Source organism: Terrapene carolina, unplaced genomic scaffold, assembly GCF_002925995.2.
Source record: "Terrapene carolina triunguis isolate 2854851 unplaced genomic scaffold, T_m_triunguis-2.0 Scaffold30, whole genome shotgun sequence".
Classification (NCBI taxonomy): Eukaryota; Metazoa; Chordata; order Testudines; family Emydidae; genus Terrapene; species Terrapene triunguis.
In genome coordinates this window covers 765,261-825,907 of record NW_020664381.1, presented here as the reverse complement: position 1 = coordinate 825,907, position 60,647 = coordinate 765,261, and the positions used below count along the sequence as shown (strand labels likewise).

Sequence of the window (60,647 nt, the reverse complement as noted above, 5' to 3'; positions counted from 1 at the left end):
TGAAATCACATGTGCTATGTAATGTGAATAGTGTTGTTCACCGTGAAAGAGTATCAGCATTGTTCTGTAAAATGTATCTTTTTAAAAACTTCTCTCCTTTTTTCCATCCCTCCAGCAGCTGCAAATTTTTCAAGCCTCCCTGCTCCGTCCTGAAGGCTATCTTAGATAAGGCGGCAGAGGAAGAGGACGCGAGACGAGGTGTTCTCGGAAATAATGGAATGCACCCGCAATGAAAGAGCTCATTTGAATGAGTGGAAGGACACAGTATCTAAGTACAGGAAAGATGCCAGTGAATGTGAGGTCATGGGGGATGCTCGAGATGAGAGGTGGCAGGCTGCAACGCTGGGGCTGCTGCGTGATCAAACGGACATGCTCCGATGTCTGGTGGAGCTTGAGGAACGGCAGCAGGATAACAGAGTGCCGCTGCAGCCGGTGTATAACCTCTCTCCCCCCTCACCATGTTCCATAGCCTCCTCACCCAGACGTGTAAGAACGCGGGGGGGGGGAGGAGGGGAGGCTCCGTGCACCCTCCCACTCCACCCCAGTGGACAGCACAACCAAAAGGTTGTCATTATATTGAATTTTTTCAGTGGCCTTTTACTTCCCTCCTATCCTCCTCCCAAACCTCACCCGGGTTATCTTGTCGGTTCTCTCCCTATGTTTATAATCAATTAATAAAGAATACATGATTTTTAAACGATAGTGACGTTATTTCCTTTAAAAGCAAGCGGTGATTTAAGGGGGAAGGATGGTTTGCTTACAGGGAATGAGTCAATCAAGGGGGCGGGTTTTCAACAAACAGAACTTTCACACCGTAGCCTGGCCAGTCATGAAACTGGTTTTCAAAGCTTCTCTGATGCGCAGCGCTTCCTGGTGTGCTCTTCTAATCGCCCTGGTGTCTGGCTGCGCATAATCAGCAGCCAGGTGATTTGCCTCAGCCTCCCACCCCACCATAAAGATCTCCCCCTTACTTTCACAGAGATTGTGGAGCACACAGCAAGCAGCAATAACAATGGGGATATTGGTTTGGCTGAGGTCTGACCGAGTCAGTAACGAGCGCCAGCAACCTTCTAATTGGCCAAATGTACATTCCATCACCATTCTGCACTTGCTCAGCCTGTAGTTGAACAGCTCCTGACTCCTGTCCAGGCTGCCTGTGTATGGCTTCATGAGCCATGGCATTAAGGGGTAGGCTGGGTCCCCAAGGATAACTATAGGCATTTCAACATCCCCAACGGTATTTTCTGGTCCGGGAAGTAAGTCCCTTGCTGCAGCCGTTTAAACAGAGTAGCGTTCCTGAAGACGCGAGCGTCATGAACCCTTCCCGGCCAGCCCACATTGATGTTGGTGAAACGTCCCTTGTGATCCACAAGTGCTTGCAGCACCATTGAAAAGTAATCCTTGTGGTTTATTTACTGGGTACCCTGGTGCTCCGGTGCCAAGATAGGGATATGGGTTCCATCTATCGCCCCACCACAGTTAGGGAATCCCATTGCAGCAAAGCCATCCACTATGACATGCACATTTCCCAGAGTCACTACCTTTCGTAGCAGCAGCTCAGTGATTGCTTTGGATAATTGCATCACAGCAGCCCCCACAGTAGATTTGCCCACTCCAAATTGATTCCCGACTGACCGGTAGCTGTCTGGCGTTGCAAGCTTCCACAAGGCTATCGCCACTCGCTTCTCAACTGTGAGGGCTGCTCTCATCTTGGTATTCTTGCGCTTCAGGGCAGGGGAAAGCAAGTCACAAAGTTCCATGAAAGTGCCCTTATGCATGCAAAAGTTTCGCAGCCACTGGGAATCGTCCCACACCTGCAACACTATGCGGTCCCACCAGTCTGTACTTGTTTCCCGGGCCCAGAATCGGCGTTCCACGGATAGAACCTGCCCCATTAACAACATGATCTCCAAAGCACCGGGGCCCACGGTTTGAGAGAATTCTGTGTCCATGTCCATGTCCTCATCACTCTTGTCGCTGCGCTGCTGTCGCTGCCTCCTCCTCTCCTCATTTTTCTGGTCCTGGCTCAGCATAAACTGCACGAGAACACGCAAGGTGTTTACAATGTTCATGACTGCTGTCTTGAGTTAAGCGGGCTCCATGCTTGTCGTGGTATGGAGTCTGCAGTGTTCACCCAGGAAAAAAGGCGCGAAATGGTTGTCTGCCGTTGCTTTCATGGAGGGAGGGGTGAGGCTGTACCCAGAACCACCTGCGACAATGTTTTTTGCCCCATCAGGCACTGGGATCTCAACCCAGAATTCCAATGGGCGGGGGAGACTGCGGGAACTATGGGATAGCTATGGGATAACTACCCACAGTGCAACGCTAGCCCCGGTACATGGATGCACACTGCCGAATTAATGTGCTTAGTGTGGCTGCATACATTCGACTTTATACAATCTGTTTCCAAAATTCGAATTATATAAATTCGGATTAATCCCGTAGTGTAGACGTACCCTAAGGGTACGTCTACACTTACCTCCGGGTCCGACGGCAGGCAATCGATGTTCCGGGATCGATTTATCGTGTCTTGTCTAGACGCGATAAATTGATCCCGGATCGATCCCGGAAGTGCTCGCCGTCGACGCCGGTACTCCAGCTCAGCGAGAGGAGTACGCGGCATCGACGGGGGAGCCTTCCTGCCGCGTCTGGACCCGCGGTAAGTTCGGACTAAGGTACTTCGAATTCAGCTACGTTATTAACGTAGCTGAATTTGCGTACCTTAGTCCGAAGTGGGGGGGTAGTGTGGACCAGGCCTTAGTAATAAACAGACTGCTTTCTTAATGGTGCTTTCCCTCCCCGGGGCTTTGCAAAGGGGTGCTCATCAATAACAGTCACAGGACAGCTGAAACAGAACAAGTAGCACAAAGAGAAAGAAGAGGTAAAAAAGAGTGAGTCTGAGGATGTTTGGCATCCTGTGTCCCATGCTCAACCAAAGCTCCCTTCTGATAAATATAAAGAAAGCAATAGGAAAACCACTATATTCATATGTTCTAAAGGATTTTTTTTAAACTATCAGGACATACTATTCCTAGACATACTGTAAGAACACTGAATATTTTAAAATTAATCAAAAAATGCAAATTGACAGTGTCCCTTAAACATTGACTAATACCCCAGATTTTGCAGACACTTTAAATTTATGCACGAGTAGTTTGACTGAAGTTAATGAGATAATTCATGTCTGTAAAATTATTCATACATGGATGTTTGTAGAAATGGGGCCCAAGAATCAAAGGTATTTTCCCTCAAATCAGCAAATAAGTCTGTTCTACTTTTGGTCTGTGTAAATTATAACTTTCATAGGGCAAAGCTTTATAGAAAGTCAAGATTTTATTAAAAAGCAGGAAGCTTTAATTAATATTATCAGTACAAATTATACTATGAATATATAAACTAGAAGTGATTCAATCTAAATTTGCTACACTTTAGTCCCTAGATTTTTCTTTTTAATAAAAGTCCCTGCAAGTAACAGTTTATTTAAGTCTAGTTTCAGAAGGCAGTGTAGTTTAGTGGTATGAACTAAGGCAGTTTTCCTGAGTTCTAAATCCTACATCTGTCACATACTTGCCATAGGTCCTAGGCCAAGTAATTTAGGCTCTGATCCTACAAAGAGCTCTGCGTGCAGGAACCTGGATGGAAGTAAATTGTCAAACTATGCTGAGAACTTTGAGACAGAATTTATGTCCTTGATTGTTCAGTTTCCCCATTTGTAAAATATGGATAACAATGTGTACTTACTTGACATGTACTCTGATAATTATTAGTTAATGTTTGAACATTGTTTTGAAAAAGGAGTCCTAGTGTATGTTCTATAAATGTTAGAAATTATCATTCTAGATAGTAACACTGGATACTTCAGGGGGTTGATTCTGTGCATACAGTCCTAAAACGTAATTGATAATACTTATTTCATTTAGCACTCTGTTTAAAAGTGTTTTTCTAATATCACTATAACTAGTTAAGGTATTTTTAAAATGTCACTGCACCTTCACCTGTTATTGCAAGCTATTTAGACTTTGTTATGCATTGTGTTCATATTTCCAAGCAAAAATTTAATTATATGACATGCTCCTTGCTAATATACTGGTTCCCTGCAAAATTAAGATCTAATCTTGCACAACACTTAATACTGGAGGTAGTAAGCCCTCTGTTTAGTAGTTGGTGTTCTGCAGGATTGAGGCCTTAGAAAACTACACTGAAAAGAGCGAACAATGTCTTGTTGGAAAATCTTTGTCTTTACAAACGATCATAGCCAACCTTCTCTCCCGTTCTTTGGATGCTTTAGGACTGGCACTTAGTCTATACATGGGGCCGGATAGTCCTGTGCTGTGGCTGAAGCACAAGGATGTGAAGTCATGACCGCAGTATCAGGACATAAGTCCTCTTATCCCTCTGCCACCAGGCTGGAGGGAGTATGCACTTCCCAGTACCCAATAGGACCCCAGCGCTTCTCCTGTTTCGCTGGACGTGCTCTTGGGCAGCTCCCCCCGCTGTGAGAGGGGTCCGGTCCCCTCACAGGGAGTGGGGGCTCCTCACTTAGGTGGGGCTGTCACGCGCATGCTGCCAGCAGCACCAGCGCGCGCGGCGGTGGGGCGGGGACGAGGGGCTGGCTCCTGTGGCGGTGGGCGGGGCAGATGGAACGCGGCCTGCCGGGGGAGGGAGGCTCTACACCGAGGCCCCGCCCACGCCGCGGGGACACGCAGAACGAGGCCCCCGAGAGGTGGGTACGTCTGCTGCTGGTGCCGCGTTTCCCCGAGGCGTTGGGGGACCGGTTCGGAGGACACAGACATGGCGGCCTCCTCGCTGCTGGGCTGCGGCCGGGCCGTGACTCGCAAGGTAAGCGGCGGGGAAGATGCTCTCCCGTGGGCGGGGGTAGGAGAGGCGCAAGCACCTGTCCCCACTTGGCCGGCTCGCGTTAGCGGCGCTTCCCGTTCAACTCAACACAGGGCTGTGGCTCCTGTCTGGGGCGCATGCGCCAGAACTCAGCCACGCCCTCTCCCCGCGCGCACTGTCTCAAGGGGCCACTGACTTCTTGGGTAGGGGCGCAAGGACAGTAGCCATTGCGCATGCGTCCGGGCTCAGCCGCCACTCCACTGCCCCGGGGTCAGTTTTCCTGGCCGGGGGAAGAGGCGGGGTGGGGCTAGTGCGCATGCGTCATGTTGTCAATGCTTCACCTTCCCAGAGGGAGCCTGTACACAACGGGGGGGGTGGGGGTGTACCATAGGTGCTGCGCATGCGTCTTTGGGCGTGGGGTGGGTGCGGCTGGGCGGGGCTCAGCCTTTTGCTCACCCCGAGAAAGGAGCCAGAGTCTGAGGCTGCTGCCCCTTATGCTGGGCAGGCGGGGCAGTGAGGCCTCTCCGCTCTGGGGCCCAGGGTGGCCAACTTTCCACTAGCACAAAACAGAACACTCTGCCCCACCCCTCCATCTCCTCACCCCCCTTGCTCATTTTCATGGGGGGGCTGGGGATGAGAGGTTGGGGGTGCAGCAGGGTGCTCTGGGCTGGGATCAAGGAGCTTGGAGGCCAGGAGGGGGATCAGGGCTGGGGGAGGGGGTTGGGTGCAGGCTCTGGGTGGCACTTACCTCAGGCAGCTCCTGGAAGCAGCGGCTTGTCCCCCCTCTGGCTCCTATGCAGAGCTATGGCCAGGCGGCTCTGCGCACTGCCCCCCCCAAACTCCCATTGGCCACGGTTCCCAGCCACCCAAACCAGACACCTGGCAACCCTACATGGAGACCTGCCTGCATGCAGCAGTGCTGTGGCTAGGAGCATGGAGCTGCCCTGTCCCTTTGTGGCCCCAGCCAGAGTGGTGTGGCTCAGTGCCCTGCTGTAGACAGGCTCCAGTGCAGAGGGAGGCCTATCTGGAAAATGTGTCACTGCAAATTTTCAAAACATTCCAGCTTGTTTGCCTGGCAGCATGCCTCAATATCCAGGACTGCTGTTGTCCCTCCTACCAGAGCCCAGGCTTCATATCTGGTCATGCCCACACCACAGGAGAAAGGTGTGTCTAATACAGAGGTGGGCAAACTACGGCCTGTGGGCCACTTCCGGCCTGCGGGACCCTCTTGCCTGGTCCTTGAGCTCCCGGCTGGGGAGGCTAGACCCCAGCTCTTCCCCTGCTGTTTCCCCTCCCCCACAGCCTCAGCTCAGTGCACACCGGCACAGTGCCCTGGGCAGCAGGGCTGTGAGCTCTTGCTGGGCAGCGCAGATGCCGGGCAGTGGCCTGATCCAGTGTTCTGTGCTGTGCGGTGGCGTGGCTGGCTCCAGCCGGTCGGCATGGCTTCCTGTCCCAGTGCTCTGGGAGGCGCGGCTGTAGCTCCGCCAGCCACTGGTGCTCCAGGCAGCGCTGTAAGGGGGCAGGGAGCGGGGGGGTTGGATAGAGGGCAGGGGAGTTTGGGGGGTGGTCAGAGGTCGGGGCGGTCAGAGGGTGGGGAGCAGGGGGGTTAAATGGGGGCAGTGGTCCCGGGGGGGGGGGACAGTCAGGAAGGAGGGGGGTTGGATGGGGCGGCGGGGCGCAGTCAGGTGCGGGGGTTTCAGAGGCAGTCAGGGGATGGGGGGGTGGATGGGGTAGAGGTCCCGGGGGGGGCCGTCAAGGGACAGGCCGGGGTTGGATGGGGCAGGAGTCCTGGGGGGAGGGGTGTGGCGTCAGGGAGCAAAAAGCAGGGGGAGGTCGGATAGGGGGCGGGGGACGGGCCAAACCTGGCTGTTTGGGGAGGCACAGCCTCCCCTAACTGGCCCTCCATACAATTTTGGAAACCCGATGTGGCCCTCAGGCCAAAAAGTTTGCCCGCCCCAGTCTAATACTTATTAGCCTTCCTCGTGAAGACGAGGCTCAGGCAGACTGGGCTTCGTTTGATGCAATCTGTTAGAATGGTGCTTGAAAATTGTTTCAAACATGGCTATAAGCAGACTTGGAAGGATTAGATTTTTACCAATAAATGTCAATATCACTGTCCATACACAAACAGATGAAAAATATTCCATCGATAATAATCAAAATTTATAGATAGGGAAAGTAGGAAAAACGCTGCCTGAGAACTTATTATAGTCAAAAATCCAGTGATTTAGACTTTTAAGTTAGGCTTGTTACAAATGGACTAGTGAATGAATAATAACAACAGGTCTGAGTTGTTGATTTAAAGATATCGCTTCTCAGCTTTTTTTGGCTAAGATCAATTATAGTTCTTGACGTGATGTTGACAATTTGTGTTTTAATTGTTATAAAACTTTAAATTTTTAAGCTCAATATCTGCTGTTATTAAATAATTATTGTTTGACTCCACCCCAGTTTCCTGCAACTGTGAAAATTTAAATCAATTAATATAAAAATTAATACAAATAAAAAATGCTTAAAAATAAACATCAATATTATCTGTTAAAATTATATATATAAAAAAAAGAATTCTGCCAATCCTAGTTATAAGCTCTAATATGCAAGGGCTTCTCTGCAACGAGTCTTAAATGTTTCTACACAATAATGCAAGAAACAGCTCGAGGTGAAAACAAAACTCATGCTTCAAAAAGTAAACTGACTAAAATTGGCATCAGGAAGAAAATCCTACACACACATACTGTACCTCATTTTACATTTGACTGTGTGTGTTTATATTGATTTTTGCCTTTCTTTAACAGGTAGTGGCTACTGTCTGACACTGGGCTAAATACGTAGGTAGATAGTCCATGACCAGATCTCAAATTCTGTTCCATGTGCCTCAGAGATGGACCTGGTCTACACTGCGGGGGGGATCGATCTAAATTGCGCAACTTCAGCTACATAAATAACGTAGCTGAAGTCGACATACTTAGATCTACTTACCGCGGTGTCTTCACAGCGGTAAGTCGACGGCTGACGTTCTCCTGTCGACTCCACCTGCACCTCTCGCCCTGCTGGAGTACCAGGCCTGGTCTACACTTACCCCCCAATTCGAACTAAGGTACACAACTTCATCTACGTGAATAACGTAGCTGAAGTCGAAGTACCTTAATTCGAACTTACCTCGGTCCACACGCGGCAGGCAGGCTCCCCCGTCGACGCCGCGGTACTCCTCTCGTATAGCTGGAGTACCGCAGTCGACGGCGATCACTTCCTGGTTCGACTTATCGCGTCCAGACAAGACGCGATAAGTCGAACCCAGAACTTCGATTCCCAGCCGCCGAACTAGCGGCTGGGTGTAGACATACCCCCAGAGTCAACGGGAGAGCGCTCGGCGGTCAATTTATCGCATCTAGACGTGATAAATCGACCCCCGCTGGATCGATCGCTGCCCGTCAATCCAGCGGGTAATGTAGACAAGCCCATAGAGTTGGCAAAAAAGTACTGTGTATCTTTAGGCTTGGAAGGATTAGATTTTTATCAGTAAATGTCAATTTCAGTGTACACGCACAAACTGACAAAAATATTTCTATTGATGATAATAGAAATGTACAGATAGGCAAAGTACGAAATTATTTATTAAAGTAAGAATTTATTAGTTAGATTTCAGGATATACTTTGTATATTTTGATGTGTGTTGTTGACAATTTGTGTTTTAACAGTTATAATGCTTTAACTTTTTGAATCTCAACATTTACTGTCATTAAATAATTATTGTCCGACATCCCTCAGAATTTCCCACTATTGTGAAAATTTAAATAGATAAAAATGTTTTAAAATAAACATTACTATTATCTGCCAAAATTACTGTTTTTTAAATTGATTTCTGCCAAACCTATGTATCTTTTTCTACCAAAACAGGATTGTTCACTACTGCATACTTTAAGAGTGTAGCCCACAGTGTCAACAAATATTTGAACTTTACTTGCTGTTTGCTTTTTCTGTGTTTTTCCTTTTAGTGCAACATAATATAAACCAGGACACAGTATGGCAGAATGTAAAACATGATCCAATATGGCCAAAAATGTCATTCTGGAAGGAAACAGTGTAAACAACAAATAATTGCTCTACAGAATAAGACTATAATTCTTGAATGCATACTGGGCAGCATTACCTTGACCCTTCTGGGAAAATGGTTAATTGGTTGCAGGGGGGAAGCCCTTGAAACCTTTCGAGCAGAGATGGTTCAGTTTTGTCTAAACTAGAAAAAAATGAGTACCTGTATTACAGCGGCTGCACGAAACAGCTTCAGCTTTGGCCTCGAGGGGCATTTTTATAATTGTATCATGAAATTTGGGTCTAAGCATTGTTATTGGCTGGCTGCTGCAGTACGGGTACTATTATTTTTTTCTAATATAGATGCTCTCCAGAAGTGTAAGTGCAAAAGGTTGTGTTTTGTGAAATTTCTTCTTGAACAGAAAAGGAGTAAAACTCAAAGGTATTTTCTTTGGACTCAAAATTTGGATAATGCCAATAATGTTAGTTTTGGAAGAGCATTTTGGCCCTTTCTGTGCTACATAAATAACTGAGTCAGAGGTTCTGGTAACAAAATAGTTGTCCCCTGACCTGGTTTTACAGTACGGTTTAAAATTTGCAGAGTGAGCTATGGAAAGCCATGAACATGTGAAATTTTTAAACTTGTAAGTGCTCCATAGCTGTTTTCTTTTAAATGAACATGAAATTTGCTACTGTGTAAGTTAAGGAACACTAACAGGTTTTTTAAATTTTTAGTCTTTCCCCCCTCTTTCCCCCCAGCCGTCCTAAAATTCCTAAACATTTTAAAAGCAAGGATATAAATAGTGAAGGGTAGGTAAATAAATACTTAACTGTATTCACAGTTCATAGAATCTTACAGATGCATGTGTAAAATCACATTGTCCTGGCTCAGAACAGTCCTAACTGCCTGCATCCAGCTTCGATATACGTATTTCATAATCACAACTTTTGAGAAATTTTTGCAATAGTTGTCTGCAAATGAAAATGTGGTACATTTTATAGACACATTGGAAACACTCTTCTATTCTGGCCGTAGTAGTCGGGGTTGATGGTTGGGGTGTTTGTGTAGAATTGACTGGATGTAGGTAGATATGTGGTCTGTATATGAGTGGTAGGTGTTGGTCTCCAATTCAAAATGGGGAAGGTGTAATGGGATTTCTAATCCATATAAGACGCATGGATAAATTAGATTGGATTTTTTTGCCCCTCCAATCTTCCCCCCCCTTCAAATTCCATCTAATATTCCATAAGGTGTTTTTGGAATGTGTATTGCGAATAGACAATGAAATGTGGTTGTGATGGAGGAATGTTGTCTGGCCTATATACGAGAGAGTAAAAAGCACAATTTTGGTGTATCAGGCTAATAATGTTGAGGGGACTGAAGGGGACTCCAGACCATATGAAGCAGGAGAGTCGTGACTTAATAGAGTTTGTAGCCTGGACTGGAACTGCATAAGGGGGAGCTGGTAGAAACCCCTATATTTAGGTTGCCTTAGGGTCACCAGATTACATGAACAAAATATCAGGACACATAGGGGGGCAGGTCCGGAGCGCCACCAAAGCGCAATTAAAAAAAAAAAAGCCCCGAGCCAGAATACGTCCGTCAGAATGCGGGACAAACAACTGAATATCGGGACGGTCCCGATTTTATTTGGACGTCTGGTCACCCTAGGTTGCCTAATGCTTTCCATTTTAGAGAATGTAATGGATCCTTTTTGCAGCTTACCAGAAACCCTGACCATTACAAAGAACCTGGCCTGAGTTCTGAACAAGCAGCAGATACTCTGCTGCCAGAGCAGCTGTTATGAGAGTAACCAGGGCAGTGGAGAGAGACTGGAGCTGGATTCCCTCCATAACTTCTCTCCAGACCCAGCTTGTGGTTCCAGTGTCTCATGCCACATACCCTCCTAGGGGCACCTTTATTGTAGGAGCCCTTCCACCTCCCAGGTGGGAAAAAGAGAGCCAGACTGGGCGCCATCCAAACCATGACCTGGATGCAGCAGTGCTTCTGTGAAGAGCTCTGTATAGCTTGAAAGCATGTCTCTCTCACCAACAGAAGTTGGACCAATAAAAGATATTACCTCACCTACCTTGTCTCTCTAAAATCCTGGAACCAACACTGCTTCAACAACACTGCATACAGATTGATGGTTGTTCATGCAACCTTGACTTGGCTTCCTTGTGCATGTGCATTAGGATCTTGCAGTTACATGTTAGCTCCTCTTCAGTGCACAGCTTGGATGTGCAAGGAGGACAGATAACGGTATTTCTAGCAGTTCCCAAAGTGTGAGTGCTTGGCTTTGCAACCTAACTAATGTTCTTTTAACATTTTTGTATTTAATATAATGTAGGGTGAGTGGGCGTCATGAGGGTTTCTGGTCTATAAAATCATACTGTAAGAGATTCTATGAGCAGAGTGTGTTTAACTATCTAGCTTTACCTGTTTCCTTCCATACTTTTAAATATTTGCTTAGTTTAACTGTATTATTCCTTGGTGTAAGTGGTATACACAAATAGCATCAGTATTTTATCTGTATAATTTAGGAACAAGAATTTCTGATTATAGTCTCTGCTGTTTCACAGAAAGCAAATCTGTGAGAGGAATCCCAATGAGATAACCGTTCCACCATCACCTTTGTACTGCATCCAGGGAATTCACGTCAGTCATCCCTCTTTGCATCTTACGCAAAACAGTAGTTAACAGTAAATCAGAAGAACACTGCAGGTGAAAAATCAAAGTTTTATCTAATTAAAAAAAATAAGAGATTTGTTTGATTTTAATTTTGCAGACTCTAAAGCTAGAAGCATGGGGACTCCGAAGCCTCTCTCCATCTCTTTCTCTCTGCACCAAATCAGAGGGCTCTAAAAAAGGGCAAGAAAAGAGTAAGATATTTATTTTTCTTAAATTGATGGTTGTGTACATTTGTCATGTATATGAGCACATTAAAATTGGTGCACAGCTAATAGAAACTTCATTTTTCATTTGGTATTTAACAAGAAGCAATTTGAATGGTTTTTTAGTCTGTGGAATGTCCACATTACAAATTTTGATTTTTTCTTCTATGTCATGTAACTATTTATACATCTTAAGGGGAGGGGCAATTTTATCGATTTTGATTTTCATCTTAAACATAATCCATATCAAAGGACTCCCAGACTCTGGACACCTGTGACATACATTTAATACTCCTGGGGGAATTCTGCACCACTGTGCAATGCAGAATTTTGCAGAAATTAACATACGCACAGAATTTCCTTTTCCCCACAGAAATGGGCTGCATTGCTGCTAGCCGCAACTAAGGACCACTGGACCCAGCAGAACCCAGCCTGCACATAGAAGACATTGCTGGCGGGAGGGAGAGGGAGCTAGAGGGTTCCTGGCAGCTGCAGTTCCCAGCATGCCCTGAGGGAAGGAGAGAGTGGCGCAGAGGAAACTCTGTGCAAGCCTGGGACTGAGCATCAGGCTTTCGCTGTCTCTGGGGGGGGGGGGGGGGGGGGGCCGGGGGGGGGGGGGGGGGGGGGTTGGGCTGGGGGGGCCCCGGGACGGGGCTTGGGGAGGAAGGGGTTGTGGGTGTCTGGCCCCCTGGCTGGGCTTGGAGGGGCAGGAAAGAGGGCAGAAAAACAGGAACTGGGTTGTCATAGGGGTTTCTTTAACTCTCTACTCCTGAGGGAATTTTTGTGTGTCTGTATTGTTATAGACATACTTGCGGACAGGTATTTTGAAATACATTACCAAAATAATTGAAACTGGTGCGATTATGTAGTGTTATTTTGACAAATAAAATTTGCAGAATTTTAAAATATTGTGCACCGAATTTTTAATTTTTTGGCACAGAATGAACCCAGAAGTAATTTAAAAAAAAAAAAATACCATAGGACCATATGAAATAGACTGTCCAAAACAACAGCTTCTCACCACACTTCATCTTATTGTCAATCAGCAAACCAATAAAACTTAAACCCCTCACCACATGGAAATTCCACCCTCAACTGCCTCCACCTGCACTAGTGCTTATCAAACAGATGGGCTTTGCCACATGCCCATGTTAGCAAAGGACTAGTAGCAACTGGTTTGTATCAGGCAAAATGTAGACCTATGTATTGTAAGCCAGGGGTTTTGACCCTTTTTCTTTCTGAGGCCCCCCCTGACATGTTATAAAAACTCCATGGCCCACCTGTTTCACAACATCTGGTTTTCTGCATATAAACAGCAGGGCTGGCATTAAGGGGTAGCAAGCAGGACAATTGCCCGGGGCCCCAAACCACAGGGGCACCATGAAGCTAAGTTTCTAAGGCTTCTGCTTCAGCCCCAGGTGGCAGGGCTCCGGGCTTCAGCCCCATGCTGTGGGGCTTTGGCTTTCTGCCCTGGGCCCCAGCGAGTCTAACGCTGGTCCTGTTTGGCGGCCCCTCTGAATCCTGCTCATGGCCCCCTGGTTAAGAACCACTGTTGTAAGCCAAACATTTCTTTCCTGCCCACCCCAGTGCAGCCAATACACCTCAGATCTTACCTGCAACAGCTAAGCTATTGGATTTTTTGGCCTCAGTTTAGCAGATTGCTGGGATCCCAGTATGAAGTGGCTTTGGCATGTGGACAAAAGTGACTGCAATGAGTCTCCAAAATTCACTTTTCACCTGTAACTAGAGATGGGTATAAACTGTAAAACTTGGCTCTGGACTTCAAACATTCCCCTCAGAGCCTGGGACATTGGCCTCTGGTGGGTTGGGGTGTAGCCCATTATAAAGAAAGGTACTATTTGCAAGATAATGTTGGTATTGCACTAGCACCTAGGGACCCCAGTTATGGATCAGGGCCTATTGTGCTGGATGCTGTACAAACATGGAACAAAAAGCAGTCCTTCCCCCGAGGAGCTTGCAAACTAAGTAGAATACAGATCTGGGTTGGAACTTCGAAACACTCAGAAAGCTCAGGGGTATTTGGATCATCTCTGCCTGTGACCTAAGTCAGAATCTGGATGTAAATTTCAAAAGGAGAGAACAGGATAGATTGATTTTTAAATCATGGACTTTAATCATGATTCAAATCCGTAACCAGAAAACCTTAATTTAAATCTTGGATTTTAATCTTGTTTTGCATTTATACTTTTTTAGTTATTTTCCTAAAGAAAGTGATTCTCATTGGTTGGTAACTATTAAAACATGTTAATTTGCATTTAAATATAGCCATTACACTAAATTTAGTGCTTTTTGCAAACCAGGAGGATACACTATTTCTATACATGTTTATTTAATCAATTATGTAGCTTAATTTATATTTATTTGGATTATTAATCTTTTATCTTTCGTTAGAAAAAGTTTAATGATGCATTTCTTCTTAGATTATGATTAATTTTTCATTTGGGATTTGTATCAGGCTTTATTTGGATGGAAATTAAAATTCAATTAAATGCACAAACATTTTTAAATAGTTATTATTAGTTAAATAAAACTACCTTTTATGTGCTAGAGATGTAAGAAAAAAATATTTATCAAAACATGTTTTGCATATAAAACTAACTTCCTTATTAAACAAAGGAAGCATTATCTGTAGTTAGTGTATTCAACTGATTGTTTCTAGGTTACCAGTCCTTCAAGATTTTAGAACTAGTAGCTCTCATCCTCTCACATCTTGTTTTAGGATTGGAAGAGGAAAACAAGCCTTCCTGTTTTACTAATTACAGAAATTGGTTTCTTAACTTTGAATGAACTAACCATTGAACTGAACTAGTTGAATAAACTGAAATAAAGAGTGCTCTCTGCACTTGGAGAAGAGGCCACTGCTGTCAAAAGCAGGTTCAGCACTTCAGACTCTCATTCCAATTGCTTAGCCAGTAACTTCCACAAATTCAGTGATTTGACTTTCTTTAAAACTTGGCAGCAAATGCACTGCTTACTATTATTTAAATGATTGTATAGATTCTAGAAAGTTTAGATTTTAATATAGGTGGTCACAATTTCAAATTTAATTTTAAATAGTTTTTTTTAAATAAACCTGTATTTAATTTAAATTTTAAAAATGGATTTTTTTAAAATCAACCGATTCTTATCCACCCTGAAATAGAGACTTTATAAAATGCTGTAATATCTAGATCCTGTCACTTTTTTATCACTTAAAGTGAGTAAAAGTTGAGCAACAATTTCAGCTACATGTTTCTAAATAGAAATTGACCAGACTAAAGATCAAGGCCTAATACTACAAAAATAATTCACAATTGTGGACTTTTATTCCTGAGCATAGTCCCATGGACTTCAAGAGCATGTGCTTGTGGATCCCTTCAGAGAGTTCGGGCCAATGACCTGTATTTTTAATGTTATCATAAAAAATGGAAACAGTTGCTTAAATGCCCTCAATCTCAGTTTAGCATTATTTTATGAAAATACTGAATGGGATTTTATGAAGAAGTGGAAAATGGTAGTATCTGATCCATAACAATCATGTTGGTTGCTTGTAATTTAAGCTTTATACATGCACATGTATTTTAGACCCAAACTTTCCAATAGGAGGCTAGGACTGAGCATATCTTGTTAGAAAATAACATATAGTTAGAACCCTATTTTTATTTGTTCAGACTTGTACATTGCATCTCTAAGTTATTTTCTAGACATATGCAAAATTTAAATAACTTAATAATCAAACATGTCAAAGACAGATTAAAAAGAACCTGCTTGAAAAGATTTCTCCAAAACAAACTCTCCCAATCCCTAACTTTGATCTCTGAAAAAGCTTGGGAAATAAAAGCTTGGATATCCTACCTGAGGGCCTTTGCTGCCTTCCAGTCATTATTGATAATGCTCCAAGAAGTGCAAACTTAAAATATTTTAAATCAATAGCTGCTGCCAGTTACTGGTTTTATAGTATCTTTGTTTTGAAGCATGGTTTTGGTAAAAATATACATAAAACAATAATTATATATGGTACTTTTAGGGTTGTCATCACTGTAGTATCATAGCATCAATTTCTGGAATCTAACTCTTGTAAGTCTCTGGATAGTGTAGAAAAAGACCAATTAGGACATCTTCCTTTGAGTACATGATTATTCCATCCAGTGTATTTTATTGGTAATAAAAATACATGGAACATAGCCTGATTTTTGAGATCCCAGCTTGAGGAGGCTGTGAAAATCTTCTTTGTCTTGTGTGGCAAACCCAGGGCAAACAGCTACAAAGGGGGTAGTAATCAGTCCCAGGGGGTTAAAAAGGCCTCTCCCAAGCCACTGAGGAGAGAGAACCATGGGGAAATAAGGTTCAGCTGGGCAAGGGGTTACTAGGGAACTAATTAGGTTCAGCTGGCTCCAACTGCTTGGGACCTTTTTAAACCCTCCCTGGCGTGGAAGGGGGGGGGAAGAGAGAGTGAGAGAACCAGGGAAGCTGCCAGGAAGTTAGGAGCAGCAAGGCTCTGAACCCTTCCTGCAAGGAAGGCTGCACTCTGTCCCCAGAAGGGAAGATAAACAAGCACAAGGGGCTGACTGAGAAAAGGAATAGCCAAACCCTGTGCTACCTGCAAGGATTTGCCTTGCCCAAGCCTGTGTCTCCAAGGCTAAAAAGGACTGAGCCTGCTGAGGAGAAGAAGGTACTTTGCCACACTTGATAAAATGAACACATTTGTTGTGGAAATCACTGAAAGGGAACAAAAAGGACATTTCCATATTCTACTTTTCTGACAATGAACACATTTTAAACTGGTTCTACTCGTCCTACTGGCTGCTGTTTTCTATCATTTAGAGCCTCTGCTAGTGATACCACTGTTATCTTTATCCTCTAAGTCACTCATGAGGATAATATGTCCATGCCAGCCACTGACAGGGACATGTTATTGGTTCCAACAGAGCCAGTTCAGTTCAATATTAGTTGAGTGCATCCTGTGGTACAAAGCTTGAAGCACCTTAATATTGCTAGTCAAAAAGCTTGTTAATATAGCCACTGACTTTGCGAAAATGCTCTTCTGCTCAGTGCCTAACTAAACTTCTATACCATTAATAATTTGATCGCATGGTTAATGATATATGCTGACAAATATAATATTTCACTCTTCACTGAATTTTAAATCATATTCTTTTTTTCCAGTCTTTAATGATGCCCAGTATTAATGCTCCATTTCAGTATTGCTGCTGCCTTCTTTTGTTCAGTTTCTAAAGACTTCCAGCATGAACACAGCTCCAGCTTTTGCTCTGTTGATACTTCCCCCCCCCCCCGACTCTTGTGTTTACCTTGCCACTTCCTGTGTATTTAGTACAAGATCTTTTTATATTTGAATAAAATTTCTCAAATATCGGTGACAATGTCTGTAGACCATGGTGTCTGGGTTGATGACCCAGTATTTGATTTCGCTGTGCCTTACATACATTTTGTGTCTCTGAAATTATTTTTAAGTAAATAATATCTATATAATAAATTAGTATTTACCTTAAACTACTGTATTTGAAATATAAATAAAATTACCATATTTCTCTTCATGAAATGTTTTTAATTCCATGCATCTGTGACTTTACTGATGTCTTAACTCGCATGTTGCTGAAGGCTTAACTGTACTCGGAATCGCTTATTTCTCATACATCCCAATTAATCTCCATAACTGTAAAACTGGTGGAAAAAGTACGTGTAGAAATAATCAATACCCTGTGATCTATGTGGTACGTTAGATCCAAGTTACGCAGCATGGACTTCCAAGTTATGTGGCAGAGCCACACTAAACTACACACCAAAGTGGGAATCATACAGCTATTTGTGGGAGTAGTGGGACAGGTTAGTAGTGCTGCATGGCAGCTGCCAGCTTTTCCTGAAGCTCTCCCTGTCCTCACAAGAATAGTCTCTGTCACTGGTCTTCCACTCCTCCAGCAGGCCACACAATCTGCCTTGAGTACCTAAGGCCCATGGGTGGGTAACAGTTTAGAAGTTACTGCTTTCTTTCCAGCATCCCCAATCTGGACAGTAAAATTTAGTGGCGGTACCCACCTCTACTCCGAGAAAGAGTGGCGGGCTGGCAATTTCTCTTAGCTTGCTACTGTCCCCAATATGGAATAATCAGAGAGCTGATGACAGGATCAGGAAATCCACTGAAATGTCCATGTGGAGAAATCCCAGCACAGAGAAACAGACAGAGAGGAAGAAGGCAGGAAGGCAAAATAGTAAGTGGAAAAGCTCAAGAAGAGGAAGGGGCAGCATTTTGTGGTTTTATGTAACAATTCAGCAGGTAAATTATAGGGACATTTTTATAACCAGTTACTTTATACTTTATATGAGGTCTTGAACAAGGGAGAGACATGTAGCCATCTAAGCAACATTCATGAGTTATCCCTCTGTTGCTTATGAAGATAGCTATTCTGTTGTGATGGTTATCAAATTGATCACTCAGTAATTATTGTTCTTTGTTGTCTTGTTCTTAGGTTTATATATAATATTTATCACTGTAGTATCTGAGTACCTCACATGCGGTAATGAATTTCTTCTAACACCCTTGTAAAATAGGAAGATATTTTTGTCCCCTCTTTACTGATGGGGAACTGAGGCACAGAGAAAGAAAGTGACATTGCAGAGCTCTCACAAGAATTCAGACACAGCAAGGAACAAAAGCCAGATCTCATGAGAGTTCCAGTTCTAGCAGTAAAGAATGTCTGATGCTAAGTAGAGTTCTTATTTTTACCACTTCAGATTTATGCACAATATAGAAAATGTAGCTGTCTGTTCCAGGGTTGTGCAATTAATGAAATAACACTTTCAAATTTGATTTTTATACCAGAGCAGTTCAGAAACTTAACGTTGGATGTTTAGGATCTCCAAATTAACAGGAGTGTCAGAAATGATAATAATCCTCTTTATGCCATTTCCTAGATGTGGTGGCACCTCAGGAGAGCACCAAACTGCTGGCCACCAAAACAACAGTTGAATTCCCTAAAAAGTTGTTTACTAGTTCTCACCCACCATCTGCAAATAAAGGTGAGACCAAGACCATAACTAGTACTAGCACTGATGAAGCTTTAAAGCTAACGGATGAAGAGGTGAGGAAATTCTTGTCAAGAAAAACTTTGGTAGCATTTCCAGAGAGAGTAACACTTTCCTCACTTGAGGGAAAGGCTTCTATCACAACAAGAGGAGGCTTGAGCAAGAAGTTGGCTGAGGAAGAGTCTTCATCCAGCTCTGAATCAGATTCTAGCTCTGATTCTGATGAAGAAGATAGCGCCGCAGGAGTTTCCACTAAAACCAGAGTAGAGTTTCCAAGACGAGATCCCTTCTTTTTTGAGAACAGAACAGTGAAGGTAATGACATTGGCAAAAGAGAGCTTGTCCCAGAAAGGAGACCGAGAATATATACCTAAGAAGAAGCCCAGACCGGAAATTGAGGTGCCTCACATCAAGCAGATGGAGTCTGGTAAAACAGCAACAGTCAAGAGTAAAATATTAAAGTCAGAAACAAGAGAACCTTCCGTGAAACAAAGCCCAGAAGGGACAGATTTGCAGAAGTCAATCTCAAAAACACAGGCTAAAGACAGCCAAAAGCCAACAGCCGTCAGACTTAAGGAATCTAGGCACTTGGCGGAGCCTCCCATTGGAGCCCCACCAGCAGCAGCACAGCTAAAGGTTCCGCCAGGGCCTCAGCAAGAAGTGGAACAAAAGCTGACTTTATTGAGATGGGAAGAAACCAAGACAAGGGAGGTACAGGAGACTGAGACAAAAGAAAAAGCTTCTCCTAAACTACAAGAGGAGTTTTTGAAGGAGACACCCTTCATGGTAAACACTACAACAGAGGAGGAGATCATTCAAGAAGCTGGAGCTCAGACTGAAGAGCAAGGCACTATACAGGGTACAGCTTTAAATTGTTTGAACTATATTGGTTCTTCTGGGGCTGGGGCTTGAAATAACATTTTTAATTATATCTACAATATCAACTCTTTGATCTGGATTCTCCATATTCTGTTATAAAGCTAGCTGATATAGCACATTGTGGAGGAGATAGTCACACCTTGGTGATAAATTCTTGCTATCATGTACTTATGTTGAAAAACTTTCTCTCTTCTTTTTAATATGCAGCTTCTAGTTATGATGGTGGAAGGAAACATATTTTTTTTTTCATTGTACTTATTTTTTTCTTAAATCAACATTATACTTGTTAACAGATAAGGTAACCGAGCTTGTTCCAGTTTCGAGGGACTGTTCTAGTCGTAGTCTGTTGTCATAAAATCAGGATTTTGTTGCACTTTCAGTAGAACCACATTGAAGACAGCCAGCGACCTGTGCCCAACCTCTGGATTCTCCCCCTTTTCTTCCTGTCTAACTTCTGCATACAAACCCAGTAGCTGCCTTTCTGCTGAGCTGAATGTGCCACCATCCCATTTGCTCAAATGCTGCCACTGTCTCCCCCAGTTTTGCCATACCACAGATTGCAACAGATTTGGGTAGCATAGGAAGATCACAGGAACAGGAGTTAGCTGTGAGACAGGCGGACTTGTAAGGTGAGTAATATGTCAGGCCAGCAAAGGACCCAACAAAATCAATAAGATAGCCTGGGGAGAAAGGGGCACTGATGTCTTTCTCTATCACACATCATGCCTTCCCCAAATCATCTCCCAGCCATATATCTGTATCTTGCATAACCTTCTTGGTTATAACTGATCTCCTTAAACAATTCAGTTTCCCACCCACAAGTTGCATGAATCCCACACCCTCAGCCCCATTGCCAGATACTTCCTGTATTCCCCATAGTCCAATAAAAGGAAAAATTTCTCCATCCCAACTTGTTCAACACCTCCTCCAGCCCATCAGAATGCTAGGTGTCCTGTTTTTGATGTTCAAAAATCTGGCTACCATTTTGCTAGCACACTTAATTTAAAGAACCTGCCTACTTGCAAGGATGAAAGCACAAATAAGGCCTATTTGCAAGATCAGAATTATTTGCAAGAGGCTTAGATGACAAGTAATGCTTTTTGCATGTCAATTTTCAAGAGACAGTGCTGGGCAAAAGGGGTGCAGGTTTTATTTAAAGGAAAAGTCAACCACTAATTTGACCTACCTTCAGAGTTAGAATCCAAGGATATTTCCTCAATATTTTTAAAATACAATCACTGTTATGATTAACCTTGCCAACTTTTTGCTCTTCTTCACAGCCAACGGAAGGCGCTTATGAAAGCTGTAAAACACCATTCCCTACGGTTGTCTATATTTGATGCTTCTCCTCTTTCCCCACAATACTATCTTTAGAGAGCCAAGCCCTGTAGCTTCAGTCACTCCCTTCAGTAGTTAAAACCTAGAAAGTTACTAGAAAATTAAAGGAATGGGTCTAGTTAACCTCTGGTGAGTTGGAGAAAGGCTTTATTCTAAAATGCACTGCTGCATCAAAGTCAAGTATGCACCATTTTCTTAACTAGTTCATATTTTAAACAGTGGCCTGGGTTCTGCTTTCACTCATTAGAGTAAATCTAGAGTCACTTCATTAAAGTAAATGGAGGAGCTACTTCTGGTTTAAATAGGTGTAACTGAGCAAAATCTGGTTTTCATTTAACAATTTTTAAATTGTTGCTGGTCTTTTGCTGGTCTTTTTTATAAACAGAAGAGCAATAGTTAACAGCACTGGTCACAGATTTTGTGTAACCTACATTTCCTTCCTGTTTCTGTATTCTTTCATTTATCTGCAAACACAGCAGCCAGACCAACTTGCAAGACATATTGTACATTTTTCCTACTTAGAAATCTGTACTTTAAATCTGCTTCATCCCACAAAGTGGAATAGGAATGCTAACCATCCATCAAAACAAATGTGCCATTAGCTGTTGGTAAGTAAAATTACCAGCTAAGTAACTCAGAAGTGTACCTCCGACTCACTTAACAAGAACATCATGTGAAAAGCTCATTCTGCTTGAGAGAGAGTGCATATGAAGATTGAAGTATGGGGGAAGAACTCAGGAATAAAGTCTTCTTTTGAGGAACCAAGTGCAGTGCATCGTGGGCAGGAAAAAATGAGATTGTTCTTTCCTGAGCATCTGTCTCTTGACTTAGAAGGACCCTGTCTTGCAGGTTGACTGTACTATTTCCTAAGCTTGCTTATTCTTTGGGCTCTTTCCAGCAAAGATTGCAACACCTGGTTCAAATGTGTATGTAGTGGTTTCTGTTGTTTGTTACACTTGCAAGAGTCTCAGTTATAAAATGCAACAGATACATGTGTTGAAACATATGGTATCACTGCACCAATATAGAAGGATTAAGGAGAAAACACAATGTTCTATTTCTTGCTTGTTTATTTTTCTGGGAGACTGTCCCATTACCAAAAAAACAAATAACTGTAGAAGGTAAAGTTTTTGATATAAAATAAACAAATGCAAACCACTGCATACAAGTGGCACAAACTTTTATTGCTAGATCGCACTAAACTTTCTTTCTGACTGTCAACCCTTTTTATATAAAAGTACAGGCTAGCATAGGGAATACTGTTTTGCTTTTCTTCTTGCTCTGGAAAAGATTTTCTCACAATTTCCCTGTGTGGTAAAGTGAATTGAACAGTAATGTTGTTATAAAAGATCTTATTTAAACTAGTGTAATCTTTCTAAAGTACAAAAATTAATATCAGCTTTAGTATATGTGATATCAGAAATTTAAGCTTTTTATTATTCATTCAGAATTATCTCTTTAGAAAAGAAAGCCAGTGTGAGTGTGAAAAGAATAAAGAGTATACAAGGAATTTCATAATGCGGGAGTAGGAGGATTGAAATATAAAGTCCTTGATATATTTTCTGATACAGCCACAGTTGAAATAATTTGTGGAAATCCTTTTTGTAACTAAGTTTTTATTAGAAAAGATCATCAGCTTAATTTGTTTTAATGTCCTTATTTTGTGGTCTGACATGATAGATATAAGTGTGTAATTAATGCTCTTTTGCATCTCTTGGCTTGTCACCTAATGTTCTGGCTGTGGGGAGAACCAGTAAAGCTAAGTGACATTAAGTATATACTAGGCAGCATTCAAGAGAGACAGGCTCATTTCCATCAACAGTAAATTGTTTGTGTGTTGAAATAAAAGTACTGTTGCTAATGTTTTCCACTGTAAGGGAGTCATATGTTTGGAATCCTGTGTTAGTTGATTCAAGTAATCTGTTGTTCTGTCTTTTCATATAAAGACGTGTGATGTGCTTCCTTGGTATCTTATAAGATACAAACAGAAGTTTAGCAACTTTAGCCTTACACTGTAGCTGCTGACTTTTTTGTTTTTTTCTTCTTAAATGAATGAGGAGTCTCCAACTGTATGGAACTGATGCAGTCAGAAAGAGTGTTATCTCTGTTCTGGCATCACTAGGTTCACTAGTCTTATTTTTGTTCCACAGAGACCAAAACAGCTGCTGCATCTGCACAGGAAGAATTTGATAATTCTACCTACAAGAACCTCCAGCATCATGAGTATAATATGTATACCTTTGTGGATTTTGATGTGGAGCTCTCACAATTCAGACAGCCTCAGCCATCTTCTGGAAGGCTGTCACCAAGGCACTAAAAGAGCCAAGATAAAAACAAATGTTGAAGCCTATTTGAATGAATTGCTCTGACACTGCTGCACTGTCCATATTGTAAAAAATAAATAAACTTGCAGTAACTTACGCTGATGGTTTTGATGAGGTCTTCTTGTCTATCAGAGTCACTTTGTGTTAAAGTCCATTAGCGAGTTACAAATTAGTCACCTTGACTTCTTCATAATTAGCTTTTCTAGATCCTAGTGCATATTGACACAAGATGTAGTCTAAGCTAGGGGTGGCCAAGCCACATGCAGCTTTTTTACAGTTTAAAGTGCAGCTCATGGAGGAGGTCCCCCATTCTCTGCCTATCAGACTGGGGGGAGGAGGTTGGGGCTTCTGCCCTGGGGTGGGGAGATGGGGGTGGGGGCTTCTGTCCTGTGGAGAGGGAGGTCTTGGGACTTCAACCCTATGGGAGGCATCTGTTGGGGCTCAGGGCTTCAGCAGGAGCAGGGCTGAAGCCCCAAGCCCCCCCTCCCGACTGGGCTGAAGCCCCAAGACCCTCCCTCCCCACGAGGCAGAAGCCTTAGCCGCACCACCATGCCGCAGGGCTGAAGCCCTGCTCTGCCTGGCACGCCCTGGCTCTTGAACTTCTGAAGATTGTCGTATGCAGCTCAGAGGGTCAGTAAGTTTGGCCACCCCTGGTCTAAGCTGACTACATATCAAATGTTAGGTATCTGATTCTAAACTTTGGCCTTGATCCTACCCTCTGATTCACAGCAGTGTTTATTTTGAAGGAAATCAATGAATGTGCATCTGTTTGTCCATTATATGCCTCTTTGTATTATTGTTATTTATTATTTATTTTATTACTTTTATTCTGCTAGTGTCCACATTGTGATGTTCTCTTCATACAAGAAGACAATCACTGCTTTAAAGAGTTTATGCATGCTGCATGAAGTGAGGACTAAAGCCTTTGGTTGAAGATGGGGCTATGGTAAAGAATATCCTTGTTGGTAGAAGCATGTGAATATAGATTTTCCTTATCTCCTTACATAACATACAGAGACACTCCTAGAACTTGTAATAGAGCAAATGAGGGGGCACCCATAAAACTGAAAAAAATCAAGCTATTTAATATTTAAGGGAACAACAGTTGGGCAATTCTTAATCCATTACAGTACATCAATTCAACTTTTAGGAGTATTATCTCCAGATGTATGAGAATTGAATATTTAATAATTAAAGCAACAGTGATCGTGTAAATCAATAACTCCTTGTGCTGATAGGCTAGGAGCTTTGGTGCATAGCATTGGGACCATATTTAAATTTCTACTGTTCTTTCAGAATAAAAGTAAAAGTAGCTGTTGGGTCTCACTTCATCTATGAAAAATGTGCTATGATGGGAGAAGAGTAGTCTTCAATTCATAAATCCTGTGTTAATTTATATTGGTCCTAGTAAATTTATATTTTTATCCTATTAGTAATCCCCTTCCATTCACTGGGAAACTACTTCGATGGTTGCCAGCTTATGTGTGTTTAGTTCCACTCTGGTTTTCTTGTTCTTTCTCTTTTAAAAATTAATTGGCCTTCAAGCAATGTGCTTTGCAGCAAACCCAGAATTTTCCATTACCTGCTTTTACTTTTACAAACACTAGAACAAGTTTGGTCAAAGGGAAAATGAAGTCAGCCAGTGGACAATCTGGATATTGGCCACAAATCCCTGGGTGCCATTAATAGAGCAGTTATTTATATCTTCACCCACCAAAACAAATTTTAAAAGCATTTTATAACTGTAGTAAAAATGAGCAAGAGGCCCACATGAATCTGTTGCTCAGCGTTTTAAGTTAGGAACCAAGAGAACTGTTTTCTTTGCTAATAAAATGAATGTAAGATGCACATTAATCCTCCATTAACTACACAGAGCTGTGAAATTTAAAAAGCAGCAAATGGAAAATACAGATCAATGTGTTTACTCTTCATGCACATTTATACTAATAATGTTGACACTAACATTAATGAAACATCAGGGTTCACTGGGACAGCAAGTCCTATTGTGAAACCATATATACTGTACCTGTAAGATGGAAAGGACTGTGCTGTTACTAACAAACATAAACATGAAAAGTGTGTTTTCAAAAGTAGCCTTGTGAGTTTTCCTGCTGAAGAGCCTAGTCTTACATCAGTGAAGTCAGTGGGCGTTTTGTCATTGACTGAAATGGAAGCAGATTCGAGTCCTAAATGCACTGCATGTCAGGCCTATAATACAGAACTATACCAGTGCTAAAATACCTGCAAATCATGGTTTTCGTTTTGTAATTACATATGGAGTCTGTAGATCATGTCAGATATTATTTGTATAGAGTAAAAGTAAGAAGTACAGTCTAATAATAATGTGGGTCATAGATTTTCTAAATACAATCACAATGTTGTAGATAAGGGGTTCTCAAACTGGGGGTCGGGACCCCGCATGGGGTCATGAAGTTATTACATGGGGGGTCACGAGCTGTCAGCCTCCACCCAAAACCCCGCTTTGCCTCCAGCATTTATAATGGTGTTAAATGTATGCAAGTGTTTTTAATTTATAAGAGGGGGCGCACTCAGAGGCTTGCAATGTGAAAGGGTTCACCAGTACAAAACTTTGAGAACCACTGTTGTAGATGGTAAGCTCTTTGGGGCCAAGACTGTTCATTTTGTGTGCTCCTCCTTATTAAGTACACAGTCAGCCTCAGAAATGGGTAAATTATACATAGTTTAGTGGATCTGCTAAAAATAAATGGATTCTAGTAGAGCAGAAACTCCTTTAGGTCCTAGTCTGTACTTGAAATTAATAGGAATTTGCCACATAAATCAGTGTGCACAGGATTAGCCTTTTGTAGTTGTAAAAGAAGGGTAGCAGAGACAACACACACAGAATGTTCTTTTGGACTGTATGACACAGTTCAAGTAACTATCAGATGGTGACCCTTTTCTCCACATCTTTTCATAGATTCCAAAGCCAGAAGGGACCATTGTGGTCATCTAGTCTGACCTCCTGTAGAACACAGGCCATAAAGGTCAACATTGGAATAACTTCACAATTCTATCAATACATGCCCTAATACTATGTTGTCTTATAGTCAGTATTGTATTCTACAATGAAGAGAAGAGACCTTAACTGCTCTATGCTTCCTACCATCACCATAGAAATATAACTTCCTGGATTTTTGTAGAAAAGAGTGTCAGTACAGATTGGATTTCTTGTAGTTGCTTGTTATAGAAGGACTAGTTGCATTTCTTTTCTGGATGCAGTTTAATTTCAAAGCACTTCTTGCTCTGAAAACAGAATGTGATATAATGATCAAAAGATTTACAAATTTCTAACCTATCATTTTTTTATCATTTGTTTATAATATATGATATGTAATATATGATGACATCATCCAGGTCAGGATTGTGTCCCATTGTTCTAGACATTTGTCAGAGGTAGACATGCGTCCTGCACCAAAAATCTTTCAGCCTATGATGTTTATACAGTTCTGTTACACCTCCAAACGTAAAACAAATTAGGCCCAAAACAAATTCTACAAAACCCAGCAGAAAATTCTTAATACAAATTTAAAAGCAGTGTTTGCAATCCAAATAATGTAGCATTGTGCAAGTAGATGAGAATGTAAGAGAAACTCACTAGAATCTAACTAAAAGTGAAACTGGTTTATTTTTGTTTATTAAGATGCAGAAACAGCAGAAATCGATAAGAAATAAGATTTTTTTGAATTCAGATGCAATTATTGAAGTTATGAATAACAGAAATGTAAAGACTTTTTGTTTTGAAATCCAGATCAAACCCAGTAAACAGGTTTAGCAGTAGAGAAGTCAGTAGTCTTTTTTCAGACCTGTTTTAAATAGGTGAAAAGTCTTTTAACTTGTTGGTGTTTAAGATAATTTCTTCCGAAGTGTGTTCCATGTTTTGAACAGCTGAGCAGAAAAACAATCACTGCTGTTCAAAGTAAATGGTTTTCTGAACAGTTGCGTTAGCCCTAGCACGTGAGTCTTGAGCCCTGTCTTGTCATTGACCAAGCTGCTTTTAAATGTGCATTAAGGTGACTCTTTCTTGTCTGCAGTAAAAAGATAATGAAAATACCAGGACCTTTTCCAAGCATTTAGGAAGGTCTGAGGAAGATGGGTAACTCTTCAAATAGCTCATGTTCTCTCTTCCATTAGTACTGGCAGATGAGAGCCAAAACTGACTGAGCCTGCTGGAGAGGTGTGGCAGAGTGGGAATGCCAGTTCTGTGGAATGTTCTGTCCACTTGGAACTACACGCTTGAAGAGGTCATGCTGGCTCAGGCAATTGTGCAGAGGGACTGTATCTTCACGCTGTCCCAAGTGTGCTGCTTGTAAGGGACCTGTTTTAAGAGCCTTACCAGTTCTTTGTTCTGAAATCCTCCCCAATAGGCTAGAAGTGAACTCAGGGAGTTGAAGTTGAATTATTTGTATTACCAGAACACCTAGAGGCCCCAACCAAGATTAGGGTCCCATTGTGCTAGGTGCCGTACAAATACATAGTAAAGGACAGTCTCTGACTCAAAGAATTTACAGTCTAAGGTCCCTATCCTACATTGTGTAGCATACAATTGTGTAATTTAAGACTCTATCATATCCATGTGCACAAGGGAGGCAAATTAAGTTTACACAGGCCACCTTGACTCGATGTTTCCTAACTTCTGAGAGCTTAACTTTGCTACCTTAATGTTCTTTTAATATTTTGGTTAGGTTTTGCAGGGGTGGTGGTGGAGTGTTTATATATAATTTCCTTTCTCCTCTTTTAGATGACAATCGTCTGTGGGGATTAGGATTTTAAATAAATATCCCATCAACATCCTTTCCAGATTTTTCCCATTTCTAATTCTACTCTGCCTAAATAGTTTTGTTTTGTTTTTTTTAACAATAGCATACACTTCATGGTTTTGGAGATGTAGCCTAAATTTTTATTTCAGGAAGATAGAGTTCCCAGTGTACTTTTTCAGATCTGTTGCTGTTACCCCTTGATAGACAGCGTACATTCAGTTATTTTTGGAAATCAAACCCTTACCCAGTGCTGTGAAGCACTTTTACAATATGTAATAGTGGGGAAAGCCACATTATATGGCAGTGATGGTGGTGGTGAGAAATATGGCACAATGACACCCATTTGATGCATGTGTTGGTCTACAGCATCCGACTGTACACTATACATAGTGTATTGTATACTGTACTTGTATCATATAGGTCCAGTAAGATTGATACTTAGGTTTTTAGCAGACAACATTTTTCTGTCCCCACAAACCACTGTGCAGTTTGCTGAGCACCAGCTGGTGCCAACCCTCCCTCCCAAATGTGACTATTTCAGTAGCACTGGATGGATAGTTTTTAAAGCACTTAAAATCCTGTCACATAAAAGTTACTTAATGGTAACATTTGTATTTTTATTCAAATTATTTTCTGATTGCCTGCTACCTTTTTTGGAGAATTTCAGGTGTTTCAGTTCTGTATGCTAGTTCTACAGTGGAAGTGATCTGTGCCCTAAATCTATGCAATATTCCACAGGAGAACATGTGAGGCTTGGTAAAGACAGTTGAGCCACAGCACGTACCATATTAGGCAGATGCTAGTACCCCAGGTAAATCAGTGGACCGTGATTGTGATGGCTTTTCCTTGAAGCTCCAGAAGGGGGCTAACGGAGGTTAGCCCACCACACTTTCATTTCCCATTCTCATACATTCCCTCCCCTGAAAGTATCCCCCACACTTAACAGTTTAAATTCAAATTCAGCAATTCAAGCTATGTTTAAGTTACCCAAACTCTCTTTGGGGCTCATGTGAAACTATGAGCCAAATTCTCCAGTCTTTAGAGGGAAAAGTAGTCTTTGGAAAATGCATGTAGGATGTGAGAAGTGAGAGGAACCATGATCTTGTGGCTCAGGCACTGGACTGGGACTGGATTAATTGCCTAAGGTGCCATAGATTCCCTGTGAGACATTGGGCAAATCACTTAGGCCCAGATCCATACAGGTATTTAGGCTCCTAACTTTCAGTGATTTCAATGGGATTTAGGAGCCTAAATATCTTTGTAGATCTGGACCTTAATTTCTCTGGACTTCAGCTCCCCTTTAGTAAAATGGGGTAATAGTACTTACTTTCTCCCATCCTTTGTACATCTTGTTTATTTTCAGTGCCAACTGGAGTAAAAAGAAAAGCATTTTTTAAATATATCTTCTATAAGTGATCATATAATCCAGAAACTTTGAGCTGCTGCTAGTTCTAGTTCTCCCCAGGACACACATTATACACATTAACACCATCAGAAAAATATACTACAACTGCTCTGTTTATAAATTCCAGCAATTCTGAAATTACAGTCAAGCAATGGTAAAGACATTCAGATACAAAAGGGCTGTACAAATGTTCCAGATACTTACTAGCCAGAGGCCTACTAGTGAAGACAGGGAAAAAGGGGATTCCTACTAGATTATTGGATCCTGCCCTGTGAGTTTCATATCAACCTCTTCTTAGCAGGTATCTGATAAAATTGAAGCCTTATTTCCAACCTCTCCTTCCCCTCAGCTGCTGGAAGCGAGAAAGAGCTTTTTCTCCCAACTCCTCATCACAGTCTCTTGCCTTGCTGTTTGGGATGAGGGGGAAGCAACATCTGCACTACTCTAAACTTCCCCAGCATCCTCATGGATACCAATGGGCAGAGAGGGATCTGCTAGGCTACACTTCCCAAAGCCTCCTGGTTGCTGCTGTAAGTAGGCTTGCCAACTTTCTAATTCCAGAAAACCAAACACCCTAGCCCCTCCCACTGTCCTGCCCACTGCCCCTCCCATTCCCAGAGGCCCTGCCCGGCCCCTTCCTGAGGCCCTGCCCCCGCTCACACCATCCCCCCCCCCATCGCTTGCTCTCCCCCACCCTTGCTCATGCTCATTTTCACTGCAAGGCCCAAACAGGCATATTTATTGTTCTGACAGATATATTATGCTAATTTCAGGTTTTATTTGTTACAGGATGCTAGAACTGGCAGCAAAATAGTCAAAAAGGGTAATTTTTAAAAAAAATTCACAAAGGTTTTTATGATTCTTTCCCTCCCCTCTTCCCATTTTTCATAACCAGATCTATGATTTTTGTTCACTAAAGTTATTATAATTTTATGAGTGGAATTTGGACCACACATTATCACAGCTTCAGTGGATCCATTAAAGGCCCACTCCTGAAGCCCAAATACAAATCCATAGAGCACAACCACAGAAATGCATACCTGTTCATATACCTATATAAATAAATCTGTAGAAACTGACTCCGACACCTATATGCAGATACACACGTGTATTCATGTGTACACATCTAGCATGCACTAACACATATACTTCCATGTTATTTATTATTACAATTGTTTAGTGCCTAGAGACCCCAACTAAGATCAGGGCTCCAGGACGGTAGGTGCTGAACATACACATAAAAAGAGAGAGTCTGCAACAAAGAGTGTATAATGTAGCTAGACTGAGGGAGGGAGAAATGTATGATACATTGGCTCTTCTGCAATTACTAGTCAACAACATTCACTTTTTAAGAAATAATACATTTCTTTTAGAGTTCCCTTCTCTTTTAAAAACTTGTTATGAAATGCATACACGCATATTTTATGTCATCAATTTTTTGTGTGTGCAAGCCAGCAAAAGGAATAAAAGTCTAAGAGTTAGGCTGCAAATGTTATTCACACAGATATACACACATGCGGCAAATATGCACCTCCCTACACAAAGAGAGACAGTCTCTTACACACATACAATGCATTCATGCACACACTTGCCTACACAGAGACACCCAGACAGGAAGGGAGAAGGGTGGGCTGGAGGGGAAAAGAATGAGAATGGGGGTAGAGGAGAGAGGATGGGGAGGGAAAGAGGCCAAGGATGAGAGCAGGGTGGGGGTGAGAAGGGGCAGTGAAGGAGAGAGGAGGGGGTATGGGGGGTGGATGGGGATGCAGGGGGAGGCAGAAGGCTACAGGTGCATGAGGATGTGGGGGGCACAGGTGTATAGGGACATAGTGGGAGTGCAGCAGTGTATGGAGGTGAATGGGGTGCAGGGCTGTGGGGGGTAAGGGACATGAGGGTGGCAGCTCTGGGAGGTGGAGAGGATGGGTGAGAGAGCGCTGTAAGGGGTACAGGGCTGAGATGAGTAGGTGTGGGGGGCAGGGCAGGATGGGACGGGGAGGGATGCAGTGAAGGAGGTAGGGGTTGGGGCAGGGAGGGACGCAGTGAGGGGGATGGGGGTGTAGCCCCATTTCCAGCACTCGGAGATGAGGATCCATACCTCCAACTCCGGGGTCCGGCAATGGGGCAACAGACCGCGGTCCACCGCAGGGCATGCGCCACAGCTTGAGCCCAGCCACAGGAGGAGCACAAGGAGAAGAGGGCCAGCAGCAGTGGGAGAGGCACGCGCCACGACCCCTCAACAGCCGCTTGCTAGGCGCGCTAGTTCGTCCCCTGCCATGCCCCAGCCAATGGGAGCTGCGCCTGCAGTTGTGGGGCAGGGCAGCATGCGCACCCCCCTGGCTGCCCGTAAGCCTAGGAGCCGGACATGCCAGCTGCTTCCCAGGCACCACATGGTGGCTAGCAGAGAGCCTGCCAGTCCCGCTCCAAGGCGCTGCCAACTGGACAGTCAACGACCTGGTCAGCGGTGCTGACCAGAGCCACCACGATCTCTGGTCGAAAACCAGACACCTGGTCACCCTATCTGTAAGCTGTGAGGGTCTTAATCACCATACCCTAGGCTCCTTATCCTTGGGTATCCCTCCTCCACAAATAACTTCAGTACTTGCTTCTGCTATCACTTAGTGCTTTCCCAAGCATGGTATTGCCAACTCAGAGTGTTTGAAAATCATGAGGTGTTCCCAAAAAATCATTAGATGGACTTAAAAATCATGACAGTTAAACATTAATAAAGGTTGTGTTCTGTTTATTTACCTTTTGCTCTTGGAGCCTTAAGTGTTCACATTTTCAAGTTTTTCCTTGCAACCATGAGGGATGCAGAAACTGGGTTTTTTTCAAATGGAAGTTGAGTTTCTCAGGTAATAACATGATTCTAGCAGCTGGAGCCTTAAATAAAACATCAAATATCATGAGACTTATGATAAAATTCAAAGAGTTGGCAACACTGCATGAAGCAGCAAAGTGAAAACAATCTGTTTATTGTCAGTTTCATGTTTGTTCAGGTATTCTGTGATCTTGACCATTCTGATCTGTTTTACTCTGCTGTATCTTAGGAAAGCTGTGAGCAGCAAAGGCAGTGATGCTGTCTGCTCTGAAAGCACCACTAGAGGGGTGAAAGTAACTTAAAGGCCTTACCGGTACTCCGGAGTCCTTAGGAGGGGGCGGTTTCAGCCCCGGATCCTTTAAATAGCCGTCAGAGTCCTGCCGCCGCTACCCCAGGGCTCCGGAGATGATTTAAAGGGCTCTGGGCGGTAGCTGCGGCAGGTGTCCCGCGCCCTTTAAATCACCGCCCGAGCCCTGCCGCCGCTTCCCCAGGGCTCCGGCATCAGGGATCTGGCAGCAATTTAAAGGGCCCGGGGCTCCAGCCGCTGCTGGGAGCCCCGGGCCCTTTAAATTGCTGCCAGGGGAAGCCGTACTGGGGCGTACCGGCTTACTTTCACCTCTGACCACTAGTGATGTTTCCCAGGGTTGTGAGGCACCTAACTACCACTTACCCTGAGCATGAAGAAGTCTTGTCTGTGTGGATCAGCTCCCTCATTCTGCCAACCTCTGGCAACACAAACACTGCCTTCCAGGCCTCTGCTAGCTTTGCTGTCTCTGTACAGGTTAGTCCTCCAAGCGTCTGTCTGGAGTGCCCAGCTCCTGATCCACTGAACGCTCGTGGAACTCTCTGATTCATTACTCACAAAGGAACAGGACAGACTAGCTTACTAGTTTTAACTCAGGATCACAACTCTGGTTAACAAACAGCACTTAGATATATTTATAGTGAAAACAAGAATAAGTTTATTATCAAAGAACAGAAATTCAAATGACAGTAAGTAAGAGTATTGGAAACAAATGGTTACATAAAAACCAAAAACATAACATGCTTTCTAGAGCCTAAACTAAACTCACAAAACATTCCTGTTTCCTGCTGAATAACTTACCCTAAGTCCTTTTCCTAGCATTTTCAACCAGGATTACTGAGATCCTCTGTTCATAAGATCATGCCTGCTGGCAATGTGTCTTCATAGATTGAAGGATGCCAGGGCATGTCTCTGCACCCCAGATTTACTAAACCAGACCTTTGATCTTCACCTGAAAACAGGGTTCCCTCCCCACCCTTGTTTACCTTTTCCTGTTAATTTCCTTCTGAAGTCTCCACAAGCTCTTCATTAACATTTCACTCAGTATGCTAATAGATTTCTATTGTAAAACACACAGTACACAATGGTCCACCGAGGAAATAAGTATCTCCCACTTCAAGTCTGGAGAAGTTTTTTCTCAATTTGAATGACTTGCATTTAACTACAAGGCCTAGAGCAGGTAATTTTCAGCATATATACATAAATCCTCACATTTTCTGTGCATACATCTCACAGTGATTAGGATGACCAGTGTGACACAGACTTTCATTAGAGACCTTGCATGACATTCTTTTGGTGAACCCAGGGGATCCCTGCACTGCCATGTATCCCTGTGCCCTCTGCCAGTTGGCATAAAGAGGTGCTTGGGCCATCCCATTGGCAAGAGGATTTTACAGCCCTGAAATACAACACATTATAAGATTTAAAAACATATATCAGTCTAAGAATCCACCAGGATCCTGTCCAAGATGAGCCATTCATAGTGTTAACAGATTTTTCATTTTTACAGTATGTATTTTCTCAGTTGGTTTAGATCATAAAACAGATATATGTTGTCTTTTTTTATATGCAACCAATAAAAACTTATTGTCAGTAAAGTAAGCAGTTCAGGCTCTGAATGCACATAAGAAGCAGATCTGTTGAGGAAGAAAGCATTTTCACATAGTCACTTTTCTAACCATACCATTTTAAAAACTATTTGTTTATATAGACACTAAAATATGGTGTGATCTGCTGTTGCATGGATAGCCACCTCACTGTGGAAGTGCAAGTTGATTCCCTGTTTCCCGAGCCGTAGTGATATTATGAAAGATACTGTACTGATACACAAAAATACAGAGTAAAACAAATGGGAAAGGACAAAACTTACTTTTGAGCTTGTAAAAGGAGTTTTCAAACAATAGATAATGAAAGATTAAGTAAAATGAAATACTCTTTAAACATTTTTGAGACTATGGGTGAAATTCTGGCCCCGTTGAAGTTAATGGCTTCAGTGGTGCCAGGATTTTGCCTTGTCACTACATAGTTTTTATGGTGAAAGTGTTTCTTGTCTGATTCATTTTTACTGTTTAGATAAATACAGAATAACATTTTCTGGTGTTTTTCAGCCCACGTAGGGCCCAATCCTGCAAGATGCTGAGTTGTTGAGCAACTTGAACTCCTAAGTTAAGGGTTTTCAGCACCTTGTATGAGGAATTTAGCATCCTGCAGGACTGAGCTCATAATTGGTGGACATGTATACATTTCCTTCCATGGATTGTGTTTACACTTGTTGATCCCTTTTTATTATTTTCTAAAATCTTCATAGTTACTCATAGCTTCCCTTTCTCTACCCTAACCTGCCCCACCCATTTCATTATTATACTGAGTTTTTATTTTTCAAATCTTGGCTGTGTTATCGGGTATCAGATTGCAGGCTTGGGGCATTGGGATCCCTGGAGATCTTAACAAAACCTCGTAACTGTATATTTAAAGTCCATATTTTTCATTGTTTCTCAATAGTCACCTTATTTTTTCACTATATTATTCACTCAGTCTCATGCTGTTAATAGTTCACTTTTGCATCATGAATTTTTATAGCTTTCTATTCCCCTTCTCTTTTTTCAACATCCTATCTTTTGTTTAAAATAGGTAGAATAGGTTAGGTATTATTATTGCTACACCATATAGTAAATTTTAGGTGTCATACTGCAGCTAGGGAGGTTTATAGTATACAAAGGGGAGCGGGTTACTGTAAGTGTAACTGAATAGGAAGTAGGGTTCATATATAATGTATACATCTGTGTGATGGATAACTTTTTATTCATTATGAAATTTTAAAATGACTTGCAGATGTATTACTGCTGCAGCTGTTACAGATCTTATAATGGCATTAAGCTCTGACTCAGAGAGTAATTTTGAGCCAATGGATTCTGGCAGTGACTACAGTTGTGATATTCCCACTAAGAAAACCATTATCAGCAATAGGGATGATGAGGAGAGACTGGACAGTGGAAAAGCCTGGACCAAAGCATGGATTTTGAAACCTTTCTCTCTTTTAACTACCCCAATAATGTCCCACCACAATACTTCCCACTAGGGGAGTATCTGGAACTTATGTAGTCATTACATGTTTTCACCCACAGGATATTTTCAGTTTCTAAATATCTTCTAACCAGATTATTTATACTAAATACATGTTAAATAAATGGTAAAATGTTATTGGTGAACTTTTTAAACCAAAAATGTACAGTTGTTATGGTTTCTATAGCAGCTATAATTGGGCACCATTGTGCACCTGTGGTGTCTTGTGTACACTTTCATGTTATAAAATTGTGGTACTTTGTGCCTCTGGAGACTGTATATAATAATATATTTATTTGGTTGGCAGTGTGAACCATGCCATTGTTCTAAGGATTAACATATAAAATAAACAATATGGTCAAATTACAGTTGACTTTTACCTTTTACATTGAACTTCCTGACTCTTATGGGCTTAAAAATGTCCACCATAATACAGAATTAATGTGACTTTTTGCATTTAATTTTCTAGTTTTTTTTAATTAAAGAAAGAAAATGTTGAGAATTGATTGAACTTTCAAATAGGCATACAGAGTACATTTATCTGAAGGATATCACACTGAAATAGACAATAAGTGGGTTTGTTTCAATCTTCTGATATCAAAAATATATGGGAAATACAAGCATGCTCATTTTTGTGAGCAGACATTTTAATTTGCAGGGGGCAGCATGGCAAAAAGTGAATAAGTCTGACAGTGTTCAGTGGTATTGCTCATAAAGCAGGAATATGTGAAACAGACCCTTGAGACAGAAAGCTGAATTGGACATGTGAAATCTTTACTGTGGATAACATCAGAAAGCACATATGAAGAGGGTATTTCATTGGTGTAACTTCTGATATTTCAGAATGTTTTATAGGGTGTGCCCAGTTACAGTTCTGAAAAGTTAATTTATGGTAGCTCAGAGGGCTCTTGTAGTCTATGTAAAGGCAATAAAGTCACATATAATAGTATTCCTAACACTCATTGAAAGTACTTCAGGTGATGACACCAATATTTGAATTCTGGACACAGCTCAGTGTGATATTTAAGTGTATAGTTAAGTATATTGAGATTTATAAAAGGCACACAATCAACATAAAAGTACGCTGTATTAAAATATCCTTATCACTGGTACTAACAACACTTTACTTTATTAAAAGAGAATTTTTAAAATATTGTTTACTTTTTACTATTCCTGGAATTCTCAAATATTTTGATAGTATAGACCATATCTTAATGGAGATTCCTCGTAATAAAACTCCTCATGCATTTTTAGTCACATAATATCACTCTGGGAACTACAGCAGTTGCTTGTATTGAGCAGTATTATCAGGAAAATATGTATGTATTTTAACTGCCTTAATGCAATGCATTGTGTCTTTTTTTAAAAGTTAATATATTCTCTTCTTTTCCTCTTCCTTTCATTTTTCCCCTCCCATTTGTTCTGTTTCTCTCTGTTCATGCTTCTCTACTGTCTTGCCATCTTTTACGTTTCTTTCACTGCACATGCTTGCTTGTTATGTAGACCTCCTGTTCCTCTGCATACATTTTCCCACAGCTTGATTCTCTTTTCTCCTGGACATTATCTCCAGCAGCTACCTGGTCTTTTGGACATACCACCCAGCTGCCTTGTTTTCTTTTCTTCTGCTCCCCTGGTCACTCCGCTCCCATTTTTTATTCTAGATGCTAAGCGTAACTCTTGGTTCCTCTCCTGTTCCATTTATACAGCAGAGGTGGGGTGGCTGGCTGGCTGGCTCCTTCACCTCATTCCCAGCTGCTTTTGGAAAGCCTCCCAGTTCTTCTCTGCTATAAAAACCCTGGAGACCTGTAAAAGCAGCTGGAAATGAAGAGTAAAGACAGGTCTCCATGGACCATAAGCAAGTGTTCTGTGGACCTTAGTTTGAGAACCTCTGATGTTTGTTTTCTTTTTGCTTTGCATTGCATTTCACTTGGGACCCAATCCATCTCCCGTTGAAGCCAACAGGAGTCTTTCCACTGACTTTAGATTTGGGAGATAGATCTGGCCCATTTATTGGAAAGTGAAAGTAGACTGGTTTTATTTTTATTTCTAGTCAGTTTCATTCTCAGGTTCTCATGCACTGACTAGAACAGGGGTCAGCAACCTTTCAGAAGTGGTGTGCCGAGTCTTCATTTATTCACTCTAATTTAAGGTTTCGCGTGCCAGTAATACATTTTAACGTTTTTAGAAGGTCTCTTTCTATAAGTCTTTAATATATAACTAAAATATTGTTGTATGTAAAGTAAATAAGGTTTTTAAAATGTTTAAGAAGCTTCATTTAAAATTAAATTAAAATGCAGAGCTCCCCGGACTGGTGGCCAGGACCCGGGCAGTGTGAGTGCCACTGAAAATCAGCTCGCGTGCCACCTTCGGCAAACGTACCATAGGTTGCCTACCCCTGGACTAGAACAATGTTGTTTGCATTTGAAACACTACAGGGTAACAGTTAAATAAAATGTTCTCATTTAATTTTTATATTTAAATCAAAAAAGTGTTTTGATACATATAAGGGCCCCCTTCCTTCCCTGCCTCCCTTTCAAAAAAAAAAAAAGATAAAATTTAGGTTTAAAATTTACTGTGTCTTTTCAAACAGTTTATATTTTGGAAGAAAGTTTGCAATCAAGTGACCAAATAGCCACAATTCCTTGGCACCAATAAAAAACAGATAATTTCTCCTCAAACTCTGTCTACATAATTTGTTTATGATATCTCAAATGGAAATTAAATGTACTGAGTTATGAAATAATTTAGCTCCACTACCATTAAATTCCTGCAGCAAAGAGTGTTGCAGGTAGGAAGGCAATATAGCATTGTTTTGGGGTATTTTTGTAATACTGTTCACTCTGCTGTATTTGTTGTGCTGGTACTATCAGCTAACTTTTCAGCCATTTGTTAAAATGTTAAAACGGGAGTGAAAGGTGTCAAAGTATTGGAGAACATATAGAATGGAATATATATATATATATATATATATATATGCCTTTTATACTCAAGATAGCCTAACATTCTTTCCAAATAACGCATTTGATACCAGGTAATGCAATGACTCAACTGTATAAACAGATGGAATAACTATTATGCAGCCAGTGATTCAGCTAACGTACAGCCCTGGAAATTAGAACTTGTTTTAATGAGAGAAGGAATGCCAAACAGGAGATAGGATTTATTCCTTTCTCTTTTTGGGAAATGCCTTGAGGTCTTTACTTTTTCTCTGAACAGAGATGGGTAAATGAAACCACTGTGTGATATCTCATCCAAAGAATTACATCTTGATCAGTGTGCAGAATTCCCTTTGAGCCGTACTGCACTGCAGTGCCAGCATTTGATATGAGCCCAAAGCCTGCTGTGGAACATGATCTCTTAACATTTTTGCCTAGAGGGAATGTTATCAACTGAGTTATACTGTATTCATGGACTTAATATCTACTTAGACTCAGTTAAATCATTAATATTAACTTAAATAGATTATTATTAGTATTAACATGAGTCCCACATCTATTGTACAATGAGTCCCACAAGTTTTTTTCACTACTGTTACTATGTCATGTAAAACTCTAGTAGACTATATGAATGTTCAGCATACATGGACAGACATACAAGGGCTGCTTTTCTGGATGCACTCCAAATAGCCATAGGACATCAAAATGGTTAACATAGATCTCTTATTATTTAACTGTTTTTTTCCCATTAGTAACAAAAGAGAGCAGCAGTTGAACCCTTCCTTTGTTAAAGCTCAGCACTTAAAGAAACTGACATCATTGTAATGGAAACCTGTGCAAAAGACTATTATGCCAATGTTATGCCAACCTGATCATTGGAACTAAAGTTTTTATTCAGTATAATGTTATGCACATTAGTGATTTCCACATACACATCCCAATACCACTTTAAAAACATAGCTTTTAATGCTTAAATATCAAAAAGCTTCAAAGTACATAATAAAGACTATTGTCAAATGAAATGTTTCCTTTTTTCTGTTTGAATATGTTAGGTACAAAACTTACATCAATATGATACTATGCATACACTTTTAACTATCAGAACTTAGGAATTGCAAAAGTTAAGGATGTCACAGTAACCTTAACAGGTGTACTGTGTATATACAGGATCCTGTTTTGCCCTCAGATACAACTGTACAAGTCCTATTTCAGAAAATTGTAGTTGTATGTATATCTCTGAGAACAGAATTGGGCTTGTTATCTATTAAGGCTACCTTTAATAACTTGAGTCCTGAGCCTGCAAACACTTATGCAGATGCCTGACTTTACAATCATGAGGAGTCTCATTAAAATCCTTAGGGTTGCTCATGGTAGTAAAATTAAGCATATGCATAAGTGTTTACAGTACTGGGGCTTAAGTTATTAAAGGTAGCCTTAATAGATAATAAGCCCAATTCTGTTCTCAGAACTACACATACAGTTTGTACTCAATATGTGCAGTATGAAAAAAAGTTAAAATTAGTATGAGAACCTTGGTATTTAATTACTTATAACTGCAAGACTTTCGTATTGCCAGTCATTTGAAGCTTTTTACAAATTGTAATTGCAAGCATTAAACACTGTGACAGCTAGGACAATATCTTGGGCAAACCTTATTGAATTAAATTAAACCTTATCAAATTAAGTTTAAGTATTTTAACAGTTCATTGGATTAAAAATGCAAAAGTTTATGCACTCTTAAGGGATTGTATGTATTTCTGTGGGGGGAAGGGGACCACAGCCCTCCAGGAACTAAGAACAGTGGGAGTTCGGGGGTGGGGTGGGGGGACGTGATTGGGCAAATTAACTCATTTTGTAACACCTTCAGAGAGCTACCACCACCTGGAGAGAGACTTGCCTATACTAGTTCAAACTGAATTATCCAGGGAATTGTCCAACAAAGAAAAGATTTTTGGTTAAATAGCCTGAGCTAAAGTGACTCAAGTGCTTCATTCTGATCCAGCAAACGGACAGACCTCTGCTCCAAGTGGGGCCCCAATCCTTAGGGAAGCGTTGGAAAGTCTTTGGTCCACTGAGGCCCTTTTAGATATGGGAGCAAGTTCTGAGAGAAAACTGTTATGAACTGGAGGGGTTTGAAGGACTAATCACCAGTCAGAGCCTTGTTGGGGCAGGGTGATCTCTGGTAAGCTTACTAGCATGAGTGTAGGTTCTTTTATTGTTTTTAATATGATTTGACTGTAGTGCTTTTAGCCTAAGAATAAAAGTGCTTGCTTAGAAAGAGCTGTGTGGTAACTTATAACTGTGGGTAATTACACTGTCTACTGTCTCTGAGCAGAGCAGCAAAGCAGGCCTGCCAAGGCAGTCTATCTTTTGGGGTATAACACAGTGGAGGCAGGCAACTGTTCAGCCTGGAAATACCCCAGTCAGAAGGGAGAGAGACACAGGTCTCTACCCAAAAGAATTGGCAACTGCGGAGCCTGGAGCTGAGAGCCTAGAATGGGTTCCCTTGCTGGACCAAGGAGGGAGAATACAGGTGCAGTTGCCCTGAACTGTGACAACCATTTTATTCAAAAAAGTTTTTGTATTCACTTTGTATGTTTTCTAAGTCAAAAAAGGAGATTTGCACATCAATATCACCATTGGTTTATATTATGTACTCTCACAGCTATGGAACTCTACAGAGTGCAAGAGCACTCCACCCACCCCCCTCATTGTGGCTTTCCTCTACCCTTTGTTATATCGTTCCCCCTGTCCTGGACTCTTTGTGGTGCTGGGAAGGGGGAGCACATGATTGTTTGGCAGCTAGGTGTGGAGAGAGAAAAGAATGCATATTCTTTCCTCTAATTCATTTTCTACGTTTTTCTTTTTCCTTGTTTTCTCCTTTCACTGTTGCCCACCCTTGAAATTTTAATGCAAGTCTCTTGATATTTTGGTGGTTTTCTTAAAGCTTTATCTTGTGGAGTCAGCTTTCATTTTAAAAAGAGGAAGTTTCTAGCCCCACTGGTTGCAGAGTAAAGCTTGCCGTGAACCCTAAAGGCTCAAAAGCCAGAAGGCAAATAAAAAATACAAAATGTATTATTATTATTATTATTATTAAAATCTCATGATTTTTCAGACAATATTATGAGTGTTGTCACCTGATTTTTGAAAACTTGGGGTTGGCAATACTCATTTCCCCCTTACTGTTTCTGCCAGACTTATTCTTTATCACATTCATAGTCTCTAACTCCACATGGATCTGAATGTATAGAGAAGTGGCAAGAGAGGGAGCTCACTTGGGGTATTGTCTACACTACACCACACTGGCACAGCAATGGTGCTGTAATGTAGACACTTCCTACACCAGAAGAAGGGGTCTTTCTAGTTCATCCACGTCTCCGAGAGGCGGTAGCTAGGTCAATGGAAGAATTCTTCTGTTGACCTAGCTGCGTCTACAGTGGGGGTTAGGTCGACCTATGTTGCACAGGATATGAAGTTTTTCACAGCCCTGAGCAATGTAGTTAGGGCTACCTAAGTTTTTGGTGTAGACCAGGCCTTGTAGGCCTCCTCAGGCAAGAAGGCAGCTAAAATGACAATATGTGACTGGCTAGGTGGTGATGGTAGGTGTAGGGTGACCAGATTCCAGAGAGAAAAACTGCAGGTGGGGACAGAGCAGGGTTTTGATAGATGGGGAGAAGTGGGGTCATGCTTAGGGGATATGGGACAGGCCTGTGTATTGCATAGACACTCAGCTAGCCTGCTGCCAATTTCACCAGCTCAGCGGGCCAAGGCTCGTCCCTTGGCCTGGCTCTGCAGAAGGCTATGGCAGAGTGCAGCAGTGCCCATTTGTGTAACACCAACAGGCTCTGCCATTCCCAGGCTGCTGCTCCCCCTCGCCCCCTGCCTTTATTTTATTTGCATCCCTGACCATGGGCAGCGAGCCCCTGGCGATGGGCTGGCTACATGGGGGGCAAGCACAGGGCCTTGTGCGGCGAGGGGGGGGGAAGGGGACAGGGGAGCGACTGGGACACAAGCCACACACACAAGGGGGCCTGGGGGCACCACACCTGCCAGGGACTGGGGGGAGGGGCGCCCTAGCAGCAGGGGCATCTGAGAGCCTGGGGGCAGCAAAGTAGGGGCGCCAAATGCCAGGCCTCCCTCGCCAGCTCAGGGCAGAACCATAGGGGACAACAGCTGTAGCAGGCCCTGATGCAGATGCCTGAAAAGGCGGCTCCCCCGCCCCCGCCCCGCTTCACTTGGTATCTCCGTCCCCCCTCCCCCCGCCCTTGGGAATTGGTTTCACCTCCCTCTCACCCCGACAACACAGAAGAGGCGGGGAAGGGGGCGTGGCAGAGACTGCGCTCGCCCCGCCCCCTCATGAGTATTCATTACGGACGTGTGGCGGCACGCCGGCGTGAGGAGGAGCCGTGCGGCTCGCCCAGCCCACTCGCTCCGGCGAGCGTAGTGGTGGGCGTGCCCTGCGCCGGCGCTCGCCCCGCCCCCTTGGTGAATATTGATGAGGCGTGATGCGCAGCGTGCTGTCGTATAGTGTGGCGCCGACGGCGATTGGCCGGGTGCGTGTGTGCGCGGTGACGCGTGTCGCGGCGGTGCGGGTCCCGATTGCTGCAGCCGCTTGTCAGTGTGACGAAGATTGGCACCCAGGTAAGCGCTGTCACTCAAACCCGCTCCCAGCCATCCATCCATCACGGCGCGCCCGCCGCCGCTGGGTGGCCGGGCCCAGACACACAAGCAGACCGGGGATGGCGGGGGAGCGAGAGCCCGCCACACGGAGCAGCGGGGAGGGGGGCACCCGCGCTATATCCAACCCGGGAGGGGGGGTGGATAGGGGCGGCGGCGGACAGGCGCGGGGAGGGGAGGGGAGGGGAGAGCGAGGAAATTTCTGGAACAGCTGCCGACTAACCGTTGCCTTTGTGGAAGCGCGAGGGAGGCGGCGCGCGCGCGCGCCGAGGAGGGGGAGGGAGGCGGCGCGAGGGAAGGGGACGGGGAACAGCTGTTTGTGCCGCGAGGGCGACGGGAGGGGGGGATATTTAAAGGGCCTTTGCGAAGATTCCGATGGCGCGGGGGTCGGGCCGGGGGAGCTGCTGCCGCCGGGCTTTTGGGCGGGGGCACTGCTCTCTCCCTCCCCCCCCCGCAGGCTGGGAGGTGGGGCGGTCGCTGCCGCTGTGGCCTAGCCTGGCCCGCGGCAGTCCCTGGGTGAGAGAAAAGAGCAGCTGCCTGCGTCTCTGCTCGCCGCCTGCCCGGGCACACGCGGCTCCGCGCGGTGTTAAACCCCCGGCCACGTCCCCGCCGGGCCGGGCTGTGAGCCGCCTGCCGCGGGCATCGCCATGCTGCTGCCGGGCACCGTTTGCCGATAGCCCAGGTTATTGTTGGGCGCTGAGAGTTTGAGTTACAGTTTTTCAAGCCAGGAGATCATCTAGTCTGTGGCCCAGGCCGCCATCAGCACCACGCTGCTTCACCACTGTACAGGCTAGAAAAGCTGACCTGGGCTCCTGCCCCAAGGAGCCTACAGTCTAACCCCCTGAGCCTGACACCAATAGACCTGGCTTGCAGGAGTGGGTTATTAGGCCCCCACATAAACAACAAAGATACCCACTGTATAGTTCACAGCCCTCCTCAAATCCCATCTTGAATTCCACTTTTTCCTTGACACCCACCAGAAATCAGCCAGTTAATGAATAGTGGTCTGGCAGCATGATGCCTTTGAAATGACTCAGAAATTACAAGTTGTGCTCATAGCTAAGCTAGGCAGTGGCTGGTCTTATTAGCTCTGTGCTAAACTGACCTGCTACGTTATAGTTGTTGCAGCTTGTTTCAGTTTATATTATAAGCAATTTGAGGCATGGAGCATGACTTCCTACATGTTTGCACAGCACCTAGAACAATTTGGCCCCAAAACTTGACTGGGGCCTTTGGCCACTCTTGTACTACATATACATAGTAATAATATCGGTACCCCATTTTATCTATCCTGCATCCTGAGTCTATGGAAATGTGTGTCCTATGTACCAGTAGATATCACCCAGAGCTCACCAATTAAAACTTCACTGTTTAACATTTATACTATGTGTTTCTCTGCATGTCATGCTTTATTTATATTTTTTAAGGTTATTTTTCATCTGTACAATGGTGTCCCAGCAGCTAATATTTCCAACACTCTTGGAGATGCAATTGCTGTTTTTGGCTTTGTATGCATCTTTCAATTAATGTCCTCTTTTTGTCCCAGTCATCTACAGAAATGTAGCTGATGTGTGGTTTCAGGGGGGAAAGTGAGGTTCCAGGTTTATTTTGATAGCCTTATGAATTAGGAATGTTGTGCTACATAATAAACTATTTTTCCCACATAGAGCAATCCAGGCAAAACTTATTTTTTAATTTTTTTCCCTTGACCCTACTTGGACTCTGATGTCTGTTCCTTTAAATATCTTACTGGAGTAGAGAGCATGAAACACATTTTGGCTTAGTTTGTAGACTTCTTTGGAGAACTTGGGAATCACAGAGGGTTTTTTTCTTTTTTGAAGGTCAATTTACTTTATTATGAAAGGCTCATCTAATTTAAAATGTCCTATTTAAAACTTTATTTATTTTTTTAAAAAGCTTTCTTGTACACAGTTATCGCTGCTTGCTTATTCTAAAGTCCATGATCTTGCTCTCATTTCCAATGTTTGGTCTATACTCAGTTTTTGTACTGGTATACCTAATTCAGTTAGGGGTTTTGTTTTGTTTTAACTTGAAGGAGTTATATTAGTTGGACCCCTAGTTATACGGGATTGGAAATAAACAATACCTATATGAGAATAGCTATATTAATATAAAGCACCTTTGTACTGGCATAACTGGGTCCACATAGGGGTGTTGTACCTCTTTAACTATACATGTATAGTCAAAGCGATACAATTTGTGTGTGTGTGTGTGTGTGTGTGTACAAGCCCTAAAATGTATTTCAAGAATGTTAATTGTGTATACAGAATACTTTAATCTCTCAGATTATATTGCAGGCCAGAAAACTAATGACTGCTGGAGCATCAGAAATTTCCTGATCCAAACCCACAATCTCCAGGGTAGCAGATAATAAAAATATATTGTGGACACATTTTCTTAATACCTCTGCCAAAAATTGCAAAAAATGTGTATATTTATAAATTAGTAAGTACAAAAAGTTATAATGAACTGTCTTAAATTATTGAAAATATCTGAGAAATGAGACAAATAACAAATCACATTTATTTGGTGATATAGAACAGTGTGTCTTTTGAGTTTCTTTGTTTTTACTATAGCTTAGTATTTAGTGCTTCTTTATTTTTTGTTACAAAATTAGTGCTTCTTTATTTTTTGTTACAATGAGAATAATTTCAATGCTCAGTTTGTGTTCCAAACATATCTTCAGTTTAGTCTGTCACCATGAATACTTTCAATTTTAGATAATCCCCTGCCCTGATTTATAATAAAGGACACAAATGTCAATGTCAAAATATAAACTTTATGACAAGTTCTTAATTTAGTAAATCACTTAAGGACATACTTTAAGCATGTGAATAGTTGCATTGACTTCACTGGCAGTGTGGTGTAGAGGATATAGCACTAGAGTGGAACTCAGGAGAGCTGCAGTTCTATTTCTGGTTCTATCACTGACCTGTTGAGTGACCTTGGGCAAGCCACTTCGCCTGTTTCTCCATTTGTAAAGTGGGGTTAATTATACCTGCTGCCTTTCATCTGTGAAATAGATATTTATTTATTACTCACTTGCTTTAAGTGCTCTGCTGAACTAGAACAGTATTTAGTTACCATTTGCTGTATGCTTTATGGAAGTTTAAGAACTCTGTGTGGTGTGTTACAATGGAAATTGTGATACACACTTGGAAAGTTCAATTTGGCATACAGGTTGTTGGCTTACATTCATTTTCTTTATAGTAAAAGGCTTAACTTTTAGATTTTTGTTGTTTGTCTTATTGTCCATGTCAAATATAGTTACAGAGGCCTGGGTACTCCTTGGAGGCATTCGTTATTTGTGATCTCACACTTCACGATCATGGAAGTGATTCTGATGTCATGAGCATGGGACATTGGTAGCCCAGAATGAAAGTGGGGGAGGGGAGAAAATACAAGGCAACCTTCATCTGACCATGTCAAATTTTAGCTAAGTAAGCCTCAAAACAATCCTGCGCGGTAAGTAAATAGTAATAACTTAGTTTCTTCCTCTGTAGAATGGTGATAATGAGGCTACGTCTATACTAGAGACCTTACAGCAGCACAGCTGTATTGAGGCAGCTGTGTCGGTATAAGGTCTCCCATGTAGCTGCTTTATGCTGACAGGAGAGAGTTCTTCTGTTGGCATAATTAAATCGTCCCCAACAAGTGGCAGTAGCTATGTCAGCAGGAGAGCATCTCCTGCCGACATAGTGCTGTGCACACTGGTGCTTCTGTCGGGGTAACTTATGTTGGTTGGGATGTGTTTGTTTTTTTCCCTCCACATCCCTGACTGACAAAAGTGCTAATGAAGACATAACTTGAGGTAAGTGACATGTCCAAGGTCGCCCTGTGTTAGAACTGGAAATAAAACCTACATCTTCTGCTTTGCATACATGTGTTCTTCCTCCTTGCATGTACAGAACAAGTTTGTGAACCACTTGTTTGATATGATAAATATGTGATCTAGGATAGAGTAGTTGTTGGTTATTCTAAGTATTCATTTCAGTTCCAAGTGGCAAAGTACAATCAAAAATCTAATTTAAATAACCCTGGACTTTGCTGGGTACTGTATGGGAAGGAGGGAGGGAAGGGTTTTCAAGTTGAGAGTTTAGCTAGGTCTCAGATTGTTGTTTCTTGAGACAGTCTTTCTTGTTCTCTTACAATCTGTGTGTCAGTTCTGTGTTACAATAGAAAGAGTATGTCAACGACTTAGTATTAGTACATAATTTGAAGCAGTGATACTCAGACCTCAGTGGTTCAGGAGCCATAGTAGCGATCAACATTACTCAAAGAGCCACAGTAGTGTGAATTCATTGTTTCATTTTCTATACATATAGAATTATTTTCACAGCAAAATGACCAGGTATTATTATTTTATCAACTACAATTGTTTAATAACCTAGTAAAAGCATTCTGATTGGTTAATAATTAAATCATACTGTTTTAATATCATGTGCTGCAAAGAGCCTCAGGAGACGCATTAAGAAGCCACTTGTGGCTCCCGAGCCTTAATCTCAGTATCACTGATTTAAAGAGTGAATTTTCTAAACAATTTATAAAAAACCCAACTCTTAAAATTCAATAGTGTGCATCAGCAGTAATAAGCCGTGTTTAAATTAATGTATTATTTTGTGCTGCTGTATTAAAAAACAAAAAACCCTTGCTATTCCTCATTTGTCTCTTACTGGTGAAGCTTTTAGTAAAGGCTCAACTGATAACTGAGTAAAATACTTTATCAAAAATATGTAATAGTTGGGTCTACATTCCAGGCTTTGTAAAGCAGATCTTGACAACTGGGGATAGAATTACCAGTTTAAGAAATAGTCATATACTGCCCTTAGAGTGGCATTCTCTGTCTCTGTCTGGTGGAACTCTCCATCTTCTGCAGTTCCTACTGCTGATAATAAAAGGGATATGGTGATTTACTTCTAGTGGAATAAAATAAAAATGAATTACACTGCCAGCAGATTAAACCTGTATTTGTGGGCTTTCAGGATAATTTCTCTGCCCTTTTTGAGGATATGGTGAGTTTTGGGGGTAGTCACAGTGGGCTAGGCCCTCTCCGCTTACTTACTTTAGAGTTAAAAACAATGGACTAAAGAGTAGGGAAAACAGTAATACAGGCTTAGTTTTTGTTCTCTCAAATATATGTCCTATATAAGAAACATGGGGGATTCTAAAACAGGAGTTGGAACTTAAGTACATAATATGTGTGTGTATAGAATATAGAGGAGTGAGAACTTATGTTTCCAGGTCATCAGTTCATAACCACTAAATTCATATACACCTCTATCCCGACATAACGCGACCCGATATAACATGAATTTGGATATAATGCAGTAAAGCAGTGCTACTGGGGGGCGGGGCTGCGCACTCCAGTGGATCAAAGCAAGTTCGATATAACACGGTTTCACCTATAACATGGTAAGATTTTTTTGTCTCCCAAGGACAGCATTATATCGAGGTAGAGGTGTATATTCTAAGTGATGAAGGTAGCAATGCCTATAGTAAGGTTGCCTGACACTCTCCATTATAAAATCCTGTTTTCAGTTGCTTTTAACTTCGGCAAACGTAAACCATTTGGGCTGTCTTAAACTGAATTATTTTGGAAAGTTTCAGCTAAAACAGTTCAAAGACTTCTGAGAATGAGGTTAGGGAAAAATACATTTTGCCAATTAAAAAACAAAATTTTACAGCCTTTGTTTTGAGGGACATGGATGCAGAGACTTGAAATTTGATAGGGTGATTGCATTTGTGCCAGGATTATATTTTTGGCTGCCCTTGTGAAAACTTGCCCAAATTTATTTGAGTTATAAGCCTCTGGAAAACGTTTACATGTGATTAGCAGTTTGTTAGAGTTTGGCAGCTAAATTCCATGAAGATTCCATCTGCACTGAGCATGCAGCATCCCAGGGCTATAGGGGCTGAGCAGGACCTTCCCTGTAATTGCTTCTCCCAGTTACTAAGGGCTGGTCTACACTGGGGGGGTGTCGATGTAAGATACGCAACTTCAGCTATGGGAATAGCGTAGCTGAAGTCGACGTATCTTATTTCGACTTACCTCGGGTCCTCACGGCGCGGGATCGACGGCCGCCGCTCCCCCGTCGACTCCGCTACCGCCGCTCGCCCTGGTGGAGTTCCAGAATCGACAGGAGCGCGTTCAGGGATAGATATATCGCGTCTAGACGAGACGCGATATATCGGTCCCCGATAGATCAATTACTACCTGCCGATTCGGCGGGTAGTCTGGACGTACCCCAATACTACTGTGGTGCAAAGCACAGGAACTGAGTGTCTCTCCTGTCAGTGCTCCTCCTACTGGTGCTCAGACTGCAAGAAGAGCAAGGAGGAAGCAGCCTGAGTGAAATGCAGAAGGGTAAAAAGCAGAAGGGTTGGTAATGAGGATAAGAACCTGGTGTGGAAGGGGAACAGGAGTCAGGAGAGGGCAACAGGGGCAAGATTCAATAGGACAGAAGAGGGGGGGGGAAAGGAATGGGGGGGATAGGAACTAATGGGAACAGAGGGAATAAGGGAGCGGGACAGGAGTTGGGTGTGGAGGCATCAGGGGAGGGATGGGCCAAGAGCTGTGGATGGGAGCAGAAGGGGATAGGGAGAGGCTAGGGGGAACAAGAGCAGAAGATGCTCTAACCATTACAGCACATTGGAATTAAACCCATTATTCTTGATTCAACATTCCTTTGCTAGCTACAAAATAGTTGTGAAAGCCACTGCCAGAATTTGTCTCATCTCCCTCTAGTAGCAGGTCCACATAGTTTTCTACTGCTGCTGGTTACTCCATTATCTCGTGGCAGAGGACTGTGCTGTGGATATAACCATCCCAAACCTACTGGACTCCTGACTTATTCAGTGCACACAAGGACTGTGCTCTAGAGAAGCATCTGGGTTTTGTAGTGAATGAGGCTATGGTCTTTAGGACCCTTGCTTCATTTGTTGCAGAAGTTGGAAGGTGTGCTGTGAATAAGGCAGGGGACTGCAGGACGAGCAAATGGTGGTTTTGTGGTTAAGACAATTGAATGCTTCACTAGAGAATTGGATTCTATCCCTGCCTCTGGAACGTAGTTCCTCTGTGATTCTGGAAGTTACTAAACCCAACATTTTCACAGTTAGATGCTTATTGGGTATGCTTTGTTTTCTGGGTGCCCAACAAGAGACATCTTGGGCCAAATTTGCAGAAGTGTGAAGCGCTCATGATTACAAGTGATGACAATGGTAGCTCCAGTCTGAGTCTATTCATTGCTATACAATACTAAGTACTTTGAAAAACCAGGTCTTGGGCTTCTCAAGTTGGGCACCCAGAATTAGTAGACACTTCTGACATTTTTGTCATTGGTCTCTGTCCCTTAGTTCAGCATGTGTTAAATGAGGATAATGTCTAATCTCACAGGGATATTGTGAAGATAAATTCATTAATGTTTGTAAAGAACTAAGGTATTACATTGAGAGCACCACAGAAAAACCTTTAAGAAATTAATAATTCTTTATTCTGTGTTGCTTTGGATGAAGTGCAGTAGATAGTGTATGGGCCACACTGAATTATGAGGCTAAAATAAAATATTGAATAACTGCCCATTCAGAAAGCACCATATGTTAGTCCCATAGGAACCTAATTTGGCTAATTGGAGGCCAAGTGAAGCTGCTAAAGCCAGTGGGAATAGGGGACTGTGATGAGCATCCCAAGGTTCACTGGCAGCAGGCCACAAGCTTTCTAAGGTTCATGGCGTAAGGAAGCCGGCATGAGCAGGTGAGGGAAAATTCATTTACCAGGAAACCCTAAATGGGTCCTGGAGACTAGTGAGGCACCTATGACCGAGATCCCCTTCATGGGGCCTTGAGAGCAAAAGGAGGGATAAGGAGATTTTTCCTCCCCCTACTTCACTTCTGAACTTCAGGTCGCCTTCCAGTCCACTTTATTCCTCACCACCATTCCTGCAGAATTTAGGAGGACAGCCCAAGTCCTGTGTACAGTAGGAAGCTGAGAGGAAGGGAACTGTTGTGTTCTGTAGGAAAGGATCCCTGATTCTGTGTACCCTTGTAGAGTTACGGGACTTCTCTTCACCAGATGGGCGTGAGGACACTGGTTATTTGGAGACTTTGTAGCCAGCAGCCCCAGCTAGCATTCACTCCAGACCTCCAGGAGACCTTCCAATTTTTGGACCCACTTCAGTTCATAGGAAAAAGGAGCCTTCCTCCAGCTAGTCTAAGGTTTCTTTTTAAAAAAACAGAACCTTTAAGGTGAAATGGAGATTGCAGGCATATATATTTGGGTTAAGTGAATGTTACCTCAACAATGCTAGTGTAAAAACAAAAAAAGGAAATGCAGAGTTAGGTTGCGCTTCTTAAATGAGGCATCCTATCTTGTTTAATTCTGCCTTCATAGTGATGCATTTAGAAAATTAAAAGCTTGTACTTCCTTATCCATCCATACTAAAGCTTCATTTTAACAGTGACCATAAAAACAAGGTTCATTTAATCATACAATGGTTGTGCCACTTCACAACATTGTTAGTCATAAGTAGCACATATAAAATAATTTTACAAATTCCTGGTTTGACAAACTGTATATTGAAGGCAGTCTTTACTCACTCATCATTAAGGACCTAATCCCGTCAAATGCTGAGGGCACATAACATTTCATGTGAAATGCACAGTACCTTATAGGCTCAGTCTCTATGATGGCATGTAGCCAAGTGTCACTAGACACAAAATGATCCATATGCAGATTTAGCATGCCCAGATTATTACATTAGATTACTTACAAGAAAAAAGCAAAGATTAATGTAGTAACAAAGTAACAGTGGAGATGTCTCTATGAAACATAAATCCAGTGTTATGTAATGCATATCTTTAACACTCCACATGCAAAGAAATGATGAAAATAAGCTTTTGTCTCCTCATGGGCAGAGTTTGGGTGCCTTGTTTGAGAAACTTAACATTTCCAACATTGATTTCCAACTTAACATTCTTGAAAGATAAGATGCACTCAAACCTTAACTTTGCCTTACACTCTTTTTCATGTCGGGGGGGGGGGGGGGTAGTGGCTTGATTGGATCCCAAAGCAGTCAAGGGAAAAGTTTTATATAAAATCAAATTTTCCTCTTACTGTAATGGAAAATCATACCAGTGACTTTCTTTGGGCTTGTCTACATGGAGCAATTGACTAGAATAGCTATAGTGAGTTAACTGTTCCACTATAGCAGAATAATTACTCTGCTATAGCTATGCTGTTATAACTCCCCTGTGTGGGCATACTATTATGGAATAAAAGTGACACTCTGGAATAGAATGGCCATGCTGCAAAGTCACTCCAGCATAGCTATAGTGGAATCGTTATTCCGCTCTAGATATGCTAGTCAATGTCCCTGTGTAGACAAGCTCTTTTTGCAAGCTGATGCTCTGGGAATCCCATAGACACATATGAATATCCTTCAAACAAACAAAGATTACAATATTTTTAGCTATCCTGTAAACAACAAACACAGAACAACTGTAGTATATGCTCAGTAGTGTTTAGGTAAGTCAGAGACAAGTAATCACTGCAACCGCAGTGGAATGAGTGAGTCCCTGTGACACAGTACACTCTTGTACACTATGTTGCTGTATTATTGCATTAGTAAGTTCATTGATCTAAACAATATCTTTAATGTATGCATCTGTTAAGATGTGCACAGGTCTTCGTGTTTTTAATAGATGAAGTAGGCATTGAGAGAATGAGTGTGCAATGTAAATTCTTCAATTAAGATGCTAGGATATTATTTTGTGTGCTTTCTTTTATAAAATTGGGCCTCGGCTCAGGTTACCTTGTTTTGGTTTTTAGCACAAAACCTCAGTGGTGCTTTGCCTTTTTCAAGTGACAAAGGCAAACTGCCTTTGATTTTGACTTCCTAACCTATAGGGATATGCAGTATTTTACACTTGCCAAGTTACTGTACTCTCTCTGACTGTATCAAGCTAAAATAGTCTCCATTTTGGCTTTCATTGGTTCCGTGGCCATTGTGATCATCTAGTCTGACCGCCTGTATAGTATGCGCCTTAGAACTGAGGCCGCCTCCTCCCCCACAACATGCTGTAAAAACTCCACTGCCCACCACTGCCACAACAACTGTTTTTCTGCATATAAAAAACAGGGCCAGCATTAGGGGGTAGCAAGCAGGAGCCCCACAAAGCTAAATTGCTCAGGCTAAGGCTTGAACTGTGGGTGGCGAGGTTCAGGGCCCTAGGCTTCAGCCCCACACGATGGGGCTTCGGCTTTCTGCCCTGGGCCCCAGAGAGTCTAACATTGACCCTGCTTGGCAGACCTCCTGAAATCTGCTCAGAGCCCCCCAAGGGGCCTCAGACCCCTGGCTGAGAACTGCTGTCTTAGAGCGCAGCTTTTAGAGAAAATCCAATCTTGTTTTAAAAATTGCCAGTGATAAAGGAGCCACCATGATGCTTGTAAATTGTTCCAATGGTAAATTACTGTCACTGTTTTTAAAAAAATGGTCTTATTTCCAGTCTGAATTTGTCTAGCTTCAACTTCTGGCTATTGGATTGTGTTATACTTTTCCTAACTAGATTGAAGAACCCATTATCACATATTTGTTCCCCTTATAGGTACTTCCAGACTAATCAAGTCACCCCTTAACCTTCTCTTTGTTAAGCAAAATAGATTGAGCTCCTTGAGTCTATCACTATACCACATACGGTATTTTCTAATCCTTTAATAATTCTCATGGTTCTCTGAACCCTTTTCAGTTTATCAACATCCTTTTTGAATTGTGGACACCAGAACTGGATACAATATTCCAGCAGCAGTCTCATCAGTGCCATATATGAGGTAAAATAACCTCTCTACTTCTGCTCAAGATTCCCCTGTTCATGCAGCTGAGGATCGCATTAATCCTTTTGGCCACAGTATCTCACTGGAAGCTCATGTTATGGTGATTATCCACCAGGATCCCCAGTTCTTTTTCAGAGTTGCTGCTTCTCAGGATAGAATCCCCCTCCTGTAAGTATGGCCTACATTCTTTGTTCCTAGTTGTATACATTTATATTTAGCTGTATTAAAATGCACATTGTTTGCTTGCGCCCAGTTTACCAAGGGATCCAGATCACTCTGTATCAGTGACCTGTCCTCTTCATTATTTATCACTCCTCTAATTTTTGTGTCATCTACAAACTTTATCAGTGGTGATTTTATTTTCTTCCAGATCACTGATAAAAGTGTTAAATAGCATAGGGCTAAAAAACAATCCCTGCAGGACCCCATGAGAAATACACCTACTTGTGACCTATCAGCTAGCCAGCTTTTAATCCATTTAATGTGTGCCATGTTAATTTTATGTCATTCTAGTTTCTTAATCAAAATGTCATGTAATACCAAGACAAATGCATTACAGAATTCTAAGTACATGACTTCAACACACCTTTATCAACCAAACTTGTAGTATCATCAAAAAAAATACCACGTTAGTTTGACAGGATCTATTTTCCATAAATCCATGTTGATTTACATTGATTACCCTTCTTTAATTCTTTATTAATCAAGACCCATATCAGCTGATCCATTATGTTGCCCTGGATCAATGTCAGGCTGAGAGGTCTATAATTACATGGGTAATCCTGTTTACTATTTTAAAATATTGGAACAACATTAGCTTTCTTCCAGTATTCTGGAACTTCTTCAGTGTTTCAATACTTATTGAAAATCAACATTAACGGTCCAGTGAGCACCTCAGCCAGTTCTTTTAAAACTCTTGGATACAAGTTATGTGGGCCTGCTGATTTAAGTGTCCAACTTCAGTAGCTGCTGTTTAACATCCTCCTGAGATACTAGTGGAATGGAAAGAATGTTATCATATGATATAACTACCTCATCTTTTTTTCCCCTATATACAGAACAAAAATATATATTGAACACCTCTGCCTTTTCTGCATTACTACTGATAAATCTACCATTTTCATCTAGTAATGGGCCAATACTATTGTTAGGATTCTTGTTGTTGCTAATACACTTTAAAAAACTCCATACTGTCCTTAACTCTTCCGGTCATAGATATCTTCTTGTATCCCTTTGCTTTCCTTATCAATATTATACCATTCCTAGCTTCTGATTTATATTAACTACTGTCAACTTCCATTTTTTCCATTTTTATATAATATATATGTGTGTGTGCCTTCACTTCCTCTACCAGGTAGATTTTTTTTTTTAAACTAATATGGTATTCTTCCTCAGTTGTGAGATTTTGGGCATTTAGTATGGTGTTCTAAATGAGTCCCAATTATCATTCACATTTCTCTGATTAAATTCCTCCTCCCACCTGACTTGGGTATAAGTGTGTTAAATTTTGTGAAATTAGCCCTTTTAAAGTACCACGTATATATATTACTGCTCTGGACTTTACATATTTAGTGTGCAAACAGAATAATCAAGTCATGATCACTTGTAGCTTAGCTACCATTAATTTTTAGTTCTGTGACCAGCTCCTTTTTATATGTTAAGATGAGGTCTTATATAGAGTTTCCCCCATGTTGGATGCAACACTTCTTGAATTAGGAAATTGTCATCTATACTATTTAGAAATCCAAGGATATTTTATTGCTGGCAGCATGAGACATCCAGAATATGTCACTCAAATTGAAGTCCTCCATGACCATGTAGCATTTCCCCCTATATATTATAGGTAAGTGTGTAAGGAGCTGGTCATCCTGTTCCCTAGTGTGTTTTGCTGGTCTGTAGTAGACACCAACTAATACCCCATCTTGTGCTTTATCTGTTAGGACACTGATCCATAAATATTCAGGATCATTTTATTCTAAGTTGTCAGTGATTCAGAAACAGGTAATGTTATTTTTGACATAGAGTGCCACTCCCTCGCCCCTTTTGCCCACTTTATCCTTTTTAAATAGGGTGTAACCATTGATTTTAACATTCTAATCACCACCAGGTTTCAGTAATAACAACCAGACTGAATTTATGCTAAAAAAATGAGCAATTCCTTTTATTACCAGGGTCCTAGCATTGGTGTTTAGGCAATTAAAGAATTTCTTCTCTTTATGTCCTTTGATTCCTTTAATTTTCTTCTCAACAGCTAAATCTGTTCTATATGAATGCTCATACCTTCCCTCTTTTTACCCTCTTTAAATCTTGCCCTATTTCTAGGACTACATGAGGAATAAAATTAGTTTTAAAAAATCTCAGCAATATTAGACTCAAACCCAGGCTTCACACTGTCCCAACCTATGGAGGCCCCATGATTTCCTGTGGCACTCCTGTCTCCTCTCCCCCCCACTCCCTTTACCTCCAAAAAGATCCTTAAGAGGACAGCACATGCAAACCTCCTCCAACCCTCCCTCCATCATTTTCTCATCTGATGTCTTCTGGAGGAAAACACAGTGGTCTGCTAATGCCTCAAGTATCTTCATGGGGAGGACTGCACAACGACAACCCCATGTGATTCCCTCCCATCCAGACTAACACAATTTCCTCCCACAGCATCCTTTCCCATCCAGTCTCCACACTTCAGTAGCACCCTTCCACCTAGGTCCTGTCCTCCTTCAGCACCTTTCTCTGCTTACACTTGGTGTCTTACATGAGGGAGGGTCAAGGGACTGTTTTTAATTCCTAGAGGAGCAGTGTTAACCCTCCCCCATAGAGTAGAATACAATCCCTAGCCCACAACAATACATATAACATGTACCGATAAAATTCATAAAGCTAATGTGTTGTACTTAAAGTACTGCACAGGATCTTTTCAGGGGGAAAAAGGCAAAACGCCACATTTATTAGTAATGCATGTATTAATTAACATTGTATCATATGCATAGTGTGTGTATATATATATATATATATATATAGTACACTCTCTCACACACACACACGCACACTCCGTCTTGTTGTTGTTACCAGTTAGTTGCTCCCCTTAACTGCACTGGCCAGGTGAGTTAGATGGGGGAGGGGGTGGAGCCGGGCTTCTGCCGATCCAGATTGGTGCTCCCATGTTGACAAGACGAGACCCGGGGTCCTCTGCAAGACACCTCACTTTTATAGCAGCTTCCCTCTCATGCAAATCTATACCAGATTCAAAATCTGTGTCTGTGTCCATTGGTCCTTTGTGCTGCTTTCTTCTGGGTGTTGTCCCAATGCTGCAAAGAGGGTGTTTCCAAAAGAAGGTGCTTGCTTCTAACCCCCGAGGCTGTCAATATGTCTGCTTGTCTGGCTCCCAGCCCCTCTCCAAAGGTTGAGGCTGTCTGGAGGTGCTGCCTTCCATGCCTTCCTCATTCACACCTCGTTCATTCAACAGGACAATTGATTAAGAGTGTGTGTGTGTGGGGGGGAAGATCTTGTTCTACTGCTAGCAAAAAGACATTTTTCTTCTATCTTATTCTCTCCTTAGGGGCTATAACATTATACCGAGGGCAATGCAAAGTTTCTACATGAGGCTTTGATACAAAGTTTCCATATACCAAGGCTCATCAATACAAGGTTTCTATATGAGGCTTTGATACAAAGTTTCATGAAAACAGAGGTCACACATGGGTAGACCCACTACAAGGTTATATGAAGAGACACAATGTAAAGTCATATGAAAATTATCAGAGATTGATCTAAAAATGTAGTAATCCCCAGATATCCTGCCTGCAATTGCAGTACTGAGGCCACAGGATCTCTCTGCACAAAGACAACAGTGTAGAGTTGCAGAAAACAAGGGGTGAACAGCTGCTTGGGGGAGGTGGGGCTTTGGTGGATAAGGGAGAAAGTACTAGAGCCACTGTGTCCTCATTATAGTTTATCCCAGGAATCAAAAACTGGCCCTTTGAGGTATTGGTTCTACACTGAACACAACTGAAGTTCTAGATCTCAAATCCAACCATTTCCAATTCAGTTTTCAAAATTTGGATTTGGCGTTTGTCTTTTTTCATTCTAGCTAAATTTTAGAAAAATTGCTTTGTGATTAGAAATATGGAGTCTTGAATAAGTGAATACATAGTTTTATTTTAAATCACAACTGTGTATTAAAGAATCACTGCTTTTTAGCTGTTGTTTCACTGCTCGACCTCTCTATGGCGTTAGCATCTTGACCATTCCCCTGAGATAGTTTTATTGACCATAAATTTTGCTCCTGGGTTAACTGTCATTTTTCAATAGTGTTTTCAGGAACCATATTTTCTGAGTACACTTTCATAATTTCTGCATCAGTTTTATGCTAGTTTTAAATACTAGTTTTAAAATGTCAAATCCAATTCAATATTAAGTGCTAATTTAAAGTAGGCTTTTTAAACTGCTGTGTAAACCTATAATACAACCTACTAGCTCTCTGCATATGGGATGAATAATTCTTAACATTACATTCTGCATATTTTTTCATGTAGTATTTTGAGAGAGTACAATTAAGAAGGATATCAAAAAAGCTGATTAATAGTTCTTGACTCTGTGTTTGATTTGATATGGAAGAGCTTTCTTTAAGACAGTACACAGTTGTTCCGATTTGCCATCACTGGATTTATTTTGGAATTTGCCTTGTGTTGCCCAAGCAAATGGATGTTGATCCAGAGAGTAAAATACAAAGGTTCCACATACAGTGGAAAGAAGATCAGCAGTCACAATATTTGCTTTCTTTTGCAAGCACTAGCAAAAGCAACATTGGAGGTTGTAAGATGAGGGCAAGTCAACAATAAAGACTGGGCAGTTTATTCTTTTTTAATATATCCTTTTTTCCCCTGCAAATAGAAATGGTAGAAAAAACATCTTACCTTTTTTTTTTTTTAAACCTTTTTTTTTTTTACTCTGTTTTCTGGGGGTGGGGGGGGGATTCATTTCCAGCTGATAAGCTATTTACCAAATTATTATTTCCATCTGAATTTTTCCTTGTTGATTCCTAGGTGTGTATCTGCTATCTTGTGCACCAATGAGCCTGGAATTCAATCTGCTGGAATAAGACAATGGCCTCTACGTCCAGTTGAAATAAAGGGGTGAGCAGCTTCCTTGCAGCTGGTACCATGTTAACTCCTCCTTTAACAGGCAGTGTGCAGATGGAGGCAAATTCCATTATATTTTCTTCGCTAGCCTGCCTTGGGCAGGAGAAATATCTTTTTTTTTTTTTTTTTACTTTGCTGTGTATGAACACAAAAACATAGATGGTTGTATAGAAAGTATTGGTACTACTACTACTGGTACTGCTACTAGTCATACTGGATCAGGTCAGTGGCCCACATTTATCTGTCTAACTGTTGCCAGTACTAAATGCTTCAGAGGAAGGTGTAGTTTAATAAACAAAAAATCCTATAAGGAATAATTATGCACTAATAATTCCATAGGAGAAGTTTCTTCTTGACCCCAGACAATTAATGGTTGGTTTATACCCTGAAAAATACAGTTTTATATCTCTTATAACTATCTGCCGTATTTAGTCTTACTGCAGATGACATTGTTTATATCTGTTTCTTTATTGAATCCTACAAAGCTCTCTTTTAGCCATATCTTGCACCAATGAATCCCACAAGGTAGTTATGCCTTGAGTTAATATCATTGGGTGTCCACTTTCTTAGTTTATTATGAGAGTAAATAGGAGAACATGGTTGACCTGTATACCATGAGCAGCACCCGACCCATGTCCCTGTCCCCCTTCCCCCAGGGCATGCAGCCCAGGGCAGGTGGAGGGTCGAGGGTTTCCCACAGCTGCCTGGGCTCCCTGAACAGCTCTTACCATGACCCAGCTTCCAGCCAGGCCAGGAGGAGGGGCCGGGGGGGAAGGGGAGGAGCAGGGGGCGGGGCCTCATTACGGGTAAGGTGTGGGGGGGCAAATGTTCTTTGTGCCCAGGGCCTCAATATATCTTAATCCACCTCTGCCCTCTATGATAAGGACTGGAAGAGACTAGATCTCTTTGGACAAAAGGCATACTCATCAGTGACTCTATAATTCAGAATTGCTGATTGTGAGGCACTTATGTCAAATTATAGTAATACAAATGACTCAAAGTTACATGATTTTATTGATTACATCCCTGAGGACAAAAAAGAACAGTTCTAGGCAATCATCACAGAGGGTCAGCTGCTGGCAGGGCATATACTGTCTGAAGCCAGCCTTTAAGACATCGCCTATGTGGTCTGGCATGTTTTACCACAAAGGTGGTCGTGGCCACATGCCCTAGAAGTTGTAAAACAGGTTCTGGCTGATACCTGCGGACTGGCTCGTACTGTAGCAATCAAATTTGCTAGGGTAGTGAGCAAAACTCTCTCGATTCCAATTGAAGTCAAGAACTCCTTGTTCCTACATTCATCTATCAATGAAGATGGCCTTTCTTGTAGCCATCACA

At 42.0% G+C, this 60,647-nt stretch overlaps 2 protein-coding genes across 6 annotated transcripts in view; both read left to right on the top strand.

Moving 5' to 3' along the window:
* The first annotated feature begins 4,618 nt into the window (after positions 1-4,618).
* On the top strand, positions 4,619-23,441 carry LOC112111330 (DNA topoisomerase 1). Its single transcript, XM_024206711.2, has 4 exons — positions 4,619-4,839; positions 11,658-11,751; positions 18,694-19,662; positions 23,171-23,441. Exons 1-4 carry the CDS (start codon positions 4,792-4,794, stop codon positions 23,335-23,337), a joined length of 1,278 nt encoding a protein of 425 aa, XP_024062479.2. The 5' UTR covers positions 4,619-4,791; the 3' UTR covers positions 23,338-23,441.
* Positions 23,442-43,222: 19,781 nt separating this feature from the next.
* LOC112111323 (homeobox protein PKNOX1) overlaps positions 43,223-60,647 on the top strand; it is a 60,371-nt gene continuing 42,946 nt past the window's right edge. For 4 of the 5 annotated variants that reach the window (XM_024206704.2, XM_024206702.2, XM_024206703.2 and 1 more), the window contains exons 1-2: positions 54,161-54,339; positions 59,214-59,303. The gene's annotated coding sequence lies outside the window, so the exon portion shown is untranslated. Of the gene's footprint in view, positions 43,290-54,160; positions 54,340-59,213; positions 59,304-60,647 lie in introns of those variants that run through there. The other variant, XM_024206701.2, reaches the window with a different exon arrangement.

Coding starts and splice junctions, on each gene's coding strand:
- LOC112111330 (XM_024206711.2), top strand. CDS start 4,792: ATGGCGGCCTCCTCGCTGCTGGGCTGCGGCCGGGCCGTGACTCGCAAG. Junction 4,840..11,657: donor GCCGGGCCGTGACTCGCAAG/GTAAGCGGCGGG, acceptor TTAATTTTGCAG/ACTCTAAAGCTAGAAGCATG. Junction 11,752..18,693: donor TAAAAAAGGGCAAGAAAAGA/GTAAGATATTTA, acceptor GCCATTTCCTAG/ATGTGGTGGCACCTCAGGAG.